At 38.8% G+C, this 72,089-nt stretch overlaps 1 protein-coding gene across 1 annotated transcript; it reads left to right on the forward strand.

Annotated features, from left to right (window-relative positions):
- Window positions 1-5,745: 5,745 nt before the first annotated feature.
- On the forward strand, window positions 5,746-49,126 carry LOC135767127 (interferon-induced very large GTPase 1-like). The gene is made up of 3 exons (XM_065276758.2): window positions 5,746-5,799; window positions 43,584-43,660; window positions 43,802-49,126. Exon 3 carries the CDS (start codon window positions 43,820-43,822, stop codon window positions 48,560-48,562), a length of 4,743 nt encoding a protein of 1,580 aa, XP_065132830.1. The 5' UTR covers window positions 5,746-5,799; window positions 43,584-43,660; window positions 43,802-43,819; the 3' UTR covers window positions 48,563-49,126.
- The last annotated feature ends 22,963 nt before the right edge of the window (window positions 49,127-72,089 follow it).

Raw genomic sequence — 72,089 nt, forward strand, 5'->3', positions numbered from 1 at the left:
TTCACCAGCAGGTGGCGTCATATCTAGGTTTTTCGAATGCTTTGAAAAAGTGAATCATTGTTTTGAGCAATTAGATTGAAGCTTCCCTTTACCATAAGTATTTATTACCCGGGCTCGAGCAGTTTAAACCCAGCAATGTTGAAAGCCTCCCGTCCCTATATATATATAATTATCAACCTTATCCATGAGCATTCAAACTAGGGATGGGCATAATTAATCGACGATCGATAATTGATTGTTAAGAATTTCGTCGATCACGTTAATTTGTTATCAATTAATTGAATGCATTTTTTTTATCTAACTCCTGTTTCACAAATACTGCGTATGCAGTGCGTTTGCGTATGTGTGCGGCGAATCCGTCAAGCACCCGTTGCAGTGCGCTGCTGACCGCTTATTCTGCATATAAAACGTTCATGTGATTGACACTTTCTGTGAACACTTTTCCGCATAAACAATAGAACAAAGCATCATTTTTTTTCACAAAACAATATATGTTAGATATTATTTGACAGACTAGTAAATGTGGATTAAGGATGTTTAAAATCTCTAGCCTGGTGGTCAGGATCTGAATGGATCAAATCAGCAGTTTTGCAATGCTTTATTTATCTCCACATATATCATAAAAAAAATAAGCAGAATAACTTTGCAAGTCTACCCTTCCACATTATATATTTCCTATGTATATGATTTCCAAATAATAAACGAGAGTATTCAACGACAAAAAGCGTCTCATATGGAAATAAATCCTCACAATATTATTATTTCTCAAAACTTTATGACAAAAATAAGCAACTGTATGAATTCAAAGACGCACACATTGTTCCGCATATATTTGAATATTATACAAAAGTATTCATATAACGGCACGTTTCATATGGCAAATAAATATCCTCACATTAACATAACAGCATAATGAAATGAATAAACAGACAATGAAACAGGATTGAAATATAAATTGTATTATTATTACCGGAAAAAAGCAATATTGCTAAAATAATCTCTGAGGTAAATGCGTCAAAAACGCTGTTACCCGCACAATAAGTCTAAATGAGCAATAAAAGTGAAAAAAGCATTATTAGGCCATGTCTCAAAACTTTATATGACAAAATATATTTAAAAGAAATGTATACTTACAGTTATTCAAAGATGCACACATTATTCCATATTACTCCCGTTTATGAGCACGTTTGTCTCTGGCCTCGCTCTGTTATGTAATAGATTGACAGGTGCGCATCTCCGTCTTTCAAACATATATAATTTTGTAATTACTACCTTAGGAAAATAAGCCTATATTTTTTTTTTTGCAGATTATATTTCCGCAATTTTACAACAAATACCATGGTTATGGTATATTGTGGAGTTGGAGACCATAGTAAATTTGTGTCTACTGTTGTTTTACAACAAATAAAAACTAAAAGACTATGTTAGTATAATTAACTACCCGTTCTCACCAAGATGCGTACAAATGACACGCAGTGTGATTATCGTGCAATAGATACGCCAAATTCCGATTTTGCGTGCATATGATACGCCAGTCCTTCCCATTCACTTATATGGCGAATCGTTTCGTGACGTTTTATTTATTGTTTTCTCATTTGTTTTCTGTTTTTTAAACCATTTTCGCTTGGGTTTAGGGTTAGATTTCACATTTGTTTAAGCAGGTTATTTAATATACAGGTTTCTCTAAGTTTTTAACTATATTTAAGCCATGGTCGCTTGGAGTTGGGGTTAGAGTTGGGGTTTGGGTTAGGATGTCATTTTTATAAAACAAAAAGTTGTTCTAACCCTAAACCCAAGCGAAAATGGTAAAAAAAACAGAAAACAAATGAGAAAACAATAAATAAAACGTCACGAAACGATTCGCCATATAAGTGAATGGGAAGGACTGGCGTATCATATGCACGCAAAATCGGAATTTGGCGTATCTATTGCACGATAATCACACTGCGTGTCATTTGTACGCTTAATTAAACAATGGTGAATGGGGCTCACAAAAGCACGCTGTTTCACACATACTCTGTATGCGGAATAAGCCAAGTTAGCGCTGAGGTACCTGTGCATCCCGGTCAGTCTCCTCGGAGCGGGTGTTTTCGGCGGCGGCGGCTGGACTGACATGGGTTGCGGTCGCGTCTGACCCCAAAAAATGCTTTTATTTCTCAAAAAAATCAGTAGACTGGTGCAGAAGTTTTATGCGAGTTACTAAAGTTAGTTATTTTTCACGAGGCTTTAAGTAGCCTAATTTGTTATAGCCTAATGTTAGGAAGGCTAATATCTTGCACTTTCTTCTGGCTTGAATAATTTTGAGTTACATTTTGACAAAACCTTTCAGATCTAAGTATTATGTGTTTTGTTTAATTTAATGTTAAACATGAATCTGTTTTTTTTATTTATTTTGGAAATAATGAGGTCTCTGTTTAAGAACGCTGGCTCGCAACTGCAGGTTCCGCTGCTTTAGAGCACCGCACATGCACGCACATATATGTTTGAAACATAGTTTAACTGTCTGCCACAAGTTGATCTTGTAATAAAGGTCTCATCGAGGAAAAACACGCTGTATATTTGTATTCATTGCATTTTTTAAGTATAAAAGTTAAATAACAAATTTTATTATAAAAATATTAATGATTAATCGAATGCCCATCCCTAATTCAAACCACCAAAATATTCAACCCACTGCCGCAGCAGTTTCAGTTTAGTACACGTTTTTGTCCTAAAAAGTAACCTAAAGTACCAAAGTGCATCCTCAAACTTTCTTTCATCTGTTTCTTTCTCCATTAGATATGTTTCTTTTATTACTGCAAATAGTCAATTCCTTGTTCTTTAATTCCAAAAATATCCAATCAGAGATTTAATTAAGAGTTTGAATACACTTTAAGGGCTTCTATCCACACTATTCCTACGCCCCATGACGCTTTGCGCGAATTGTGGGTGCGACTTCCGGCGCGTACTGTCACTGGACCAGAGCCGGTGATTTCCATGATGATTACGGTCATAATTTCATGTATGAACCAGTGTGAGGATGAAATAAAGAAGTGTCCTGATACATCAATATATATTCAATCGTTTCATGTTGTTCCTCGGGGGCGACGGATCTTCAATGTGCAAATAAAAGCACAGAGACATGCCGTATCTCTACAGTGGGACAGTCAGTCGAGTGTTTAATACATGGAATATACAGAGACTTCTTGTTTTTAAACGTTTCAGGTGATGGTTTAAAATGTCACAACTGTCCCTGGTGTGAGGTTTTTTTAAACGGCAATTTTTAATCGACTTATCGAGTTTTTATGGCTACACATCAAGCTTCACGCGATCCGACAGCAGCAGTAACTTATGCTTCTCATTCAATACAATGTAAGTTATTTAAACAAACCATAATAAACATATTAAACTCCTATTACATGTTTTCAGTTTTCGTTTTATGAAAATATTATACAGTAAATAAGACATGAGCTTATGAAATTATTTGCTTAAATAATTCATTTAAAACACAACAAAAGTAACGGTATGCGTAACACATCACGAACTATTATAAACATTAACTAATAAGCAGTTAATGTCGTAGGCTATATATTATGTGCTGTAATCTCATTTTTGTAATAATATATAGGCCCTAGTAGCAGAATAAATAAATCAGCATATTTTTATCTGCATAATATGTTGTTTTTGAATAATTATTGTATTTATTGTTCACTGTCAGTTTCTATGAAAGGTTTTACTGGATGGATGTGTGGATACAGTTAATAGATGCACGTGCGCCACATAAACATTCAGTTCTTGAGCGTGTATTACAGTTAAAACAACCGTTTTGTAAAGGTTTACTGCGTTTGTATCATCTATTATGTTAACCCCTAACTGCACAAATTATGCCGATCTTCCTGGATTTCATAATAAGCATTAAAATGCCAGTCAAAACGGCAGACTCGTATCCCTCGCAATAGGACTATTATTAGCTGTAGTGGCTCACCGGAAGTTTTACCCATCTGAGCTCAAGATGGCGTCGCCCGCATTTACCTCAGGAATAGTGTGGATACAGAATATTGTCTGTGGGTCAAAGCATAAAAAAACCATGATGGCTTATATTTTATTTATTTTTTTCAGTAAAATTATCATGGATGATGATGAAATGGGGATAGACGAAACACTAAATGTTGTGGATCATCCTACAGTAATACAACAGCATGCTCCTACTATGGAAAACAGCAAAAACACAACTCAAGAAGAAAATCAGAGGCCTGCTGAGGCAAGTAGCAGATTTGCATATGTAAAGAGACACTGAAGTTTGTTAAACCTAACCAAGACAAATTTTAAAAAGCATATACAGTACTGTAGTTGTGATGCTGGGTGTATAAATACGTTGTATATTACTGCATGTAAATGTTTTACTAAAACAATATGTCCTTATTATAGAGCTTTTTACTGTTAGTAAACATTGTAAAGTTTTTTGTGGGTGGAATTTAGGTGGAGGAAGAAAGACTCCTTTACTAATACTAGCTACATATGGTTTATAAGTTTGTTTGCTAACACATTTTTTAAGGTTGTATTTGTTAACATTAGTAAATGCATTAGCCAACATGAACCAACATTATGTGATATAACAAGATTTTCATTATTTATTCATCTTTGCTAATGCCAATACAGTTATGGTATTTCCAATCATGCTAATAGTGCATTAACATCTCGGTTATGTATGTAACCCTCATTCCCTAATGAAAGATAACAAAGACGTCACATCGATGACCAAAATATTGGGAACTAGAGGGACCAATTAACTTTGAGTGTATGTTAAAGAGCAAATGAATGTTGGTATGCAGTATTTTCATCTTCTGACAATAGGCTACAACTACCATGTATAATAATAACACATGTGTATGCCATTTAAGCTCACCGTCGATGTGAACTCCCAAATATTTGTAAGAAGCAACCGTTTAAATATGCTGACCATGAATTACAACCAAGCTCCTTTTCCCCATTTTCACCCTGATTTGGGGTCTACTATAACTTCTTTAGATTTCTTGATATTAATCTGCAGATAGTGGTCATCACATCAGCTCTACAGCAGCTTTATAGTCAATACTACAGTCCGCTGTCATCAAGTGCAATAGTACAGTGTCATTTTTCTAATAATAATAATATTTTAGTAAATGTTAAAACTAATATGAACTAGATGAACTAAGAACAACACTGCTGTTGAAGTATTGTTCATTGTTAGTTCATGTTAGCTAATGCATTACCTAATGTTACCAAATACAACTTTATTGTAAATGTGTCAGTGTTTTGAAACAATAACCGTAGAAAATCAGATTTTATCTGACTAATGCACACCCTGTCCAGGATCGCAAATGTTGTTTGAAAAAGTTAACTTTTAATAGACAGAACCGGACTGGCTGACCCGTTGAGGGAGTATAAATCAATAGATATCTATAACTATGTGCTGGATGGCCACAGACATGATATAAAGTGTGTGCTGCAAATGCTAGTATATTTATGATCATTTCTGTCCAGTCTGCTTGTTTTATTGCATTCAGGTATGCGATAATTTAAAATTGGAGCCTGTACTTATACAACAACAAGACATTTGCATTGCTTTTGTAGCCAACACTATGCTGATTTGCATTGGACACCTACAGTTTTCCTTTTTTCTAAAAGGGTCTATTATCAGAATAATAATAAACAGATTACAAACATATTTTCTATTTTCTCAGGATGATGTTAAATCAATAAATGAAGGAAGACCTGATGATCATGAAACTGTAAATGTAGCACCTGAACCCTCAGACGATTCATCTCAAAGTAGCACAGGTAAAAAAACACAATCATTAAATATCATATCAAAACATAACCATATCAGATGATTAGACTGGTGCTTATATAATAGTTTTGGAAAATAAAATTCTTAAAAGTCTTATGATATATCTTTGAATTTCAAAATATTATTTAGTTTGGTTTCAGTTTTCAGTCCTGTTTGTTGGTTTTAGTTACTTAAATTTTTATATACAGTATAATATGTCTAAAGAGAGGAGTGCTGACACGGAATCCGTTGCAAGTAAAAACAATTTATTAAAGGAACAGGGAAAAACAGCGGAAGGTGCAACCCAATCACAAAACAGTCCAGACCCTCTCGAAACTCCAAAAATATACAATGTCAATAAGAACCATTGATTTCCGTTCTGAAGACGAGAAAAAACCGATGACCAGCTGGAGAGAGAGACAGAGTAATCCACAGTCAATGAGAGTCATCGGTTTCCTTTCTGAAAAAGGAAAGAGAAACAGAATATAATCCAACAAGGAAGAAAAAACAGGAACCCGAAACAGATAATCCACTCGCCAAATCGCTAATCCTGGAAGCAAAAACCTACAGTGAGTAGGCAAACAGACACAACAAAAGCAAACACTAGGACTGGGCAAACGTGGCTGAGATCACCCAAAAAAAAAACACCACGAGCACATGACGAGAGACACACACGCAGGGAATAAATAGGTAAAGAAAACGAGCGACAGCTGGAAGACAATTAACAAAATGAGAGGAAGGAGAGCAGGTGCACACGAGAGGATCAGTGATGCACACAAAGGAAAACAAACACACACTGCCACCGATCAGCCCAAGGTCCTAAGAATACCCCCCCTCACCCAAAGCCGGCACCAGACCGCCAACCCTCCTAGTCCACTAAATACTGATGACCTCTGCCCCTACGCGGACGTCTAGTAATCTCCTGACCGAATAGGCAGGGGCACCATGCACTAGTTGCAGGGTGGGGGGCTTAGGGGCAGAAACAGGAGGATTATTATGAGCAAAAATCACAGGTTTAAACCTGGACACATGAAAAACAGGGTGAAGCCGACCAAGAGAAAGAGGGTATCTTAAGCTTAAACGCTACCGGACTGATGACCTTAACAATACTGTTTGGCCCAATGAATTGCGAAGCCAGCTTACGAGATGACATACGGAGAGGTAGATCCTTGGTTGAAAAAGTCATACTTTCTGCTAACATACATAACGGGGTGTGAGTCCCCGGTGACGGTCAGCTACAGCCTTGGTTCATCTGGAGTTCTGTAATAAAAGAGTTCTAGCTCTCCTCCAAGTGTGTTTGCACCTTCGCACAAAAGCTAGAGCAGATGGAACCGCTGCATCGGATTCTTGTGATGGGAAAAGAGGGGGCTGAAAACCGATAGATAGCTTAAAGGGAGACAAATTGGTTGAAGAAACGGGGAGGGAGTTATGAGAATATTCGACCCAGGGAAGCTGTTGGCACCTGGAGTTCGGATATCGGAACAACAGACAGCAGAGAGTTCAACCGAGATCCTGATCCCGTTCACATTGCCCGTTGGTCTGCGTGTGATAACGAGAAGACAAGCTGGCTGTAGCGTCGATCTGTCTATAAAATTCCTGCCAAAAAAGAGAGATGAACTGAGGACCCCTATCTGAAACTTCATCAGTCGGAAGACCGTGTAAATGAAAGACGTGGTTAATCAAAACCTGAGCCATCTCTTTGGTAGAAGGGAGTTTAGGTAAGGGAATAAAATGAACTGCTTTAGAGAAGCGATCCACCATGATGCTGGTAAGCCAGTGACAAAATCAAGGGCTATATGAGACCAGAGGCGGGAGGGCATCGGCAACGGTTTAAGCAGACCAACGGATGGCTGATGAGAGGCCTTATTACAAGCGCAAACCTGACAGGCTAATACAATCTGTCTGACGTCAGAGCCGATGGTGGACCACCAAAAACGCTGATGGATGGTAGCCGACATTCTCTGAACTCCGGGATGGCAGACAAACTTGGATTCATGACCCCACCGGATAACCTCGGAGCGCAATGCCTCAGGAACCCACAGACAACCCACCGGACACCCCGCAGGTACTTCAACCCCTCGGCTGGCCTCTCTCACCTGCTGCCCGATTCCCCAGATGAGGGCACCGACCACCCTCCCCTCCGGGAGAATGCATCAGGTTAAATGTTCTTAGAGCCCAGCCGGTACTAGAGGGTGAAGTTAAAACAGTCAAAGAAAAGTGCCCAGCGAGCCTGTCTGGATGTTAACCTCCTGGCTGAATGGATATATTCCAAGTTTTTGTGATCTGTCCAGACCAGGAAGAGCTCCGAGGTTCCCTCTAACCAGTGACGGCACTGACCCAAAGCGAGTCTAATCACTAGCAGCTCCCAATTACCTATGTCGTAATTTCGCTCTGCTGGATTTAACCGATGGGAAAAAAGTGCATGGGTGACCGCTGTGACAAAACGGCGCCAACCCCGATATCATAGGCATCTACTTCCACAATAAATTGATTACCCAAATATGTAATAGAGAGAACAGGAGCAGATATAAATCAGGACTTTAGTTCATCAAAGGCCTCCTGAGCTTCATAATTCCATTGGAAACACTCTTTAGTGGAAGTAAGAGCGGTAAGGGGTTTAGCGATCTGACCAAAATTTCTGATGAAACACTGATAAAAATTAGCTAAACCCAGAAATCGCTGTAGCTCCTTATGAGTGTCTGGTACTGGCCATTTAGCGGCCGCTTTGACTTTAGCGGGATTGGGATGTATTTCCCCAGCGGCGATAACAAAACCCAGGAATGAAACCGACTCTTTGTGGAACTCGCACTTCTCCAACTTAACAAATAAGTGATTCTCCAAAAGCCGTTGTAAAACTAGGCGAACATGTTGGGTGTGTATCTGCATAGAGGGAGAAAAGATGAGAATATCATCGAGATACATAAAGACATATATATTAATCATGTCTCCCAACTCATCCCCCTCCTTAATACATACCAAGTGATAAGCATTGTGCGGATCTTACTTGGTAAACACTAGGGGTGCACGATTCAGAAAATTTCATGATTCAATTCGATTACGGTTTTTAGCCTCAAGATTCGATTCAAAATCAATTTTCGATTCAAAACCAATTCTCGATTTTAAAAAACGATTCACAGTATGTAAATGTAGTTTACGTATTCCTATGTGAATGATTGTAGTAGATATACAATTTTAAAGAAAAAAGAAGTACATGGAAGAAGATTGATAGTGCAGTCATACGACCATTGGGGAGATAGAGAGGTGGCTCAGGCTTTACTATACACCTGATGCAGATCGGAATACTCCGTCGGGACCCCCGAGAGATCGGCAGCAGGAATCTGAAAAACAGGACAGACAGAACCAGAAGGAGAAGGACCTAGACAAGAGACATTACAAGACAGTTTCCAGAACAGAATGACACTATTCTGCCAATCAACGTGAGGATTATGTTTGACCAACCAGTCGTGTCCCCAAATGATGGGAGATAAAGATGATTGTAAAATGTAAAATTCAATCTCCTCACGATTGCCAGAAATAAATAGACTTACAGGGGGAGTGCGGTGGGTGATCAAAGCCATGTGTTGTCCCTTTAATGTCCAAGCACACAAATTATTAATTAATGGCACCGCGAGAAGGCACCAGGATTCAGCGAGATGAGCTTCCAGAAAACTGATCCTGAATCCAATAACCGGCTTACCGCAGTAGAGCCACAGGCCATTAGAGAGGCGGTGCTGCCTTTCTGCTCATAAGCCGGAGCTGTCTCAACTGCATGGGTTCACCCCATAGACTGTAAAAAAAGATGGATAACGCCCGTTCGCACACTCTTCCATTGGTGAAAAGTGAAGCCACCATGTCCTGATATGGCGCTGACATCTTGGGTCTTGAGTCTGCGCAGTAGCGATTTTGGGACCGGTCCTGCACAGTAGTGAGCAGGAAGTGAAGCCGCAAAATCAAGGCCCTGCACTCGCTCTCGCAGAATGCGCTTATCACAGCTGTCAATCATGACGTGACACCACTGTTTTTATAGCATTAAATAACTAACTAAAAACAAACTTATTTTAAAAACAAAAATCAGCGTGATAAAAACTACAGTAAATGACAGAAACCAGCTTCGGAAAAAGATAATTGAAGTGTAATTAAATTGTTTAGTTGGTCTCAAGTCCCATTGAATAACATGGGGGAGGCGGGTTTATGACCTATACTGGGACCAGTCACTGGGGGGCGATTGAGACTTTTTGGCTTCACTTTCCAGGGCTTGTGCAGCACGCTTGGTTCACCCTCCATCACGGGTGTGTGACAGGTTTCTTGCGGTGTGGAGTTAGTGAGGTGCTGACGAAAAGAACAATGAAGATGGTGATGTCGGTGATGTGCCTCCACCCACAGAGACAGCTCAATAGCCCCCTCCATGGAAGTTGGAAGAATATGCATTTCTGGCTCCAGACCATCTAAAAACTGAACTCGCTGAGCGGCGTCATTCCACCCGCTGGATGCGGTAAGCGTCTTGAATCTTGTAACGTAATCGGTTACTGAGTTATGCCTTGGACCAACCTGACCAGCTCAGCTGCCGCCAGATCGCCCTGCAGTGATCGGTCGAACAGCTTTGTCATTTCGGTGCGGAAGGCCTCGAAGCCGGTTGTACACCGGTCCTTGGCTTCCCACACAGCCATTCCCCAGTCTTTGCTCTCCCAGTGAGCAGTGTTAAAACGAAGGCAACCTTCGACATCTCAGAGGAGTACTGCTGAGGTTGCAGGGGGAAGACCAGGGAACAATGTAAGAGAAAAGCCCTGCAGTTGTTCATGTCGCCGTCATACGTGGGGGGGTTTGTGGTTTGAGGATCCCGATCGGAGACCGCTGCAACCTCGAGAGAAGGAGATGGAAGCTGAATCTGCCCAACTGCCGATCTAACTTGCTCCAGGCGGATGTTAAGGGCCGTGAGCTGGTTGAAAAGGCGCTGAAAGTCATGAGAGGCGGAGGCGAGTAAAGTGGAGTGTTGGTCGATACAGCTCCCTGCTGGGTGAGGGCTGCCTGCAACATGTCAAAACTGTCACTTTTTGCAGATTCCATTCTTGATGTGCTTGTTCTGTGAAGAGAGGAGTGCTGACACGGAATCTGATGCAATTAAAAACCAACCTGATCTCTCAGGGCTCTATCTTACACCCTGCGCAATGCAGCGCAATGCGCGACGCAAGTTTCTTTCGCTAGTTTCCACCCTAATTTTCACGTTTAGCGCCGCGTTGCTTAAATAGCAAATGCATTTGCGCCCCCTTTTGCACCCATGGGCGTTCTGGTCTGAAAACGAGGTGTGTTCAGGCGCATTGTTGGCGCGTTGCTATTTTGAGGCAACTAAAATAGACTTAGCCATTGACCAACAAAAACCTGGTCTAAAGTCTAAAGTCAATGGCGCAATATGTTTTATGTTATTTAAAGAGCGCATTAGTAATATGCGCCTATAAACGGGAGGACAACGCGGGTTTGCTTATCACAAAGTACATGAATGCGCAGCAGCACAAAAATGCTTTTAAATATGAAAGATTAAAGGATTGAATGTAAAAGATTATTATTGAGTCTCTTGGACATAAATGAGGACCAATTATGAGACGTTAGAAGGCACAAAGAGCTGCTTCACCTGCAGCCTGGTAAGTAAATAAATGCTTTGCTTTGAACAAATGCATCTGTTTTTAAATGTTTTTTTTAATGCTACCCCACAGATTTATTGTATATGATGACTCTGTACCTGCGGATATGGTGAGATGAGAAACATTTTTAAGTAATGCTTAAAAAAACTCTTTGCTAAAAAAACGCTGTCCAAAGTGCTGAACCGTGCGGAGAGCCGTTTGTAAACTCTTTACCTCCTGTTTGTTACAAATAAAGTATTTTTAGAGTACAAACCTTATCTTACATACTTGTAAATAATTTTTTGATGATATTGGATAGCCATACATTTAAAGCAATTACAAGCCTGCTTTTTTACTTCCATGACTAAGGGCGTTTTCACATTAGCACTTTTGGTGCGCACCCGGGTTCGATTGACATCAGAGTTCGGTACATTTGGATGATGTGAACGCTGTCTTCCAAACTCGGGTGCGCACCCGCGAAACGTACTCGAGTCCGCTTAAAAAGGGTGGTCTGGGGTTCGTTTCATGTGAACTCCAGATCGGTTCGCTGCTAATGTGAGCGCAATCGTACCAAATCGCGGAAGTGAACCGCTGTTAATTACGTATTATATGGAATGTCCCACCAAAACAGACGTGTGTGTTTGTGTGCGTGCACTTACCTTGACAACAAAATGCATAGAATGCTTGCTTGAGTTTTGTTCTTATTTTTTTAAACCTTTGGTTTTGTTTTCAAAGAAATAATACAGAAACGCACTTTCGTCTGTCTGCCGCAAACATACTAAAGTCGTTTCGATGACAACGCGGTCTGTCCGCCGACGTAAATTTTTGCGGAGGCATTCAGAAATCATCTCTCTGCTTGCAGTTAGTCAATCACACTTGTCTTCTTCTCGTTTACAGCGGTTGCCAAGCAACATGAGAACGCGCCGGCTGCAGCTTGATGATGCAAGCGTACCGCGGTTCGGATGCAAAAATAATATGTGAACACAGTCCATGGGGGGCATGGGGAGGGGGGAGCTATCGAACTCGGGTTCGGACCAGGCAATCGCACCAAATGTGAAACCGTCCTAAAAGAAAACAGGTTTTAAAGGTTTTAATAAAAAAATAACAATTTCAATACAAGTGAAAAACAACACAATTATTTAACATTAATCTTAAACTGGGGATCTTCTTCCTCCGCTTAGTTTTTCAGTTTACAAAGTCCATCATCTAAATAGGGATTAGACATAGCGCCAGCGCAACTTGCTTTTAAAGGGGATGAGAGCTGAGACTCTCATTGGTTTACTGCACGTTACGCCCAAAATACTCCCATTACAATAGGACCAACCCTTTTCGACCATGCGCTCGGCACACAAACCATTTTTCCCGTTGTTAAATTAGCAAAAGTGGATTCGGACATGCCCATTTAGACGTTGCGCTGTGCGCTTTAGACATTGCGCTTAGATCGTTAAAATAGGGCCCTCAAAGTTCCGTGGGATAGTCACAGAATTTTTTACTAATTTTTCCGTGGCATTGTCACGGATTGGTTACTCAACTGCTTTTTCCTATTTTCAAACCATTGTCACTTTGATTTAGGGTTAGATTTGGTGTTTGCGATAGTATGTCAATTTAAGTATTGGTTTATACTATTTTTTCGGCTTTATTCTTTTAAATTTTCTAAACTTTAAACAATTGTCTCCTGGCGTTGGGGTTAGAGTTGGGTTTGGGTAAGGATGTCATTTTATGTAAATCTAACCATAAACAAAGCAACAATTGTAAGAAAATAGGACAAAACTGTTGAGCAACCAATCCGTGAGAATGCAGGGCCACGGAAAAATGCAGAGATCCGTGAGAATGCCACGGAAAAATTTGCAAAAAATTCCATGACTATCTCACGGAAATTCGTGAGATCAGGCTGGTAAAAACAGTTTATTAAAGGAACAGGGAAAAACAGCGGAAGACGCAAACCAATCACAAAACAGTCCGGACTCTCTCGAAACTCCACAAATATACACTGTCACTGAGAACCGTCGATTTCCTTTCTGAAGACAAGAAACAACCAACAGCCAGCTGGAGAGAGAAACAGAATATAATCCAACAAGGAAGAAAAAACTGAAACTATTCATGTGTATATCCTGCAGTGCTGGGGCTCAGCCATGGATGGCCCCGGTCCAATTTAAACCCTGCTCATATATAAAAAAAATTCCTACTGAGATTTATAGTTGAATAATATAATGCTTACTTTATTGTTGTTTTTCCTACTGAGATTCATAGTTGAATAACATAATGCTTACTTTATTGTTGTGCCAGGCCGGCACATAGATTTAAGGTCTCTCTCTGCATCAGTGATCCCGCTACCCCTGGTGTTTGTGCACTAACGCAAAGTGAATAACATATTTTCATTCATTCCTATGGAAGGTACAGGCTTCACACTCGAGTGCGGGGCACCTGCGACAAAAATGGATTGCGCGACCATTAGGGTGGTCCTAAACATGGGTTAATTTTTTTTTTAATGTTTAACTCTCACCCCCTAAATGTGTAAGGATATCAATAAAAACACACTGTGCAAAATTTTGAATTGTTCCTACAATATCTTAGCCTGACTACGTCAGACTTCGTACTTCCGCTAAATTTCATTACGCTACTGTACTCAGTCTGAGATACCTCCCTTTCAAACCGTTTTCTTCCGGCATCGAGACTGCCGTCAAATCAACGAACAGAGGGCGGGCTGAGAGCTGTGACGTAGACGCTAAGTGGCAGCGCCGAATGTAAGGTTGTGGACATGGAGGCACAGAAAGCTATTCACTTTGTTTTGGAGAACCGTCACTTGCCAACTTAAGCTCGAATAAGAAGAGTGTTTGTTAAACATTTTCAATGGAGATTATGTTGTTGCCCCACTCCCGACAGGTTTTGGGAAAATTTAATTTATCAGCTATTACCGATCGTCAGAGAGAAACTGTGTGCATCACAGCTTGACGTGCACAACAATCGAGAAACCATGGAAGGGAATTTCATTGTTCACAGTTAATGGTGGAGGACGCGTGGTTAAACATTCTTTGGTGACTTTCCTGATTAATCAGAAAATAAGGTAGGAAGATTTAATTTACATGTGGTTATGGCTGTCTGGTGGAAGAGTTTGAGCAGAGAGAGGGGCGTTCCTCCACTTAGACATGAGTGGAAAGACACCGTAAGGATAGTGTTTACCTAGCTCTGGTCCGATTTACTTTACATAAATTGCAAAAGTCGTTCACAGCCATGTTAACTTTGGTATTTCGCTCGATGGCTTTGTTTTCACATCATACGTGTATTTTACAGCAGAAATTTGATGCGGCTGAGCCGGCGCATAACGCACATCATAACCAAACGTTATGTAATTGGCTTACGTCTAGACCAATGATTTAAAACTTCAGACAAGCCCCTCCCACTAGAAGGAAAACGATTGTCAATTATGCCCAGCCAGACTCTGTCTATGAAGCGAAACAAAATAGCAGAGGATGGTATTACCAGGCTAACAATATCTAGAGGTTGCTCAAAACCTTTGAATATTTCCAAAATTACATATTTTTGCAAAAGCTGTACCATTGAAAAACGTACAACACCCATAAAACTTGCTTCTTGGAGGGTAACTTTGTACCAGTTATTTCAGTCTCTTCTGATCCGAGTAACCATATAACAGACTTACTTTGTGTTGCTTAAGCCATTGTTTCTATATGTGACCCGTCACGGAAACCAGGGACTCAAGTCGGCAGCACAAGTTTCGAGAAAATGAGAAACAAAGTTTTTTTTTCGAAATTTGTGATTTTCGTTTTATTGCAGAATCTGTTAGTTGAGATCACGAAGAAGCCTCTCCATGTTTGAGATAGCAGTTTTTGTATATTTAAAAGCGTACATTTTGCGGTTAAAATAGGCTTGTTTTTCCGGAGATTCTAGCGTGCAGCGGGGGGCGTCATTGTCTGTGTGTATATTTACATACTGTATAAGCTTGTGTTTTCGCCTCCGCCCCCAAAGGGAACAGCGTGACTACTAAATAAGGATAGTTCGCCCAAAAATGAAAATAATGTAAGTAATGACTCACCCTTATGTCGTTCTAAACTCGGAAGACCTCCGTTCATCTTCGGAACACAGTTTAAGATGTTTTATCGTTAGATTTAGTCCGAGAGCTTTCCCCTTCATTGAAAATCTATGTATGGTTTCCATGTCCAGAAAGTTAATAAAAACATCATCAAAGTAGTCCATGTAACATCAGTGGGTCAGTAAGATTGTGTTCATGCATCGAAAATACAGTTTGGTCCAAAAATAGCAGAATTACGACTTTATTCAGCATTGTCTTCTCTTCCGGCTCGAGCGTGAAGTCACGTGACTGTAGTGACGCGCTGCCCTGTTCCTCAGATATGTTTGCCAAGTTTTTTTTTTTTTTTCAAACTTATAGCCTGCGTCTCCCCAGACTGTAAAGCTCGGGCGCACAAAACAAAAGAAAAATAAAAGAAGCTGGGGCGGAACAAATAACAGTCAGCCGCATCGTACGTCAGCCGCGTCACTGACTTTATGCGGCGCCGCAGTCAATACGTCAAAGTACCGCGAGAGCTCTTCAAGAAATCTTACGGAGTAGTTTAATTTCGACTCGCTCTCGCGGTACTTTGACGTCATCTGTATGTCAGTTCTTGCAGCGCAGCATGAGTCCAAACACACAGAAGTTACACAGATATCGTTGTATTCTTCATATAATTGGCTACATGTTTTGTCTATCAATATTTTCCATGAAGTCATTGGCTGATGGAGGAACGAGCGAGCCATTGGTAACCTCTCTAAAGGATGTCACGTTTTCGACGGCGCTGTTTGGATGATCTATTATACTACTTCCCTATTTTAAATACAAACTTTGAAGGCGGGTTCATGTGTTTAACGGAGTGTAAGCTCATATACCCTTACATGTTACGATTTAAATAGTCTTCAGATTATATATTATATTGTATTACCAGACATTCATGCGAAATCTGATGTAAACAATCTATATTTCACGGATTATACGCATTTGTGGACAAATATGGTCATTGGATAATCTGAAACAGACTGGATTCGACTTGTGATCCCCACAAAGGTAAAAGAGTCATGTTTATTTTTGCGGGTTGTCATTTGGTCATAAAATACTACATATGATGCTAGAACATCTCAAAAAGGGTTTTACAGGGGGTATGGCTTAGCTAAATGAGATGTAAATGAGCCCTATTGTCTCCCCCAGCTGAAAAGAAGAGTCCCTTTCGTCTCGATTTTCTCGGTTTGAGTATTTCTGAGTTCCTATATTCAAATGGACACAACTTCTCCAAATCTTATCAGATTTCCATGTGTTACACATCGTTGGAAAGCTTAGAAACTGCACTTTCAGAATCTGTGAATAACTCAAAATGCCCAGATCCGACTTGTGTCCCTACTTTCCGTGACTGGTCACATATTGTCTATTGTGCTTTATTCACATTGAAGCTTCCTTGCTTTGAAAGACATATCACAAATAAGTTGGTAACACTTTATAATAATGTTCTGTTGTAAAACATTTATAAATGTCAGGACCCGTCTGAAATCATGTGTTTTTCTACATCTAGTCTTTGTGTTCGGGGTCCTGGCAGTACCATGTTTTATGTGGGAAATGTGTGGTTTTTGTATTGGTTTATTCTGACCACACATTTCCCGGGTCTCGTCACTTTTTCCCCGATCCCTTACTTGTAATGATTTCCAGGTGTATGTCATTTACTTTCTCCCTATTTAAGAGTCCTTGGCTGAATCCGAAATCGCATACTTACTGTGTAGGTACTGAATTTCACTGGGTACCTACTTCACGTGCGCTAAGGCAGTATGTACGTTCGCGTTAAGTATGGACAGCATTCGCCATGTCGACGTTATCATGTGACATATGACGTAGTAGACTTGTTCGAGTTCATGCGGAACCACAAGAACCGACAGGAGATTGACATCACAATACCGCAAGAGCAACTCGAAATCAGACTTCTCCGTGTGATTTCTGGAATCGCTCTCATGGTACTTTGATGTCATCCAGCTGTTGGTTCTTACAGCGGTGCATAAACTCAAACAAACCTAATAACAGCCATGAAAACGTAGGCGTGTATATGAGGGACAGGTGCACTAACACCTGATTGCATCAGTAACTTGATCTGTAACAGTGTTACAGATATATTACACATTATTTTGTTGTGGAAAAAATAAGTAAAACAAGCAGATTGTAATTTAATATCGATTGTCAGATGACAGCTGTGCTTGAATACAAACTAGACAATGCAGGCAATGTGATTATATACATTTTAGTGAAGCAATCTCTTGTATTTACTTAAAACAACAGGAAACATGAATAAAAAAATGAATGAATAAAACCATCACAATAAATGAAAACATATAGAAGTGAATTTGAAAAAAAAACTTTATTCAAATGTATTTTTCTAACAAACCATCACATATTTACTGTCAGCTCAACACAGCTGTGACATTTCTACAGCTTTATTTTCATGAATCAGCTGAGCACTTTGTGGTATGGGTCTGTGCGTGAAGTCAGGGTGCTGAGGAACAGCCCTGTGTGTGTATCGATATCACCTGATTGGCTGGTCTCCGGTCGATTGCTTTGCTTTCCCGTGGCATCATGGGAAAGCTGGGATAGAAGTGTCCATCCGATGCACGCTTCAGAATCTGGGCGGACTCAGTAGGGCATCCGGGGATTTGTCGCCTACTGATTTTATGGATACTGAGGATTCGGACGTACTACTCTGTTCACGTGCTGTTTCCCCTACTACATTTTCAGTAAGTAGGCGGTTTCGGACAATACTTAAGTACACGTTCCTCTGAATCTCGCGAGAAATAGTCCAAAATCCCGCTAATTCTCGCCTACCCTTTTACGTATACTGAAGTTTCGGACATACTATTCGTTCGCCTACTGCTTTTTGCCTACTATATAGTATGGCAGTATGCGGTTTCGGATTCAGCCATCGTGTTTGTTGTCCAGTGCGCATTCTTCTTGTTACTATCCTGTCTTGTTCTTCAGTCGTGCATCTGTGAGTATCAAGATCGTTTAGTCTAGTTTGTTATTTGTAGTTTTATGTTGGTTCATGTTTAGTTTTATGTCAGTTTAGTGTAGCGTTTATACTGTCTTGTTTTGCCCCCTCGTGGGTTTTGTTTTCCATGTTTTGTTGTCAATAAATTATTATTTTAGTTAAGTCTGCATTTGGGTTCATTCTTTGCACAAATCCTCACAATAAGTTATTAGTTAATAATGAACTAATCATTTACATAACATTATATAGATTCATAAATGATTAGTAAGTTAAATGCTTACATTTTATTAATGTTTTGTTAATAAAGTTGTAAGTCATTTATACGTTATTAGTTAATGATAAACTAATCGATATACTGTTGTTATTTTCTTTCAGTTTAGCCCTTTTCACACAGATATTCCGTAAGATACACGGGACAGGCATCCTGGAATTTTACGGGACCGCTTGATATTTTATTCATTCACACTGCCAAGTTTACACGGCATCTGATGGTCCCGGAAAGACACGTGACATGTTGAAAGTCCCGCCCTCTCTTCTACGCAGCGTCTGAAGTTTGCATATTATTTATTATTTCTCTCTCCAGAAACAACTCGCGTGCATTTTTGTTTATGATAAGACTACAAAGGAGCGCGTGAACGCACAGTTCTATGCTGGTGAATGATCTCAGCTTCAGAGTGGATATTTGACGAGCTCCCTGATTTCTGCTTTGATACAGTTTTCAGACATTTCTCATCGTGATTGTTTATATGCATTTAAAACCTGCATTTTGAGGAGCTGAACGATATTGTTGGGATGACGCGCGGGTATTTTCGTTTATTATAGCTCAAATGAGCACGTGACGCGATATTCTTTTATGCTGCTGAATGATCTCCGTTTCAACGCAGTAAGTAACGAGCTAACTTACCTGATATCCGCTTCAGTCTAGTATGCTGACATTTCTCGTAGTGAATGTTGTAAATCCCTGATTTTAAAGAGTTGAACCAACTTCATGTTGCCATGACACGCGCGTCCTCACTACGGCACGTGCGTCATTGTTTATGCGTCTCATATATCATTTCCTGATAACTGCTTCAATCTAGTTTGCAACATTTCTCGTGGTGGATGTTTATATACATGTTAGTTTGCAACATTTCTCGTGGTGAATGTTTATATGCACGTTATCTCTCGTTGTAAGGAGCTGAACCATAACTTGTGTTGTGATGATGACGCGCGCGTCCTCACTTCGACACGCCCTTTATGGCATTCTTGTTCACACAGAGGGTTACCCGCGTATCTTACTAGGTCCTCTTTCCGGCAACGATCCCAGAAGATTAACGGAACAAGTTTTTGTTCACACAGACGCTTGTCTGGCAATTTTACGGGTATTTTCTGGGACCAGAGGTCTGTGTGAATGAGGTTTTTGTTTCACTAAACCGTATCTCAGCTATTTTAATGAATACTCGACATGCACTCAATTTTTTTTTAACTCCTCAAAAAGAATGGAGTAATTAGTAAACGGCTAATTCAACATCTCTAAAAACGCAACTTTCATAAATAACATTAATAATTTGCAAGCTGCTAAAATAAAGCATACAAAACATCAGCTAAAATGATCTATTGGCTATATGATTATAATCAGAGCATGTGCATGTTTGTCAGTGATTTATTTATATTAGGTTATTATATTCAAGCATTTAAAGAGCACAGACCAACACAAAGGAGGTGTATTTCATTTGTGAAAAGCATGTAAGAAATGATGGACTCAAATATAAAGTTAACCACAGATAAATCAGACATTGAAGTACAGGAAACATTAGCCTTTATTAATCCATATATCACATCTTAAATAACATATGGTTATTATTTAGGCTCATTATTTCCTATTAATTATGGTAATGTTATGGTTAAGTGAATGTTAGCAGTTATGACTATAACCACTGCATATAGAGATGTTTTTTATATTTTATTCAAATGTTTAATATATCTGCTGTTCATATGTTTATTTATTAGTGTGTTATATTATTAGAATGTTGTCCTGGTTTTAAAATATTTTTGGTACCGTGACAACACTACTTTGAAGTTTAAAACTCACCAGAGCAGGCTTGGAGCGCTCCGCTTTGCTAGTGGGGGAGGGGCAATGCACAGGCTGAAGGCAGCTCTCAAGCAACACAGAGCTGCCTGTGGACGCCTGTCTGTAATTAATTCCGGGGAAAAACTATCTGCAAATGCAAGCCGAAATCACTCAAATATATTTTCCTTCTCTCATAATTAAGTTACTAAATGAAGAAAGAGAAAAAAGAAACGCTAAAACAGTGTTGTGCCTGAGGTAAAAACAAATGACGATAGTTTTTGAGTTCACGCTTTTTTTGGTGAGCACAAGAGCAAGTGGGACATTTCACAAGACTTTAAAAAGATATAAAATAAATCTTAGGTGTCCCCAGAGTATGCATGTAAAGTTCTAGCTCAAAATATTATTATAGCATGTTAAAATTGCCACTTTGTAGATGCAAACAAAAATGGGCCAGTTTTGGATGTGTCCTTTTAAATGCAAATGAGCAGGGCCCGGTTCCCCAAAACTTTCTTATCGCTAAGTAGTTCTTAACCTATTCCTTAACCTCTCTCTTAACTCTATGGCACGATTCCCAAAACGTTAGTACGATAAGTATATCTTCTGTAAGTCACACTTTCGTAAGGTTGGTCTGGACCATTCGTAAGCTCTCTCTTAGCGTTGTTTGAGCGCAAAACGCTATTGCCGCCACTGTGCAGCAGTCTTTTTAAAATCAGCGCAGCACAGTACAATTCAAACTATGGTATGTTTTCAATGATTTTATGTTATGGACATTTTAAAACTTATAATAAAATATGTTTGCAATGGATACAGGACTATTTATGCAGTTGACTTAATTTGGTATCGGAACTAATGAATCAAAGACGGCACCGGTGTTGTGTCGAAGTTTTTTCCCCATCGAAGTCTGTTCCCTCTATGTTTATAGCGTTTTCATCACATTTATAATTTATTTAGAAAGATTAAAGATTTGAATTGGTTATACTAAAAAGCAATATTATCATGTATTCCATAATACAATTTATTAAATATTTTATACATTTGACAGTTTTATATTAGGGTATGTCGGCTGCTTTTAACATATTACATTCTACTGTTTGTTTTAAAAAGTTATGCTTGTATACATAATAAATATATATTTTACATATAATATGATTCATACACTAAAAGTAATTGACTTACCATAAAGAAAAATAAAGATACATTACATAAATGCACACATACATCTCAGTAGCCATTAAAACTTTCAATGTATATAAAGAATAAACGTATAATATGATAAAAACACTATAAAAAACACTACAGGGAAACATAGGGGAACAGACTTCCACACAACACCGGAAACCCCGTAACCGTTTAGTCCATGGCAATTTTTTTATTCGGCAACACTTAAAACCTTTTGACAATTTGCCTGACGTGGCTAAATTAAAAAAATCGCCTCCCAAGACAACTCATTATGGAGCTACTGGATCTTCTCAGACCATATTCTATATCTAACTCTCTCTCTCTCTGTTCATTGTAGATGGCTTTTTATTGAAAACATTAACCAATGGCAAGATACCGCATTAAACAGAAGTAACTGCAGCTGCTTGCCAATCAATTATGATTGTAAAGTTCCTTACCATTAGTATAAAAGTGTATTAAAGAATTTTTAAAAGTCGTTAAACCCATGTCAAGAAGCAGCACAAGTGGCACAACGGAATAAGGAGGTTGGATGATTAGTGAGGGATTCAGCACCTTCACTTGGGACAGCGCCATTGTTACGTCGAACTTAGTGTTAAGAAGCTTCCTAAGAGACACTTCGGGGAACACACTTAGGAACATAAACAACTTTGGTAAGATATATTTTTGAGTCTTCTTAGCGCGCTAAGGAACCGGGCCCAGATCTCTGCACTAAATGGCAGTGCCGTGGTTGGATAGTGCAGATTATAATTTAATATTATAATAAGATCCCTTCTGTCTAGGAATGTTGCAGTGACATAATTTCCCCACCAGTTAATCAGCGTGTGACAAATGGCAGGGGCTTTTAAATGTGCATGCAGCCGTGCACATTTTACTTTCACTTTTGAATTAGAGGGAATTGTTTAAATGCATTAAATCGCTTATGAATCCACATGCAATGTAAGGGCAACAGTTGTTTAATTAAGTGCTGGATCCAGTGTGTGCAGGCACTTTTGATGGAGCCCGCCAGTCCCAAGCTGAACAACTGGCTCTTTCTCCATAAAGTGCTACTTGAATGATGGGTTTATTATTATTCTTAATGAAAACACAACAACAACAAAACTATCTTGCATATATTAAACATTATATATGTATATTATTATAACAAAATGAGTAAGCACGCTGCTTCTTCCATCATCGTCAGTCAGCTCACCTCACAAACTCTAACAGTAATCAATTAAATCTAACTCCTGCTGCTCTGTGATGTGACACGTGTTCAACTGGCACTAAATTAAGGCAGAAGACACGTTCAGTTTTTAGTGTCTGCTCTGTCTAACAAAATTAGTTAATTACCAGTAAAAATCTAAATGATGGTGTAAGACGGTGCCATGGTGGGGAAGTTATCTAATCCAGTGGTTCTCAAACTTGGGGCCGGGGACACGAGATGGTGCCGAGGTGGCCCAGTTTTATGACATTTTATAAAATACATTAATTTATCATGAATTCTGTGTAATTAAACAAAACAAAAAAAATAAGGCTACTAACCAACAGCACTACTTTGTATAACTTAATATGTTTTGTTTAATTAAAATGTTAAATTTTAGAACAGTTTTTTGTCATAAATTTTCTTTGGGGGCCGCGAAGGAATTGCACCGTACACAAGGAGGCCCATGGAAAAAGTCAGATTTCTATGATATGTCCCTTTTAAACCGAAACCTCTAGATGCCCACAGGATGAGGTCCTTCATCTCAGAGCGCATGAATCTCACAATAACAGCTCACCGTCTATCGTTTTGTTGAGGTCAAGGGGCAAGTGCTTTGTGTGCGCATTCAGTGTCCCGACAGTGTGATGAAGTTGGAATGCCTAGCACCTGAGGTAGAATCTTTTCGAGAAAAGCCTCCATATGTCCCCTAACTGCCATTGGGTATTCCTACAAATGTCAAGTTATTCCGTCTGCCTCTATCTTCCATGTTCATGAGGTTATCTTGAAGTACCTCAATTTTGGCCTTCCAAGAAGGAGTGTTGAATTGTGTTGATTTGCCTGAAGAAGATTTTCTTCAAAAAAGCCCCTCTATCTCTCCATTCATTGCCCTTAGGTATTTCTTACAAATCTCAGGTTATTCCATCTGCTTCTATCATCCATGTTCGTGAGCTTATCTTGAAGCACCTCAATTTTGGCCTTCCAAGCGGGAGGGATGGATTGCAGACCCCTGCCTTTTGCCTCCAGAAATTCCACTCTCACTTCGACATTACAGATTCTTTCCATTCTTTCCATTATCCCACAGTTTATTTCAGTCATTGTTATTGCCAACTGTGTCCTACAGCTAGTGAACTAAATATTAATTTCATATCTGAAAATACGGAACAGTATAACACATACATGTGTTGATTTTCTCATCAACAATGCAATTCCATAGAGGTTTACCTGGGATTTTTTCTAATGTTTGAGACCTGATTGGCTGAGGATGTAGTTTGTATTTCCTCCCTTAACCTCATCACCTCAATTTTCTGCTTCCCTTTCCCTGCTTAGCACAAAACATTATGATATCCATCCACAGGAGCCAATAGTGATAAAATGAGATTATCATTTTAATTTAGAAACTTACTGAGCCCCCAGAGGACATGGTGGTGGATAATATTTAGGATGAGAAGATTTTTTTAAATAGCTTTTGCGCTCTCTCGCAAATATATTGTGGTTGCTTGCAAAGAAAGCCTAATGATTTTTTGCAAACCATGTGTTCTCGCCAGAAACCACAGCACGTCACAGCATCACCCGAGGCAGTTCATTAGGCAATGGCATCTGTAGTGTCATGGTGCCTAGAGAAGTGGGTATACTCTTAAATTTACACCCCCATATTTTTGAAAGCAGCCCAACTAAAGTTGAACACCCCATGTTATAAACAGTTACATGTGACACTAGTCTTGCATATTTAGTTCACTACCAAATGGTCTAGTATTGTCACTTAACTTCTGCTGCTTGATTTCTCAGCATAAAGATCATTATGAAATTAATATTTAACATATCAAATTTAGGTATACCCCATGCCACCTAATAAAGTGGGTATACTCCATATACCCTGTGTCAGGGTTTTGACAGATGAACCCAAGTGCAGATGCTTCAGATGAACAACACTTTATTAAACAAAAGAAAAAAAAGCCCATGAGGGGGCAAACAACATATACAATGCAAATAAGACACTAACAGGACTAGACTAAAAACTAGACTATAAACAAGACAATGAACTTTACAATAAACATACAATAAACATCACTTATAACACTGGACTAGATACTCGCAGGCAAAATACAAAATTAAGCACAGAACAACAAACACAAGGACTTTAAATAGGGAGGAACAAATGAGGGGAACAGGTGACAATGATTAAATCATAAAGACAAGCATGGGAGACAAAGTGAAAGAACATGGTCCATCATAACCAATAGTAATACCATGCATTTCCCACATGAAACATGGTAATGTCAGAACCCTGCAATACTGAACCAGATATAAATACTATTCAAGTATCTGGCAGGACCCTGACAGTACCCCCCTCAAGGCATGTCACCTGGCGGCCTTCAAGACAAGAAAAATTGAACACTAGACAAGAACCACGAAAAACATTACAAATAAGAACAATGGCAAACAGGAAATAACAATAAATGGGTTGGTGTGTGATAATAAAAATAACAAACAAGGGAGGGGGGTCGGAGAACAAAAAAGTTAATAGGAGGTGGTCCAGGAAGGGTGGGATTGGGTGCGGAAGGAGTCTTTGAGGTTTAGAGTGCAGGACCTGATTGAGGGTGAGGAGGCTGGGTGGGTTTAGTGGGGGTTTTGGAAGAGGCAGGTCCAGAGAAGGCAAACTGTGGCAGGGCTGAGGCAGGAATGACCGGGCGCACAAAAGGAGGCAATGTGGGGTTCCAAGGCATGACAGGGCCCGACAAGGGAGCCGACAGGGTGAGACAGGACTCACTGGGTAGAGGAGAGAGTTCCGGGAGGACATGGAAGCGGAGGACCAGGTAGAGGGACAGGGTGATGAGGGTGCAGGAGATGATGGTTGAGAAACAGGAACCAAGACAGGGGAGGCTGCAGCAGACAGCGGAGCAGAGATAGGAGAGGCTGCAGCTGGCTGAAGAGACGAAAAGGGAGGCTGCAGCAGGCTGAAGAGCCGAGACAGGGGAGGCTGCAGCGGGATGAAAATCCGAGACCGGGAGGCTGTATCGGGCTGAAGAGCCGAGAAAGGGGAGGTTGCAGCAGGCTGAAGAGTCGAGATGGGAGGCTGCAGCTGCCGCCATGAACAGGGCAGGAGACAAGATGGAGTTAGCCGATTTTACAGGGGTTCTGAGACTGTGTAGGCTGAGTTGACTGCACAGACTGGGTTGACTGCATGGCAGAGACCAGGGAGGTAGCAGCAGGCAGCAGTGAAGCCAAACCAGAGGGAGGCTGCAGCCGGCTGATGAGCGGATGATCGCTTTTTCCTCTTTTTCTTCCTTGGACGTGACGCAAAGGCTTTGGCAGGTGAGGTGGGCACTGCGTTGGGGGTGACAGGCACTGTGGAGGACCCCTCAGAGGCCAACTGCCATGAGATCCTCTTTTCGCGTTTACCTCTGAGGTCAACATGCTGGGCAGAGCTTTCATGAGCCGGGATGGTGAGCGTTGTGTCCTCTCGCATTGCAAATCCCACAACGTTACCCTCTGGGATAGAAGTGAGCCGGGCGGACCAATCAGCTGGGGTAAGACCCCAGAGCTCACGTTTCTTCAAATATTTGTGTTGGGGAAGAACAGAACCTTCTGCTCTGACACTGAGAGGGGCTTGTCAATATCACCTTCAGCCAGGGCCGGAGTGGGGCCACTTTTCAGCCCGGGAGTTTCAGGCCCAAGACCGGCCCACTTTTCCATAGTCAGGGCCGGCGCCACGAGGGGGCGTGAGGGGGCGTCGCCCCCTCACTGGCACTATCCCGCCCCCTCAGATCACCATTAATGTTGAATGGGATTTTAATGATAAAATGTGCTATTTAAAAATCACGTTTGCCTTGTGTATTGTCTTCCTAAAGGGAATTTTAAAGTCTAATTATTTAACAAAACAAAAAAACAAGTGTGCATGTATTCTACCGTGACACACGCCCACTCATGTATAGCCTATAGGCTTGTTCGAATTCATCAGGCGAAGACGTCAAAATGCCGCGAGAGCGAGACGAAACGACACTTAGGCCATGTTTACATTAGAGCATTTGCGTTTTAAAACGGCATTTTAAAATGAAAACGATCCTCGTTTATACTGGCATTTTAAAAAGAATCTTCATCCACACTATACACCACCATAAACGCATGAAACATGACCAATCATGTAACTGGGCATGCGCATAAAAGTGTAAAATAACTTATTACTCTAATAATAGCTTACCTGCACGTTTACGCAGCCTAGGGGTGTGCGATATTGACAAAAATTCATAGCTAGATCCTTTGCCGGCCACTACAACAGACACTATTTTTTAACCTATAAAAATGTGTTTGGGAAAGTCTTATACTGTTCTATCTACCCCCTACAACATATTAATATGATTAATAGGTTAATTTTTATTTTATAACTAAACAGAAATGTCTTTATGATTTAAAAAGAAAGCATTCAAGTGAAAAGTACTAAACAGTAGCGAACTTGAAGCAAAAAATAAATTTTAGCAAATGCAAACTTCTATCAAACATAGTAAGAGGTGAAGTATTAATTTAGCCTACCAGAAATGCTTATTGCATTAATTTTTAAAAGTGTGCGAGGTCCGTGCACGTCCTCCGCTAGCAATACACAAATAGCTAAAAGCGCAACGCCTAAAAGAGCATTATATATTAATGACGATGAGTTTATTGTTTTTATTAATTTATATTCACAAAACTTATCAACAAAACATCGATTCAAATTAAGAGACAAATTATCTGAAACGAAATTCATTTTAAAGTAGCAAACAAAACTTACATTAAACTGGAAAATAATTTCTGACCCATTACAATTCTCCCTTCATATTAGCCTTTACAACGCCTATATGGCATTTAAAATTACAGTCTATCTTTCGTAAGCTAACTAAATTTAAACAAAACATAAACACTTATACTGTTCTAGCTCCCCCCTACAACATATTAATATGATTAATAGGTTAATTTTTATTTTATAACTAAACAGAAAGGTCTTTATGATTTAAAAAGAAAGCATTCAAGTGAACAGTACTGAACAGTAGCGAACTTGAAGCAAAAATAAATCAGCAAATTCAAACTTCAATCAAACATAGTATGAAGTGAAGTATTGCTTTAGCCTTTACCAGAAATGCTTATTGAATTAATTTTTAAAAGTGTGCGAGGTCCGTGCACGTCCTCCGCTAGCAACACACAAATAGCTAAAAGCCAAGCGCCTAAACGAGCATTATATTAATGACGTTGAGTTTATTGTTTTTATTAATTTATATTCACAAAACTTATCAACAAAACATCGATTAAAATTAAGAGACAAATTATCTGAAACGAAATTCATTTTAAAGTAGCAAACAAAACTTACATTAAACTGGAAAATAATGTCTGACCCATTACAATTCTCCCTTCATATTGGCCTTTGCAACGCCTATATGGCATTTAAAATTACAGTCTATCTTTCATAAGCTAACTACATTTAAACAAAACATAAACACATTAAACCCAACAATACTCAAACATTCATATAAAACAGACATTATCTATAAGGATACATGTTAAAACTATCCGATATAGCGTTTATAATAGCTGGTTGGTAGATGTTTACTATTTTTGGCAAAACCTCCGTAACAAACCAACATTTACATGAATAAAATATTTTTTACTTTGAAAATGATGCGCTGTCACGTTAACATCAGCTGTTCGTTTACATAAGACTCCGTCTATGTTCATTTACACTCAGAGCAACGTCTGAGTTCTCAAACTAAAACAGGGTCTTCAGCGTTTGCGAACGAATCCGTTTATGAGGGTCGAAAACGGTGATGTAGTGTAGATGAAAGGCGTAAACGTAGCAAAAGTAACGCGTTTTAAAGGATAAACGCATTAATGTAAACATAGCCTTAGTATGATTTCTCGAATTGTTCTCGCGGTACTTTGACGTCATGTGGTTGTTGGTTCTTGCAGCCACGCCTGAAGTTGAACAAGTTTGTGTTGACGGCTTGAGGCACGCCGACAATGAGCCCGCGTTCTGAGTCTCAGAGGGAAATCAAGATGTCGAAGTGGGAAATTATATAAAAATGTACAGACAGGAGTGTGAGAGTGACCTGGGCCTGCCCTGTAGCAATGGATATATGGAAAATAGCATTGGAAGTTCTACAAACCGGACTCCGGATTGTCACACATCAATTAATGCCGTGGCGTGGATGAATTATCGGAGCATTTCAGGTGCAAAGATCCAAATATTCGGCTGTCATTAAGTCAATTCGGGCACCATGAACTTCAGCCAGACTGTACATAGTTTTGAAAAGTTCAGATGTTCATGTTCTTCAGCATCCTTGCAAGTCAACGTACAACCAACAGCCTATTATTGTTCTGCATTTAACGTTAAAGGTAAGCCTGTACGATCTCTCTCTCTCACACACCTGTTTATCAGGAGTAAATGGATAAAAAACAGACATTGTTAAATTTATAATTAACGAATTTGAATTAGCCTATTCTACAGCATAGCTGTATATGTAAACGAGTTATTGTCATTTTGCTATTGTGGTTCTCTAGCTGCTTAATCGCTAGCTTGGTGCATTACTTGTGGCAGTTAAAATAACTACTTTATATGATCAAATTGAACCAAAATGTTGATAAAATGTTGCGTTTGGACCGTTTTTGGGCTGAAAACCATCAACTCTATTTGCCAACACTGCCCCCCAGCATTACGTAAAATTTATTTCTACCTCTGGGTCTGAACTTCAAATGAGTAGTGTTGTGCTAATATGTGACGTTAGGTATGCGTTTTTTTGTTGTTGTTGTATTGTTCAGAGCTCTGTACGTTGCTCACTATAGCTGTAGTTTTTGTGGTTGTATTACAGAGATGTTTGTTTATAACACTTTAAAACTTAATGTACCAAACCTATGTATTTTCTAGCTGGGGGAATTATAGGCATTCATGTGATCGCCCCCTCTGGTATTTTAGACGCCCCCTCATCAGCGCTCGGCTGGCGCCGGCACTGTCCATAGTGTTATTCCAAAGTAGCACTTTTTTCAAATTGGATAAATAAAGCAACAGTTCAGCTCTTACTATAGTTTTTATTAATATCATGGTTCAACAAATAAGGTAAAAGTTAAATAATATTAAGATGAGAAGTTAACAAAAATATTCCTCTACACTAAAAAAGGGCTGGGTTATTTTTGACCCATAATGGGTAAATATTGGACAGAACACACATGCTGGGTTAAAAATAACCCAATGTTAGGTTGTTGTTATGCAACCATTGATTATAATAACCCAACAGTTGGGTTAAAACAACCCAGCATTGGGTCAATTTTAACCCAGCAGCGTGTTCTGTCCAATATTTACCCATTATGGGTCAAAAATAACCCAGCCCTTTTTGGATCTATTCCACAAGAAACGGTTGATAAATTATTAGCATAGCTAATGCTATGAGGCCTATGATTAATCAGATGCAAATAGAAACATAAAACCCAGTTCTAATTAAAAAAGAAAACAATTTGACAAAAATATTGAATCCAATATTGGGTAAATATATAGCATAACAAGTGATTTATAAGCTTTTTTAGGCTGGTCATTTTTGACTGGGAACACAAAAGGTGTTATAGGGTTCTGAACACAACCTGAGGGTTAAATAACTTTAATTCATATTGTTTTCTCATGGCCTCCTCATTTTCAGCGGGGAACTGGCTTATCTACTGCTCAGAAGCTGCTTGCATAATATTTGCAAAGTCTATGAATCGTCATGTATACACAAAAGCTAATATTTAAAAAAAAAAAACATGTTGCTTGTAAATAGTTTGACAACAGTATTAGCCGAATAATTACGTTGCTAATGCTAATCATTACTAGGCTTATTTCTCTTTAAGTTACCTGTTGTTGTCACTTTTGTTTTTCCTCTTTAAAATAAATCTGTAAGTTTGGCACATTTGGCAGCAGCATCCTCCTCCAATGGATTTTTTCTTCAACCTGTTTTTTACGCCCTCCTCCTCTCAGACGCGTATTGTTACGGTAGGGCCGGCCCAGCCTACCGGAGAAAAGTTTTGGAGAAGACGTGCTATGGACCGAACCAACTCTATAGGAGGGGAGGGGAAAACTCCCTCACATGGTACAACCCATGCAGAGGCTGCGCGCTGCAGTGTCAATGCGAAACGTGTGAAGTGTCATTTAAGAGAAGATAGACTCACTGACGTGCCAAATGTAAAAAAAAAAAAAAAACTCGACCGGCCCAAAAGTGAAGCGGCCCACCGGGAATTCTCCCGAGTCTCCCGATTACCCACCCCGGGCCTGCCTTCAGCTCTGCATCCCCAAAACCGGAGCCGCTCACCGAGCTCAAAAACTTCAAAGCAAAGTCTGTGATGTCATCCCTCTTCTGACAGAGGCCAAACAAGATGTGAGCCTTGTGGGCTCTTCATGAAAAGCAGAGTCCATCCTTTGTCTGCTGGGTTCTATATTGGCTTGTTCGTTCTGTCAGGGGTTTGGCAAATGAACCCAAGGGCAGACGATTCAGATGAACAACTAACACTTTATTAAATAAAAACTAAAAACTAGACTATAAACAAGACAATGAACTTCACAATCAGGGCTGGACTGGGACAAAAAAATATCTAAAAATTCTTTAATTAAGATGCTTTTTCTTGATGAAAAATGGCTTATTTTCTTGGGTCATTTTGCTCATCAAGAAAAAGCATCTTATTTTAAGAATTTTTAGATATGTTTACTGAAAACAAGACAAAAATACTAAGAATTGAAAATAATTTTTTGCAGTGTATGATTACAAATACTGTACCACCCATCTTTGCACGCCTTTAAATATGTATAGCAATAGCAACTCCAATTCCATAAAAGCACTAAACCCAATTAATAGCAGGTAGAAAAGAGTGAGAGTTGACACAACAAACACTTCTAGAACTTGCTATTTATTAATGCAATAAAACTGTATAATCCATACTTATGAATCCTAACACAAGCGTCATGTAATTGGCAAAATTTGCCATTGGATTGCTGACTTTTTACAAAATACAAGTGCTGCTTACAGTAATATTGAAAACTTGCAGTACTTACAGGAAAGTATTCACTACATTCACTGAAATAAACTTGTGTGATAACAGTAATAGAGATTTGTAACATTATCTGTCAAGTGTGTTGTTATATACAATAAACATATCTTTTTCTGTAAGCAGATCTCCTGGATTGTTTGATTTTGCTTGAAGAGAAATGATACGTTTTGAAACAGACAATCAACGAAAAATCTACAAATCAGATACACTCTCGTAGTCACAGAGCAAAGAGTGCAATTATTTTATTGCAGCTTTATCACCATAATTTTGTGTTTTTATTAAGGGGTATCTATTGTTGGACTTTAAGGCGTCCATTGCGTGTAATTTAGAGGGAAGGCACAAGATACGAATATCTAAGTTCAAATATTTATTGATCAGATTGAAAAAGTTTAACAGCGCTGGGTCCTCTCAAGTAGCGAACAACCAGCTCAGGAAGTAACATGCTTATTTATAAAATATGTGACGTCGATGTTTCTTCAGAAAATCTCCACCCACAAAGGCCGTTCCCCTCGTCCATCTGACTCCATCACCACACCCAATTTTAGCCTGTAGGCAAAGATGGACACACATAGACAAAGAAAAACAAACTGTTCTCCTCTCATCCCTGGGAGCCCTGCAGTTCCTCTCCAGTACTCCTCCACTTTGAATAGCATGTTATAATGCTTTCTTAGAAACAAATCATTAATAAAACATTCATTTATAAAAAACATAAGCTGTAAGATGAAAGTGATTATTATGTAAAACATATTTCAATATCATGACATCATTTTATTATTTGTAAAATTGGTTATATGAATATGGCACACATTAAATTCTTTAGATAGATAAACACATATTAAATCTTTTACTGCAATACTACCTCTAAGCAAACACTTTAATTATTATTAAAAACCATCTGTTAGAAAAGAAAACACACACACACACACACACACACACACACACACACACACACACACACACACACACACAGGAGATTCTGTTTCTTCAAGGTTGAGCTGCCCTGCCCCCATTAAGTTATTCTGTATGCAACCTTCATTTCATTGGTTAATACAAATTTATCAAAGACAACATCTTATATTTATTACATCAATTATTCAATGATTAATACTGATTAAGTAAGAAATACATTGCATATTTTATCCTGTGAACATTAAGGCATTAGTTAATGACATAGTCGCCTGTTTGCTTTCCCCCTCAGGCCTCTCTCTTATCTTGATCGATACCAGTCGTAAATTCCTAAATTCCTCCTTGCAGCACACACACAAAAACTGGTAACTCTCCACTCTCAAACATAAACACCTCATTTCTACATAATAGCTCAGTGCATATATGAAACACACAATGTTTATAGAATAAAATGATCAATTAAAGAAATATAAAAATGGAACAAAATCAATTTCCACAGTCCTTATTTGGACATCTTTGTAACTTTAACACTTTTAGCAATTAGCAAGATTAATAAAACAACATAAAAATCCCACAATTCCCTCTCTTGACCTCTGAAAGAGGTCACACATTTTCTTCCTCCTCCTCATCCAGGTTCTGTAGGCCTAATAGCGGCATGCTGTATTTGGGTGGATTTTCTTTTTTCTCTATTGCAGACACTATCAGTCTGTTACACAGGGATCTCCATTGTTTATGCCAAATATTATGGTGACTATAATTGCAGTTATAACTCCTACGGCCCACAGAACCTTCCAATTTGCATATAGCTTCATCTCTGTGGAAAAAATACACTTATGCCTATTGGCTAATACTCAAATAACAATCGTAAATTCAAAAAGGAAAAGAAAAATGAAATATGAAATTAATACTGTAGAATTGTATAAGAAACTTAAGAAATTCAAAGATCAAAATTCAAAGGTCAATACGGAATGTAGTTACCCAGGTTATAATGAATATATGGTAATTATGATATTCAGGTCTCTAAACACTTCTGTCAGGATTTCCAGCACTTTGTGGAAATCCAATTTATCCAGGCCACACCCCAGCCGGGGAGTGGATACACTTGTTATGTTTTCTTTCTCACACCACTCTCTCATACATCTGAGGCTGTAGGTAAAATTCTCATATGTTGATAAATCAGTACAATTTTGTTTTATTATTAAATGAAAAATCAATCTGCCGTCATCCTCGTGGGTAACTGCACATTCACCTGTGTGTTTGTTCTGTCTTACAACCTTTTGTGTACCGTACTTCGCTTTGAACTGTACGGCTATACCTGTTCCATAGGCACAATCTGCACTCACACAGTGTGCTAGGGGTTCTGTTACTGGGCTGAAAAAAAATTTCACCTTTTTTATGCACAATTTTACAGTGTGTTTATTGACTTTGTTGTTGGTGTTGTGTGAGTGTTACCACTGATGTGTTACCACTTCCTGTTTGTCCTCTCTGTATTCCAGCTGATTCACTTTCACTTTCAACACTCTCCCTCTCTTGGACCTGAGTCCTCAGGTCCACACCTGTGTCTGTTAGAAACCCAATCTTCATTTTTAACATCTGGGTCGTTCTCACAATGTCGTTTTTTTTTTTTTTTTTTGGTAGCCTGGCAAGAAAAATGTTTAAACATAGCAGTTAGTCTGTAGAAATAAACATCATTAGTTAGTGGCATGATAGGGTCCTTCACCAGGGCATTCCTCGGACCCGGAAACTGACGACCTGTAAGCAATTCAAAGGTTATGAAACCAGAAATCCTGTTAACAGAATAGCGAATAGACATTAATGCAATTGATAATGCCTCAAGCCATGTTATTTTTGTCTTTGCACAGATTTTGTCAAGTCAAGTTTTAATGTCAAAGTCAGGTTCATTATTTCATCTTTGCTCTAACATTGGGGTGATAAGCAGCCCCGAAACTATATGTCAATTCCAGTACGTGTTTGTCAATATGTCAGATCTAACTTTGTCTTGGGAAACCATGGTTGGGGATATAAGCGGTTTATTAGGCAGTTGACAACAGCCACTTCATTAGGTACCTTCACAGCCTGTAGTATGTGTCAGGCTTTGCTAGCATTTACTATAGGCCGGCCTTTCCTGGTTTCAAACCCACCTATCTGCCATATGGCAGTTCCATATATACTGCACCAATCACATATGCAGATTCACTATAAACAATCACCCTCTCTTCACCAGTGTAGTGCAAGGCTTTGATAACAGCTGTCATTTCAGCTCTCTGTGCTGACCGTTTACCTTTCAATCTACCACTCAGTCGTGTTACAAAATCACCCACAACTTGCTCAACCACAGCAAAGCCTGCCTTCAATGTGTCATCTGCTGCTCTGAAACAACAACCATCTGTAAACAGTGTGATTAACGGTGGGGGAGTTGTCAGTGGTACCGCGAACAAACCATCTCTCAATATATTTGCTTTTTCAGTCAATGGTATAACAATTATAATTAATTACAATAATAATAATTTGTATATCAGTCAATGGTATCCAACATTTGGCTCACCCTCAGTGATTAGATCTGCCATGTGAACACCTTCATGCACATATATGATGTCTGGGCTGGCAATTTCCTTAAATACAAAGTTTGTTACATTTATCAGTTATTTTTCTATTGTCACAGCTTTTCTTGTTTACCTTGTATAGTGTTCTATGGTGTTCTTTTTTCTTTTTCAATTTATTTCTTTTATCTATTTTAATATCCTTTCTGCCATAGCTGTTCTATGCCATATATATTTACTTTTTAGCTCAGTACCATCAGTGGAGTTCTGACTTCCTCTGTATATATCAAATTCAATTATCCATTTCTTCCTGTCAGATTAATAGGAGTCTGATTTGATTTCAGAACAGGTAGTCACACCTAACAACAAAGTTCTTTATCAGCCTTTAAATTTGTCTAGCTGATTTTCTCATAAAGATTGTCTGTGTCCCTATAGTAACAAGGTCTTTAATAAACATTGAACGGCTGTTTACTCTTTCCCCTTTTTCACTCAAAGGCCCGTATGAAGATGAAAAAGTTCAGTGTCCAGTGAAATATTGTCCAGTTTCTCTTGCCTCCAAGAACAGTATTGTCTTTGTGAGTCTTTCTGGATTCCACTCAGTCTTTTTGGTGTTTCATCCTTGTAAATGTCTCTGACCATATGCAGTGCCCCCTTCACCGCTTGAGTTCAAGTATAGTCCCATTCAAATAGAATGTGTTCTCAGTCCAGTTTATGAGTTACTTCTCTCTTTGCAACTCCAACACTTTGATGTCACACACAGTTTTTGCCACTGTCTTTTCATTGCCAGCTTGTATTCACTTTCTTGAATGTCAAAGGATGGGAATAATCAGCCCACAAGGTTTCAGCTTGACCCATGCAAAATATTGCCTTTCAATTTAAAAATAAAATTTATCTTGTGACCACTTTCCATCATCAGATGAAGACTCCTCTTCATTTTGTTAAATATTTTGTCCTTTATACAATCTATCTGTTTCATTCACCTTTTAACAATTTTCTGTCCTTTTTTTAATTGTTCATCTTTATTTCCACATTTAATAACTTGGTCTCTACTCTTTTCTCTAATTTGTTGTTTTTCTTTCAAAGCTTCGCCTCAGTCTTTCTGCTAGATTTTGCTTAATCCCATTTATGGTTTTAACAGACTCACTATATCACAGACACACTACATTTTCACACAAATAAAATCTGCATCTACATTTAATTCACCACTATTGATTTGAAAAACAGGCTGTTTCATTTTGGCTTTGGCTTTCTCATAAAGATTAGGTGTGTGCAAGGAGGGGTAGATCGATTTCACTGGGGGTGGAGCTGCAGGAGGAGCCGTAGGTGTCATACTTGAGTCTGGCTGACTGTTTCCCTGTTCAACTTCCTTTGGCTTTGCAGCTGCACCACTGTCAACTTCCCCTAACTAATGCAACCTCTTTCTGTCTTTTCTTAACATCTTTAGGATCAGTTTGGGCCATCATTAATTGAATTATTTTTTGCCATGGCACATACACCGGTGAACACACATATTCATCACACTCTTTCTGAAATTCAGCCATAATATATATCAACGTTCAATACACGGTACAAATACTATTACAATACAATTTCTCAGACAAAACCACAACAATAACAGTAAGACGTCAATTTTCTTTTCCAGTATTCGTAGGCCTTACACCTCACGGGCTGCTGTACACCCCCTACGGCTACAACCGAGTCGGTATTTTATAACACCTAATGTATTAAAGGAATCCTCAACCCTATATTTAATTCTGTTAACTTACACCGCCATTAACAGTATTTATGGACCTTTCATCCAAGAGCCTCTCACTCCTTACGGCTACAACCGAGTCGGTATTTTATAACGCCTAATGCGTTAAAGGAATCCTCAACCTTATATTTAATTCTGTTAACTTACACCGCCATTAACAGTATTTATGGACCTTTCATCCAAGAGCCTCTCACTCCTTACGGCTACAACCGAGTCGGTATTTTATAACGCCTAATGCGTTAAAGGAATCCTCAACCTTATATTTAACAACAAAAAAAAATTCAAAAATTTCAAAAAGTTTTTCACTCTGATCAATTCTTATTGTTTAAATAATCAATTTCAGTTCGGAGCTCCTTATCAACACAATTAATTTGATATATCCAAATAGCAGAATTCGATACAACAGGTTTCTGCTTACCTTGTTTATTAGAGCGCTCTTTGTGTTGAAATGGAGCCCTCCCTTACTCTGGTTTCTTCAATGTGAAACCCTCCTTCCTCTCACTCTCTCCTTTCCCTCCACAAAACGTCGGCGGTCACCAATTGTTGGACTTTAAGGCGTCCATTTGCATGTTCATAATTTAGAGGAAAGGCACAAGATACAAATATCTAAGTTCAAATATTTATTGATCAGATTGAAAAAGTTTAACAGCGCTGGGTCCTCTCAAGTAGCGAACAACCAGCTCAGGAAGTAACATGCTTATTTATAAAATATGTGACGTCGATGTTTCTTCAGAAAATCTCCACCCACAAAGGCCGTTCCCCTCGTCCATCTGACTCCATCACCACACCCAATTTTAGCCTGTAGGCAAAGATGGACACACATAGACAAAGAAAAACAAACTGTTCTCCTCTCATCCCTGGGAGCCCTGCAGTTCCTCTCCAGTACTCCTCCACTTTGAATAGCATGTTATAATGCTTTCTTAGAAACAAATCATTAATAAAACATTCATTTATAAAAAACATAAGCTGTAAGATGAAAGTGATTATTATGTAAAACATATTTCAATATCATGACATCATTTTATTATTTATAAAATTGGTTATATGAATATGGCACACATTAAATTCTTTAGATAGATAAACACATATTAAATCTTTTACTGCAATACTACCTCTAAGCAAACACTTTAATTATTATTAAAAACCATCTGTTAGAAAAGAAAACACACACACACACACACACACACACACACACACAGGAGATTCTGTTTCTTCAAGGTTGAGCTGCCCTGCCCCCATTAAGTTATTCTGTATGCAACCTTCATTTCATTGGTTAATACAAATTTATCAAAGACAACATCTTATATTTATTACATCAATTATTCAATGATTAATACTGATTAAGTAAGAAATACATTGCATATTTTATCCTGTGAACATTAAGGCATTAGTTAATGACATAGTCGCCTGTTTGCTTTCCCCCTCAGGCCTCTCTCTTATCTTGATCGATACCAGTCGTAAATTCCTAAATTCCTCCTTGCAGCACACACACAAAAACTGGTAACTCTCCACTCTCAAACATAAACACCTCATTTCTACATAATAGCTCAGTGCATATATGAAACACACAATGTTTATAGAATAAAATGATCAATTAAAGAAATATAAAAATGGAACAAAATCAATTTCCACAGTCCTTATTTGGACATCTTTGTAACTTTAACACTTTTAGCAATTAGCAAGATTAATAAAACAACATAAAAATCCCACACTATCTACACTTGTGTTTTGAAAGCAGTTCTGCTTACCGCAGGCACTACACTCACTTCTCCCTCGTCTCTCTCCCTCTCGCTGACACTTTGCGTGCTGGTGCTGCCAGTGCCACCACCACCACCGCCACCATCATCACCAGCGACGCGCTGCCGCAGAAAACATTTGTGTTATTTTAACACATTTTGCAGCGTCTGCCTGAAGAGCCTGCTTCTGTTTGTCGCGCAGTTTTTCTGCGCCTCCCTTGCATTTTTTTCTCCATCTCTCTCTCTCTCTATTTTGACACGTGAACTGACTGATGATGCACGCTCGCTTGCACAGTGACCAAAGCGGTGATTGGGCCAGCTTAATGTCATTCAAAAAAAATAACCAATGGGCTGCTGCTTAAATGTGAGTGGGCCGGTGTATTTGAAAAAAAAAGGACGATGACTGGGCTGGTCAGTCATTGGGCCAGCTTAATGTCGTTTAAAAAAAATAACCAATGGGCTGCTGCTTAAATCTCAGTGGACCGGTCTGTCTAGAAAAAAAGAGGCTAACTGGGCTGCTCAGACAAAGATAGTATGAGATGTATCGGCCAAAAAAGTACGTCGGCCCACCGGAAAACCGCCCGGTGTGCCAGATGGCCAGTCCGCCCCTGTTTACAATAAACATACAATAAACTTGACTTTTAACACTGGGCTAGATAGTCACAGGCAAAATACAAATCGAACAAGTACAGAACAACAAACACAAGGACTTTAAATAGGGCGAAACTAATGAGGGAAACAGGTGACAATGATTAAACCATAAAGACAAACATGGGAGCTGGGTAAAAGTGACGAGACATGGGAAATACGTGGTCCAATATAACCAATACTGAGACCACGCATTTCCCATACAAAACATGGTAATGTCAGAACCATGCCATACTGAACCAGATATAAATACTAAACAAGAATCGGGCAGGATCCTGACACCCTGCACTACAGCACTGGATTACATAATTGCTATTTGTAAATATAATATAACTACTGTTATGAAATATTATTGTATTTCTTTGTCCAAGTTTACAGTGTTTTATTTTGAACGTGGACTTAAATACAAAGAAATATGGTATAAATACAGTAATTCTTTAATAACAGTAGCTTTATTTATACAAACAGTGGACATCAAGATGCCATTGCCTAATAAACTGCCTCGCTGTGGTTTCTGGTGAGAACATGCGGTTTACAAAAAAAACAACAGGCTCTTTTTGTGAGAGAATGCAAAAAGTTTTGTGAGAGAACTTATTAAAAAGAGATAATTAAATGAGAGATCAGATTATAAAAAAAATTCCTCTTATCCTAAATGTGACCCGTCACGGAAACCAGTGACACAAGTCGGCAGCACAGCTTTCGAAATAATGAGAAAGTTTTTTTTTTCAAAATTTGTGATTTTCGTTTTTTTGCAGAATCTGTTAGTTGAGATCAAAAAGAAGCTTCTACATGTTTGAGATAGTAGTTTTTGTATATTTAAAAGCGTACATTTTGCGGTTGAAACGGCTTGTTTTTCCTGAGATTCTAGCATGCAGCCGGGGGCGTCATTGTCTGTGTGTATTTACCAGTGGCGAACCGTGGGTACTTCAGCTGGGCCTTCAAAATATGCAATGAAGTGCAAATGCCTCTCCATCCATAATACTAGGCTATTCGTTAAATCATACAGTGAACGTGTAAAAATTCTGAGCACGCAAAGTTAAATTACAGAATGGGCATGTCTGCCTTTAAATGCAGTTTTAAAGTTTAAAATTACTTTAATCTAACTGATAAACACAAATACAGACTCTGCTGCTCTGTAATGACAGGGGCTCTGTAAATTTGCATTTAACAAGCTTAAATTATGTTCTTTAATTTATTTTTAATTTTTTGGAAATATATATTTAGCTGTAGGATACCTTGTTAGTCTTTTTCATAAGGGGAAATATAGCACCCTGCGTTCTCAGTGCACCTCCTTGTGGCTTATAACTGTTGTTATAAGATATCCAGGGCTCGCAAAATTGCTAGACCGAGCCCCGAGGTCCCGGGGCTATTGCAAATTCTTGTCGGGCTACCAAAATGTATCTCCGCCCTGCCCATCGGGTATAGCGAGGAAAAAAATATTTGAATGTTTTCGCATTCTCTCAGATTTAGTTAGGAAATTATATTGTATGTAATTCGGCGACGTCGGTCAGTCATTACTATCCTCACGTAACAAGTGAAACTGTCAGGAAGTAAAAGTATAATTAAACCCATTATTTTTCTCGCGTTCGCGTCATATGCACAGGCTCCTCTGCACGCGCTTTTTCCAGATGTGCTCTTCACGAGTACGCGCTTAAGTAATTTCGTTTTTACCTCAGCCCTATCAAGCTAACCACAACGTCAATCACGTTTTCCGCCATTTACCTCAACCACTCTCACCGCAGAGATTCGGGCCATTAGACTGTATTAATATTAACGGTCTATGATCTTCGTCTTTGGTGTTCCATGGCTGCTCGCATCCAGTTTGTTGCATGCTTAGGACTTCATGAAGGCTTACAATGTTTTGTTTTTTACCCGCCCACTTGAAATCAAAACGTGATTGGTCAATTTGCCCGTCACTCTCCACACCAAAACACATAGCTTGGCCTTCCCTGGGATTCATGAAGTCCTAACCAATGAATGAGCCAGATAACCGGGCCTTAATAGAGACAGACGATTCTGATTGGATTAGATGTTTTCATGACATGAACCTGACAGTAAGCTTAACGTTAGAACATAGATGAGAGAAAATATATTACATGTATTGTATTAAATTGAATAAAATAGAAATTAAAAAATGTAAAAACATATTTTTATTGAATACTATATTATTTATTATTTATTTATAAAAAATCTTTTTATTAATTTTTTAAGGCCTTCTCTGAAGGCGTAGAAGGCCCTGAAGGTTCCCCACTGGTATTTACATACTGGATGAGCCGGCATTCTTTGTTTTGTTTTTGCCCCCGCCCCCCAAGGGAGCAGCGTGGCTACTTAATAGGGATAGTTCACCCAAAAATGAAAATAATGTCATTAATGACTTACCCTTATGTCGTTCTAAACTCGGAAGACCTCCGTTCACAGTTTAAGATGTTTTAACATTTGATTTAGTCTGACAGCTTTCTGTTTCCTCCATTGAAAATCTATGTACGGTTTCCATGTCCAGAAAGGTAATAAAAACATCATCAAAGTAGTCCATGTGACATCAGTAGGTCAGTTAGAATGTGTTAAAGCATCGAAAATACATTTTGGTCCAAAACTAGCAAAAATTACGACTTTATTCAGCATTTTCCTCTCTTCCGGTTCTGTTGTGAACCGCGTGACCATAACTTGCTCAATTTTCTATCGATTTTCAAATGGTTTGGTTTCCTACAAACGTTATTAACATGGCTATAATTCTGAATGCTTTAACATGTTTCATGAAAATTCTTATTTTTTTTGTATAAGTATGCAGTGTTATAGGTACATCTTTGACGTTTATAACAAACTAAACCGTTTGAAAATCGGTAGAAAATCAAGCACGTTATGGTCATTTAAATGTACCTGCACCATTAAAACACAATGTTACCTGTGGTAAGATGGCCGCCAAATGCGGACGTTCCACTCAATTTGCCAGCAGTGTGGGCGAGACATCTAGCCTTTATTATACATATCTATTGTCTCATGCACACAGTTATAAAAACAACAGCAAATTTTATTTTGTTTACAAAAACTATTATTAAAAGTTCTTTATTTTCTAAATTTTTAGGAAACTTTCTTTTTACATTAAAACAAATTACTTTTTTATAAGGCGCTAAGAGACATTTATTTATACAGTATATTACCTGTTTGCAAACTTTTTTCTTTGATGGCACATTTTTCTGACCTTTTTGACCTAAGCCATACACCCTGTAAAGCTCCCTTACTGTAAAGCTGTAAAGCACAGGGGGGAGCTTTACAGACAGTATGGCTTATGTAAATGAGCCCTATTGTCACCCTCAGCAGCAGACAAATATGAAAATGGCACAAACTTTTAGAGGCCATTTTGAGAAATGCCCCAGATTTGACTTGTGTCCCTACTTTCCGTGATTGGTCACAAATATTATCCATCATCATGTCTTCTGGGGGGCTCCATAGAAACGCACTTTAGTTTCGTCATGTTTTCATAAGCTAACTCAATCGCATGACGTCATCTAGACTTTGTATGCAGCTGTGCGCAGCTGAACACACAGACGCGGGCGGACAACATTTGTGTGTGCATGCGTCAAGGCAACTACTGCGTCGCTTTTAAAAGGGTGAAATGGGTAACTACATTGCATAAAAAACTACATTGCATTGTAGCCTAACTGATATAACTACATTGCATATAGATCGGTTTTGCCACGATTATCTTTGTAAATGACTACACTAGATAACTGGTAAAGTTTAAAGATTTACACTGGGGCACGTGCCTAGTAAAAGGGTCTAGCGACACCCCTGTTCTATAGCTAAAGCTACTGCTTAAAGAATAGAAGTTTTCAAGTTAGCCACTACAAAATATCAATAGGAATAAATAAACTGTGGTGTGGTCAAATCAAGTGGTTCCAAACTTTTGACCAGCAGTGTGTATATTTAAAAAATGGCTACAAATTGCTTTTTTTGTGAAAATTAGATAATTTTTGTGTGCAGGAATTTTTTTCTTCGTGTGAATAACGCATATGAGCATCAAATCTTTTGAATGAATTGTTATTGAGACTAACCTTCATACAAAAATACCTGAACATAAATGTTGAATATAATATGTCCTTTCATTTCTTTTATTTTTCATAAAATGTAAGGCTCAGAAAAAACTGAAAGCAGCAGTCACACTACATCACAGTCTTTGAGAAGCCATGCACATCCAGGGAATAAAGAGGTAAGAAATATATAAAATATTCTTATAAATGTGGAATTTAAATTCTTGTGACTTGTGGGTGCTTAAAGTCATTTTAAACCACTTCAAACACTTTCTTAAAAATCAAGTTATACTCTTGAAATTGATTGTGATATTTTCCAGGTTTGTGTGGAGGACCTGATGTGCAGACTTCATTTGGAAGGCAAACATCAAAATCTGAAGACAGCAGATTTTCTTCAGATAACTGAATATTTACAGCTTCATGAGTTCTGTGAAGAGGAAAAGTTTCCTCAGGCTTTTCTGCAAAAATTACTAATGATGGACTATAGTGCTAGATGCATTAAAATAAAAGAAAACAACGAACAAAATGACACACAAAAACGACACAATCTGTCATCTAAGGATGCATACACTGCTATTTTTGATGAAACAGCTAAACCTGCCGAAGACTTTAACAAATTAGAGCCAATTCACTTGATGGATGCTCAGATGGCTGTGTTTTATTGTGCTGATAGTTTTCTAAAGCAGCTCATGGTCACTAAACTCTCACAGTGTCAGTTTGCTCTTCCTCTGCTTGTACCAAATCCATTCACACAGAAGATTGAGTTTCCTCTCTGGACATTCAGACAAATCAACAAGAGCTGGAAGACAACAGATGGGAAAGGACAAACCTTGAGCAAAACCCAGCCCGTCTACAAGGCAGAAACTTCAGTGGTTGCTTTCTTCAGGTTTGGCTCTGTGTCCTCTTCAAAATCTCAGCTGATGAACAGTTTGATCAATGAGAAACACAACACGTTCTTCCACAGGAACTGTCCAGGCAGCAGCAGATCCAGAGTACTGATGGATGGGGTGGTGGAGATCGCCTGGTACTGCCCATCTGGAGAAAAAACTGATACATTTCCTGACTGTGTTGCATTCTGTAATCTTCATGGTGATGCAGGAGAAAATGAGAAACAACTGAATATCTTAACTCAGATGGCTTCTGTAAATGTTGTTATTTTGCCTCAACTAAACAGAAATGACAACAGCATGACAAAGATTCAAAACCTCTTCAAGAATTCAAAGCCGCTCATTTGCCTTCTTACTGAGAATGATTCAGCTCTCACAGAAATACGAAAGGGTAAAAAATACAAAATGGGATTGAAAGATAAAAGTCAGCCATGTGTAATTGAAGAACTTAAAAGAGCTGTAAATAATGGACTCTCATCTTCATACTCATCTTCTCTCTACCAGCTTAAAGATATTGCCAAAAAATTGTGTGTTACAGTAGATGAGAAGATTGATGATGACTGCAGGAAAGGAAAAGAGGCAGTACAGAAAATGATGAGTTTAATGAAGAATAAAGAACTGACAAAAATCAAAGAATCATTTCTGCCGTGTCAGGGAAAACTGTGGCATCAGTGGTGTCAGAAGAATAAAGAACTACATCGACCTACATTAAGTGAAGTACAAAAGGGTGATAACATAGAAAAAATCAAAAGCTGTAAGAAATTAGAAATGCAGAAAATCCGTAAACAACAGCAAACATCTGTCTTAATTGAATTTATCCATATCTTTATACAAGAACTGAATTCACAAAAAGGAAATGCGAAGGCATATTTTCTTAAGTGGATTGGGATCCTACTGGATGACTACACAACTGAAACTCTTTCAGCTCTTCATCATGAGTATGATAAAAAGTGGTCAGCAGTCTTAGATCTTAAAAAGAAACATAATAAATCTCAACAACTGACAACTGTACAAGATGAACTTGAGAGAATATCTGAGAAACTACAAGCTGCAACCTTTGGTTTGGAGCACATACTGAGAGAGATCGGTCAGATATATGAATCATGTTCAGCTTTGGAGAAGAACAAGAAAAACCTAAAGCTTGACTTCTCTTCTCTTCCGGGTCTTGCAGCAGAGATGATGATGTCTGGATTTCCACTGGAGCTGATGGATGGAGATGCTGCTCATGTTCCTCTGATCTGGGTTACTGCAGTTTTAGATGAACTCATCAAGAAACTGGGAGACAAGAGAGTCTTTGTGTTGTCAGTTTTAGGGATTCAGAGCTCTGGAAAATCAACCATGTTGAATGCCATGTTTGGTCTGCAGTTTGCTGTCAGTGCTGGTCGGTGCACTAGAGGAGCGTTCATGCAGCTGGTCAGAGTTTCAGAGGAGATGAAAGATGAGCTGAAGTTTGATTATATTCTGGTTGTTGATACTGAAGGTCTTCGTGCTCTTGAGCTTGCTGGAAGATCAACAAGAAATCATGATAATGAAATGGCCACATTTGTTGTTGGTATTGGAAATATGACATTAATCAATATCTTTGGAGAAAACACTGCAGAAATGCAGGACATCCTTCAGATTGTTGTTCAGGCCTTCATGAGGATGAAGAAGATCAAACTGAATCCCAGCTGCATGTTTGTGCATCAGAATGTTTCCGACATCTCAGCCGGAGAAAAAAACATGGAAGGAAGAAGACGACTTCAGGAGAAACTGGATGAGATGACAAAACTTGCTGCTACAGAGGAAGATTGTGATGCAGAGTTGTTCAGTGATGTTATTGCAATTGATGTTCAGAATGATGTGAAGTATTTTTCACAGCTTTGGGAGGGAAGTCCACCTATGGCACCACCAAACCCAAACTACAGCAGAAACATTCAGGAGTTGAAGAGCACCATTATCTCAAAAGCATCAAGATCGTGCGGCATTACACTTTCACAGTTCAAAATGCGTATTAATGATCTTTGGAGTGCACTGCTGAATGAAAACTTTGTGTTCAGCTTTAAAAACACAATGGAGATTGCCGTATACAGAAGACTGGAAACTAAGTATAGTGACTGGACTTGGAGCCTCAGGAGTGCCATGTTGAGTATTGAAGAAAGGTTTTACAACAGAATTGCAAATGGAAACTATGATGTTCAGAAAAATGAATTGCTGGCTGAAATGAGGACAACAAAAGAAGAAGTAGAAAAATCAATGAAGTCTTATTTTGATGAAGACAAAGACAAAGACATTCTGTGTCAATGGAGAGGAAGATTTGAAACCAGAATTCAAGATCTTCATGATGACCTGGTGAAGGGGACAGAAAGAAAGTTGGAAGAAGCAATTAAACTGAAAAAAGCCAGGGAGAATCTGGATAAAAAAATAGCAGAGTATGAAAATATGCTTTTTAGCCGGAGCAAGGAACTCGCTTTGAGTCTAAAAAGTGAAGGAACAGATGAACACATGCTGAAGAAGGAATTTGACACCATGTGGACTAAATGGGTCACAGAGATGACAAGAGATATTCAACCACCAAAAGACATGTACTTTTGGGAGGATTTCACACAACTTTTATCAGATAACTATGAATTTACTCTGGTAAATGAACGACTAAATCTACCAGACTTCAAAGAGATACTCATCAGGGGTGATTATGATGACTACATTTTATTACAAAAGCATGAAGAGCAGACAGAAGGCCCTGTGTCTCGTAAGCAATCTAAGAAAAGCAAGGGCTTTCAATTGTTTGTAGGCAATCGTAAACAAAAAAAAGGGGATACAAAAAACAAGACCCAAGCTGATTATAATGCCTCAGTAAGGCAGCTGATTCATAAAATTATTCAGGAAACTGACAATATAATGGAGAAATCACCAGTAAGAAGAAAGGGCTACAATATCAGTAACATCCAAGAGATAACAGACTGTGTTAAAAAGTTAGTAAAGGAACATCAATCAGTGAACCAAAAATACAAACTGAAAAAGGAGTTTTTTATAGATCTCTGTATCTATGTTTGTGAAATTGCACATAAGAAATTTACTGAATGCCACAAGGAATTCAAGGAAGCAAATGATCTGGGAATTTATCTTGAGAAGCAGAAAACTCAATATTACAATGTCTTCAAAAACTACTGCAGAGGAGCAACAACAACAGCCATACTGATCGATTTTATCTGCAGCAAACTTGAATTGCCCATCCTAGAAGAAGTTTACAACAAAACTGCTATTGATGTTGCAGCACAGATGAGATCAGATATACGATCATTATGTGAAAACAGATCCAATCTGGAGAAACACATTCTGAAATCACTCGCAGAAAAAGAGGACTTTGAGCAGTACATACAATACATCCATCAACCCAAAAAACACTTCAAACAATTCATAAAAAATGAAGTAGACAAATACTTAAATGAAGAAAGGGAAATGTTTTTAAGTATTTTTAGAGGAAATCTGAAACAAAAAGAGCAAATTGTAAGAATTGCAGTGCATGTAGTGACAGCAGAGGTAAAAAATAACGGAGGAGATGGCAACATGTGGTTCACAAGTTTCACCAAAACACTCACAGATGAGCTGAAATTCACAGGCGAGTCAAATGTTGATCTCACAGAAATTAAAGACTTGGATTTTCTTGAGAATCATTTAGGTGAAACTCTGAATGAAATTTTGGCAAAGCTAGAAAACAGTTTTAATGACACTGAAATGGAGAAGTGCATGATTAAACTTCAGAAGATTTTGATTGATCATTTCTGTCAGTGCTGTTGGGTTCAGTGTCCCTTCTGTAACTCCATCTGCACAAACACAATGGAAGATCATTTTGGAGATCACACTGTTCCTTTTCATCGTAATATTGGACTAAAGGGGTGTTATTACAAAGGAACAACAAACTTGTCTATTAGTTTCTGCACCACAGCAGTAGCGAGTGATCGGTCCTTTTATAACTTCTCTGATGAATTATTTCCCTGGAAAGAATACAGAAAAGCAGGTCCTGAATTTATAAACTGGAGCATCACCCCTGATAACTCTGAGTTGCCATACTGGAAGTGGTTTGTGTGCAGGTTTCAGAAAGATCTGGAGAAGTTCTACAGTAAAACATTCCAGGGATCTGGTGAGATTCCAGATGAATGGAGACAGCATGCAAAAGAGGGAGCTATTAAGAGTTTGGATAAATACATCTAGTGGAGAATTTTAAGAAATAAACACTTTCATATCCTTATCTGTAGATTATATTTGGATAAAACTGTTCTGAACTGATTTCTGAACGGTTTTATATTGCACAACACATCTGACTTTTTAATTAATTAGGTGGTAGTAAAAATAATTAAACCATAATAAACCATTAATGGATCCTACCTTAGAAACGCATGTGCAGAATGTTTTTATTTTTGTGTTCTTTAGTTTATTTCTAATCATTTATTTACATAGTCGTTTAATCATTGTTTATTGTTTATTTGATTAATCATTACTATTATTATCATTATCAATTTCAGAATTTGATCAATTTTATCATTATATTATCATTTATTCATTATAATTCTATATTTTATATATCTTATTCATTTCATTGTTGTTCAATCTCATGTTTTTAAAGTTTCATGAGCTGTCCTGTCTGTGTAAACAGAAATAGATAAAGATAATGTTTATGGAAGCCCAAGGTTTATGGGATGTTGCTGTTAAGCAGTTTTGGTATAACAGTGCATGTTGAATTTATGCTGGTTAGACGAAGTTTGAACATTGAGACACATGCAACTAAGATTGTTCAATAAAACTCTGTTCTTATTTACCATCAAAAACTTTGTCTCCTGCATTTGCTTTTCTCTGGCTTTAATCGATCAACCTCTTGACTGACAGTAGACTGTTTAACATTAATTTTAGTACTTTAATTTTAGTATTAACAGCTCTGCTGAGTAACTTGATCTAACACCATGCTTAATAATTTTTGTCCTACTTCTAATACAATACAATACAATACAATACCTGAATAATCAATATTTGAGAAATATCACACCAGATAAAGTGACATTGTTGTGAATAAAATAATAGTGTATAGCACCTGTAAAGCATCTATAAAGAACCACTCTATACCACTATTCTATATAGCATGATATGGTTCTACATAGGTGTTATATACATAACACTTAAAATGGTTCCCCTATGATTACGAGCCAGTGAACGACTTTTAGTGCTATTTAGCACTGTTTATTTTTAGAGTGTATTATTGGGTTATTTTTAGTCTTGTGTTGCCAGACAGGAAACCAGGGCCGCTTTAAATGGCCAATGACCGTCTATGAGTGTGACAAGTAAAGCAATCTGTAACACTGGTCGTCTAAACTCAAAATACTTCATAAAAAAAACTTGGCTGAGGCAGGTTTTGAACCCAGGTCTACCACACAGCAAGCCTAACACACTACTGCCACTGTTTGGTCAGATGATAGGTGTCCTTCACACACCTAAGTAGACTTGCCAAGGTAAATTTATAATAAAAATATTCGGGCGCCAGACAGGATTAACCCCTCAAAGTGAACAAGATAGGCTTATTATCCCAGATAGTCCAAACCATCCGCTACAACACAAATCAAACAAAGTCTCAATTGCAGTCCATAAAAATGCAGTTTATTAGTTCATTCATACAAATCCAATTCTTCACATCCATGTAGTGACCATGTCATCTGGTTAATTTCTGAACTGGCAGATTTGTTTCCCAAGTCATTCATACATTGTACATAAAAAAAAAATTATGTAAATATCAGTGCATTTCATATATAAGCATCACATTTAATTGCAAATCATAAAAGTAGAAAATAACGACTAACATAAATAAGAATACCAAGCATGCTTGAATGTGCAGATGTGAATAGTGTGTGCCTGTTATGGTGTGCGTGTGTAGTAGTGGATGAATGAGTGTGGATAAGGATGAAGTACATGGTACAGACACTAACCCGAGTTTGCTGTGATGATTGTCACTGAAATCACAAGCCTCTGGGACAACACAAAAAGACGTTGAATCTCGTAGGTCACAAATAATAGTAAGCTGCTGATCAGAGCATGTTTGAAATACAAAGCTCTGTGTCGCTTGCTCCTGCAACAATCCAAATGTATCCTTTTGACCAACGCCGTCCGTCCTCCCACAGTAGGCCAATACTCACACCAGGTAAACCACTTCTAATGACGCGGTACAGATGTGGCCTTTAAAAATGCGCGTCTCTGAGAGCAGAATGCCGCGAGCACTTCCGAAATTCTGCGAGATCCCGCAGAAGGGGGGTTCGGTGGGGGACGCAGGAAATACAAAAACCTGTAGATGGCAGTCGTGTTTCATGTAGGCCATACTGACGACAATTTGTGTGCTCGACTTCATGCTGAGCGTATACTGTATGATATTAAAGTATCATGACCCGGATTATCTGTGTTAATAGACTTTGATGTCATACAAATGCATGCTTTTTGGCAAACATTTCGTTGGCGAAGTTTTCTTTTGCCAGTTACATAAACAGTCACATATTCTTCATAAAAATCTGACTCAAACGCGCATCATTTGTTTTATTTAAGAGACGTGATGTATGATAACTGAGTCTTATAACAAAATTATTTGCGAAGACCTTTGAAGAGACCGAGCGCATTTACGCAATATCATTAACTAGTTTATCTAATTTTACATTTAGTTCATTTTTGCATCTGAACGTTTTAATAGCTTTAACATGGTTGTGTTGCGCTTTTCTGCATTACTGAACAGTAGGCTACTTTTTATATTATCATGTTTCCCTTTACATGGTATGAAACACGATAAAAAGCAATGGTGTTTAATAAATTTCACTGAAATTTTGTATGATATGTTATACTTTTGTAGTAAGGAATTAAAATTATATTGTGAGTGTAAATATTCATAAATTCAAGGAGTTTCTGAGGTGTTTGTCATCGGCAAAAGGCGCAGTTTCTTTGTTGCTGATTAAAAACCGTTGCATATGTGATTGTTTATAATTATGTTGGCTTGAGAAAGCCAACATACTGTTGTTGCACTTAAACTTATTATGTTGGCTTGAAAAAGCCAACATATTGTTATTGCTTTTAAACTTATTATGTTGGCTTTGAAAAAGCCAATATATTGTTATTGCTATTAAACTTATTATTAGTGGTGCTTGCATTTATGCAAGGCATCACTATTATTATTGCTCATACTTATTATTATTATTATTATTATATCTTATTATTCTTATGTCTGCACACTTTTTCGGCGCGTAACTCGTCCCACACGGTTTGTCGTAGACCCATAAATTAGGGCTCAAATCGACCGGCTTATTGAGGAGAGGTGTGCTATGACTTTTATAAGCGATCGGGTGCAGGATTTCCGAAAGGGGGGCGAAAAACCACCCAAAAAATCCCATTGACTTAACATTGCGCCCAACTTTGACGAGTCATAGCTCCGCTCGAGGATTTTGTAGAAACATGTGGGTTACAACATTTGAAGAGGGTGGTAGGCTCTGTAAGAACATGGATCACAATGGGGTGTAAGTTGTACCCCTGGGGTGTAAGAGGTGCCCAAAAGTGCCCCAATGAAAAGTCAATGGGGCAAAATCCCATAGACTTACCATTGCAAAAATTTTGACGGGTCATAGGTCCGAGCCAGGATTTCATAGAAACATGTGGGTTACTAAATTTGAAGAGGGTGCTAGACTCTGTCAGGACGTCCCCCACAATGGGGTGTAAGGTTACCATAGCAACCATTTTGGGCACCCTAGCAACCTATACCATAGACTGCCATTATAAAATGCCCGGATGGATATCTTTGCACCACAGTGTCATAGAGACATGGGGGTGGGCTCATTTTACTCAGGCATCCAATCAGTCTCTCAGGATCCTTACAGACTTACTAAGCCACGCCCCTAGCAACCAAATTTGAGCACCCTAGCAACCGAATAAACAAAGCCTTATATCTCCGCATCAGAACATCGTAGAGACACGGGGTTTGGACCGTTTTACTTGTGACTCGGAGTGTAATCACTGGGCACATCATTGGCCACTCCCAAGCCACGCCCCTAGCAACCAAATACAGTACCCTAGCAACAGGGTAAACAAAGCCTTATATCTCCGCATCAGAACATCGTAGAGACACAGGGGTTGGACCGTTTTACTTGTGACTCGGAGTGTAATCACTGGGCACATAATTGGCCACTCCCAAGCCACGCCCCTAGCAACCAAATACAGTACCCTAGCAACAGAGTAAACAAAGCCTTATATCTCCACATCAGAACATCGTAGAGACATGGGGGTTGGACCGTTTGACTCATGACTCGGAGGGTAATCACTAGTGGATGCCATTTTTTTCCCTAGCAACCAAATACAGTACCCTAGCAACAGAGTAAACAAAGCCTTATATCTCCGCATCAGAACATCGTAGAGACATGGGGTTTGGACCGTTTGACTCGTGACTCGGAGGGTAATCACTAGTGGATGCCATTTTTTTCCCTAGCAACCAAATACAGTACCCTAGCAACAGAGTAAACAAAGCCTTATATCTCCGCATCAGAACATCGTAGAGACACGGGGTTTGGACCGTTTGACTCTTGACTCGGAGGGTAATCACTAGTGGATGCCATTTTTTTCCCTAGCAACCAAATACAGTACCCTAGCAACAGAGTAAACAAAGCCTTATATCTCCGCATCAGAACATCGTAGAGACACGGGGGTTGGACCGTTTGACTCGTATCTCGGAGTGTAATCACTAGTGGATGCCAATTTTTTCCCTAGCAACCAAATACAGTACCCTAGCAACAGAGTAAACAAAGCCTTATATCTCTGCATCAGAACATCGTAGAGACACGGGGGTTGGACCGTTTTACTTTTGGCTTGGAGTATAATCATAAATTGTCCCCTGAAATTTGCCACGGCAAGCACCACTCACATTTTCTTCAGGAAATGTACCTATCTAGTTATTATTATTATTATTCTTTTTCTCCCCCCAAAATTTCGGCAACTAACTCGTCCTAGGGCTTTCAAGCTACATGCACCAAATTTTCCACAGACCTTCAGACTGGTCTGACTTAGTGTGCTATATCTTTTCTAACTGATGGGACCATCCGAATTCCTAAACGGGGGTCTCGAACACCCCAAACTTTCCATTGACTTAACATTGAGACAAACTTTGACGGGTCATAGCTGTGAGTGAGAAACTTGTAGAAACTTGTGGCTTACCACATTTAAGGTGGCTGACAGGCTCTGTAAGAACATACATCACAATGGGGTGTAAGCTATACCACTGGGGTGTAAGAGGCCCCCAAAATTTCCCATTGACTTATAATGGGGCAGGAAACATGCCCATATAAGGGAATAAAAGCGTCCCAGATGGAATATCTTTACTTTAGAGTGTCGTAGAGACATGGGGGTGGGCTCATTTTACTCAGTCATCCAATCAGTCTCTTAGGATCTCCCCAAAGCTATTTAGCCACGCCCCTAGCAACAATTTTGGGTACCCTAGCAACATCTCCCATAGACTACCATTATAAAAAGCCCAGATGGATATCTTTACACCAGAGTGTCATAGAGACATAGGGGTGGGCTCATTTTACTCAGGCATCCAATCAGTCTCTTAGGATTCCTACTGAGGTATTAAACCACGCCCCTAGCAACCAATTTGAGCACCCTAGCAACATAATAAACAAAGCCTTATATCTCTGGATCTGAACATCATAGAGACATGGGGGTTGGGTCTTTGGGTCATGTTAGCTTCATGCTAGCTCCATGCTAAGTCATACTAGCTTCAAGCTAGTTTCATGCTAGCTTTATGCTAATTTCATAATAAATCTTGCTAACTTCATGCTAAATCATGCTAACTTCATGTTAAATCTTGTTAGCTGCACGCTAAATAGTGCTAGCTTAATGCTAATCATGCTAGCATCATGCTAATCATGCCAGCTACACGTTAAATCATGCTAGCTTCATGCTAATCATGCTATTCTCATGCTAACTTCATGTTAATCATGCAAGCCTCGTGCTAGCTTCATGCTAGCTTCATGCTAATCTTGCTAGTTTCATGCTAGCTTCATGCTAATCATGCTAGCATCATGCTAGCTTCATGCTAATCATGCTAGAATCATGCTAGTTTCATGCTAATCATGCTAGCTTTATGCTAGCTTCATGCTATTCATGCTAGCATCATGCTAGCTTCATGCTAATCATGCTAGCATCATGCTAGCTTCATGCTAATCATGCTAGCTACATGCTAATCATGCTAGCTACATGCTAATCATGCTAGCATCATGCTAGCTTCATGCTAATCATGCTAGCATCATGCTAGCTTCATGTTAGCTTCATGCTAGCTACATGCTAATCATGCTAGCATCATGCTAGCTTCATGCTAATCATGCTAGCTTCATGCTAATCATGCTAGCATCATGCTAGCTTCATGCTAATCATGCTAGCATCATGCTAGCTTCATGCTAATCATGCTAGCTTCATGCTAATCATGCTAGCATCATGCTAGCTTCATGCTAATCATGCTAGCATCATGCTAGCTTCATGCTAATCATGCTAGCTTCATGCTAATCATGCTAGCATCATGCTAGCTTCATGCTAATCATGCTAGCATAAGGCTAGCTTCATGCTAGCTTCATGCTAGCTACATGCTAATCATGCTAACATCATGCTAGCTTCATGCTAATCATGCTAGCATCATGCTAGATTCATGCTAATCATGCTAGCATCATGCTAGCTTCATGCTAATCATGTTAGCATCATGCTAGCTTCATGCTAATCATGCTAACATCATGCTAGCTTCATGCTAATCATGCTAGCATCATGCTAGCTTCATGCTAATCATGCTAGCATCATGCTAGCTTCATGCTAATCATGCTAGCATCATGCTAGCTTCATGCTAATCATGCTAGCATCATGTTAGCTTCATGCTAGCTTCATGCTAATCATGCTAGCATCATGCTAGCTTCATGTTAATCATGCTAGCATCATGCTAGCTTCATGCTAATCATGCTAGCATCATGCTAGCTTAATGCTAGCTACATGCTAATCATGCTAGCATCATGCTAGCTACGTGCTAATCATGCTAGCTTCATGCTAATCATGCTAGCATCATGCTTAGCTACATGCTAATCATGCTAACATCATGCTAGCTACATGCTAATCATGCTAGCATCATGCTAGCTTCATGCTAATCATGCTAGCATCATGCTAGCTTCATGCTAGCTTCATGCTAATCATGCTAGCTTCATGCTAGCATCATGCTAGCTTCATGCTAATCATGCTAGCATCATGTTAGCTTCATGCTAATCATGCTAGCATCATGCTAGCTTCATGCTAATCATGCTAGCATCATGCTAGCTTCATGCTAATCATGCTAGCATCATGCTAGCTTCATGCTAATCATGTTAGCTTCATGCTAGCTTCATGCTAATCATGTTAGCTTCATACTTAAACATACTAACTGCCAGATAGCCTACTAAACTAAACTTCTGTCAATCTGTTTTAAACGTTCAGGCTACGCTTTTTCAAGCCAACATAAAGTTTGTCTTCAAACTTTAATATCTAGTTATTATTATTCTTCTTAGCACCCCAAAATTTTGGACACTAACTCGTCCTAGAGCTTTCAAGCTACATGCACCAAATTTTCCACGGACCTTCAGACTGGTCTGACTTAGTGTGCTATATCTTTTCTAACTGATGGGACCTTCCGAATTCCTAAACGGGGCGCTCAAACACCCCAAATTTCCCATTTACTTAACATGGAGACAAACTTTGACGGGCCATAGCTGCGAGTGAGAAACTTGTAGAAACTTGTGGCTTACCACATTTAAGGAGGCTGACAGGCTCTGTAAGAACATACATCACATTAAGGTGTAAGCTGTACCCCTGGGGTGTAAGAGGCCCCCAAAATTTCCCATTGACTTATAATGGGGCAGGAAACATGCCCATATAAGGGAGTAAAAGCGTCCCAGATGGAATATCTTCACTTTAGAGTGTCGTATAGACATGGGGGTGGGCTCATTTTACTCAGTCATCCAATCAGTCTCTTAGGATCGCCCCAGAGCTATTAAGCCACGCCCCTAGCAACAATTTTGGGTACCCTAGCAACATCTCCCATAGACTACCATTATAAAAAGCCCAGATGGATATCTTTACACCAGAGTGTCATAGAGACATAGGGGTGGGCTCATTTTACTCAGGCATCCAATCAGTCTCTTAGGATTCCTACTGAGGTATTAAACCACGCCCCTAGCAACCAATTTGAGCACCCTAGCAACATAATAAACAAAGCCTTATATCTCTGGATCTGAACATCATAGAGACATGGGGGTTGGGTCTTTGGGTCATGTTAGCTTCATGCTAGCTCCATGCTAAGTCATACTAGCTTCATGCTAGTTTCATGCTAGCTTTATGCTAATTTCATAATAAATCTTGCTAACTTCATGCTAAATCATGCTAACTTCATGTTAAATCTTGTTAGCTGCACGCTAAATAGTGCTAGCTTAATGCTAATCATGCTAGCATCATGCTAATCATGCTAGCTTCACGTTAAATCATGCTAGCTTCATGCTAATCATGCTATTCTCATGCTAGCTTCATGCTAGCTTCATGCTAATCTTGCTAGTTTCATGCTAGCTTCATGCTAATCATGCTAGCATCATGCTAGCTTCATGCTAATCATGCTAGCATCATGCTAGCTTCATGCTAATCATGCTAGAATCATGCTAGTTTCATGCTAATCATGCTAGCTTTATGCTAGCTTCATGCTAATCGTGCTAGCATCTTGCTAGCTTCATGCTAATCGTGCTAGCTTCATGCTAGCTACATGCTAATCATGCTAGCATCATGCTAGCTTCATGCTAATCATGCTAGCTTCATGCTAATCATGCTAGCATCATGCTAGCTTCATGCTAATCATGCTAACATCATGCTAACTTCATGCTAGATTCATGCTAGCTACATGCTAATCATGCTAGCATCATGCTAGCTTCATGCTAATCATGCTAGCTTCATGCTAATCATGCTAGCATCATACTAGCTTCATGCTAATCATGCTAGCATCATGCTAGCTTCATGCTAGCTTCATGCTAATCATGCTAACATCATGCTAGCTACATGCTAATCATGCTAGCATCATGCTAGCTTCATGCTAATCATGCTAGCTTCATGCTAATCATGCTAGCATCATGCTAGCTTCATGCTAATCATGCTAGCATCATGCTAGCTTCATGCTAGCTTCATGCTAATCATGGTAACATCATGCTAGCTTCATGCTAATCATGCTAACATCATGCTAGCTTCATGCTAATCATGCTAGCATCATGCTAGCTTCATGCTAGCTTCATGCTAATCATGTTAGCATCATGCTAACTTCATGCTAATCATGCTAGCATCATGCTAGCTTCATGCTAATCATGCTAGCATCATGCTAGCTTCATGCTAATCATGCTAGCATCATGCTAGCTTCATGCTAATCATGCTAACATCATGCTAGCTTCATGCTAATCATGCTAGCATCATGCCAGCTACATGCTAATCATGCTAACATCATGCTAGCTTCATGCTAATCATGCTAGCATCATGCTAGCTACATGCTAATCATGTTAACATCATGCTAGCTTCATGCTAATCATGCTAGCTTCATGCTAATCATGCTAGCATCATGCTAGCTTCATGCTAGCTTCATGCTAGCTACATGCTAATCATGCTAGCATCATGCTAGCTTCATGCTAATCATGCTAGCTTCATGCTAATCATGCTAGCATCATGCTAGCTTCATGCTAATCATGCTAACATCATGCTAGCATCATGCTAGCTTCATGCTAATCATGCTAGCATCATGCTAGCTTCATGCTAATCATGCTAGCATCATGCTAGCTTCATGCTAATCATGCTAGCATCATGCTAGCTTCATGCTAATCATGCTAGCTTCATGCTAGCTACATGCTAATCATGCTAACATCATGCTAGCTTCATGCTAGCTACATGCTAATCATGCTAACATCATGCTAGCTACATGCTAATCATGCTAGCTTCATGTTAGCTTCATGCTAATCATGCTAGCATCATGCTAGCTTCATGCTAATCATGCTAGCATCATGCTAGCTTCATGCTAATCATGGTAACATCATGCTAGCTTCATGCTAATCATGCTAGCTTCATGCTAGCATCATGGTAGCTTCATGCTAATCATGCTAGCATCATGCTAGCTTCATGCTAATCATGCTAGCATCATGCTAGCTTCATGCTAATCATGGTAGCTTCATGCTAGCTTCATGCTAATCATGTTAGCTTTATACTTAAACATACTAACTGCCAGATAGCCTACTAAACTAAACTTCTGTCAATCCGTTTTAAACGTTCAGGCTACGCTTTTTCAAGCCAACATAAAGTTTGTCTTCAAACTTTAATATCTAGTTATTATTCTTTTTCTTCTGAGACTAAAATTTCTAACTCTAACTCGTCCTAGAGCTTTCAAGCTACAGCCATCAAACTTTGGACAGACTTTCGGTCTGATCTGACGAGGTGTGCTATATCTTTTCTAACTGATGGGACCTTCCGAATTCCTAAACGGGGCGCTGAAACACCCCAAAATTTCCATTGACTTAACATTGAGACAAACTTTGACGGGTCATAGCTGCGAGTGAGAAACTTGTAGAAACTTGTGGCTTACCACATTTAAGGAGGCTGACAGGCTGTGTAAGAACATACCTAACAATGGGGTGTAAGCTTTACCCCTGGGGTGTAAGAGGCCCCCAAAATTTCCCATTGACTTATAATGGGGCAGGAAACATGCCCATAAAAGGGAATAAAAGCGTCCCAGATGGAATATCTTCACTTTAGAGTGTCTTAGAGACATGGGGGTGGGCTCATTTTACTCAAGCATCCAATCAGTCTCTTAGGATCACCCCAGAGCTATTAAGCCACGCCCCTAGCAACAATTTTGGGTACCCTAGCAACATCTCCCATAGACTACCATTATAAAAAGCCCAGATGGATATCTTTGCACCAGAGTGTCATAGAGACATAGGGGTGGGCTCATTTTACTCAGGCATCCAATCAGTCTCTTAGGATTCTTATTGAGGTATTAAGCCACGCCCCTAGCAACAGAAAATGAAGACCCTAGCAACATAATAAACAAAGCCTTATATCTCTGGATCTGAACATCGTAGAGACACAGGGGTTGGACCGTTTTACTTGTGGCTTGAAGTGTAATCATTATGGGATGCCATTTTCTCCCTAGCAACCAAACTTAGTACCCTAGCAACGGAATAAACAAAGCCTTATATCTCCGCTTCAGAACATCATAGAGACACGGGGGTTGGACCGTTTTACTTGTGGCTTGAAGTGTGATCATTATGGGATGCCAATTTTCTCCCTAGCAACCAAACTTAGTACCCTAGCAACGGAATAAACAAAGCCTCATATCTCTGCATCAGAAAATTGTAGAGACACTGGGGTTGGACCGTTTTACTTGTGGCTTGAAGTGTGATCATTATGGGATGCCAATTTTCTCCCTAGCAACCAAACTTAGTACCCTAGTAACGGAATAAACAAAGCCTTATATCTCCGCATCAGAACATTGTAGAGACACGGGGGTTGGACCGTTTTACTTGTGGCTTGAAGGGTGATCATTATGGGATGCCAATTTTCTCCCTAGCAACCAAACTTAGTACCCTAGCAACGCAATACATGTTAGCTTCATGCTAGCTTCCTGCTAATCATGCTAGCTTCATGCTAATCATGCTAGCTTCATGCTAATCATGCTAACTTCATGCTAGCTTCATGCTAATCATGCTAACTTCATGCTAGCTTCATGCTAATCATGCTAACATCATGCTAGCTTCATGCTAATCATGCTAGCATCATGTTAATCATGCTAGCATCATGCTAGCTTCATGCTAACTTCATGCTAATCATGCTAGCTTCATGCTAGCTTCATGCTAGCTTCATGCTAATCATGCTAGCATCATGCTAGCTTCATGCTAATCATGCTAGCATCATGCTAGCTTCATGCTAATCATGCTAGCATCATGCTAGCTTCATGCTAATCATGCTAGCATCATGTTAGCTTCATGCTAATCATGCTAACATCATGCTAGCTTCATGCTAATCATGCTAGCATCATGTTAGCTTCATGCTAATCATGTTAGCATCATGCTAGCTTCATGCTAATCATGCTAGCATCATGCTAGCTTCATGCTAGCTTCATGCTAATCATGCTAGCATCATGCTAGCTTCATGCTAATCATGCTAGCATCATGCTAGCTTCATGCTAATCATGCTAGCATCATGCTAGCCTCATGCTAATCATGCTAGCATCATGCTAGCTTCATGCTAATCATGCTAGCATCATGATTAGCATCATGCTAGCTTCATGCTAATCATGCTAACTTCATGCTAATCATGCTAGCTTCATGTTAATCATGCTAACTTCATGCTAATCATGCTAGCATCATGCTAGCTTCATGCTAATCATGCTAGCATCATGCTAGCTTCATGCTAATCATGCTAACATCATGCTAGCTTCATGGTAAATCATGCTACCTTCATACTTAAACATACTAACAGCCAGATAGCCTACTAAACTAAACTTATGTCAAACCGTTTTAAACGTTCAGGCTACGCTTTCTCAAGCCAACATAAAGTTTGTCTTCAAACTTTACTATCTTTATTATTATTATTCCGCTTTCTTCTGAGACTAAATTTCTGACACTAACTCGTCCTAGAGCTTTCAAGCTACATGCACCAAATTTTCCACGGACCTTCAGACTGGTCTGACTTAGTGTGCTATATCTTTTCTAACTGATGGGACCTTCCGAATTCCTAAACGGGGGGCTCAAAGACCCCAAAATTTCCATTGACTTAACATTGAGACAAACTTTGATGGGTCATAGCTGTGAGTGAGAAACTTGTAGAAACTTGTGGCTTACCACATTTAAGGAGGCTGACAGGCTGTGTAAGAACATACCTAACAATGGGGTGTAAGCTTTACCCCTGGGGTGTAAGAGGCCCCCAAAATTTCCCATTGACTTATAATGGGGCAGGAAACATGCCCATAAAAGGGAATAAAAGCGTCCCAGATGGAATATCTTCACTTTAGAATGTCATAGAGACATGGGGGTGGGCTCATTATACTCAGGCATCCAATCAGTCTCTTAGGATCACCCCAAAGCTATTAAGCCACGCCCCTAGCAACAATTTTGGGTACCCTAGCAACATCTCCCATAGACTACCATTATAAAAAGCCCAGATGGATATCTTTGCACCAGAGTGTCATAGAGACATAGGGGTGGGCTCATTTTACTCAGGAATCCAATCAGTCTCTTAGGATTCTTATTGAGGTATTAAGCCACGCCCCTAGCAACCAAATATGAGCACCCTAGCAACATAATAAACAAAGCATTATATCTCTGGATCTGAACATCATAGAGACATGGGGGTTGGGTCTTTGGGTCATGTTAGCTTCATGCTAGCTCCATGCTAAGTCATACTAGCTTCATGCTAGTTTCATGCTAGCTTTATGCTAATTGCATAATAAATCTTTCTAACTTCATGCTAAATCATGCTAGCATCATGCTAAATCATGCTAGCTTCATGCTAATCATGCTAGCATCATGCTAGCCTCATGCTAATCATGCTAGCATCATGTTAGCTTCATACTAAATCATCCTAGCTTCATGCTAATCATGCTAGCATCATGCTAGCTTCATGCTAATCATGCTAGCATCATGCTAGCTTCATGCTAATCATGCTAGCATCATGCTAGCTTCATGCTAATCATGCTAGCATCATGCTAGCTTCATGCTAATCATGCTAACATCATGCTAGCTTCATGCTAATCATGTTAGCATCATGCTAACATCATGCTAGCTTCATGCTAATCATGCTAGCATCATGCTAGCTTCATGCTAATCATGCTACCATCATGCTAGCTTCATGCTAATCATGCTAGCATCATGCTAGCTTCATGCTAATCATGTTAGCATCATGCTAGCTTCATGCTAATCATGCTAGCATCATGCTAGCTTCATGCTAATCATGTTAGCATCATGCTAGCTTCATGCTAATCATGCTAACATCATGCTAGCTTCATGCTAATCATGTTAGAATTATGCTAATCATGTTAGCTTCATGCTAATCATGCTAACATCATGCTAGCTTCATGCTAATCATGCTAGCATCATGCTAACTTCATGCTAACATTATGCTAGCTTCATGCTAATCATGCTAGCATTATGTTAGCTTCATGCTAATCATGCTAGCATCATGCTAGCTTCATGCTAATCATGCTAGCATCATGCTAGCTTCATGCTAATCATGCTAGCATCATGCTAGCTTCATGCTAATCATGCTAGCATCATGCTAGCTTCATGCTAATCATGCTACCATCATGCTAGCTTCATGCTAATCATGCTACCATCATGCTAGCTTCATGCTAATCATGCTAGCATCATGCTAGCTTCATGCTAATCATGCTAGCATCATGCTAGCTTCATGTTAATCATGCTAGCATCATGCTAGCTTCATGCTAATCATGCTAGCATCATGCTAGCTTCATGCTAATCATGCTAGCATCATGTTAGCTTCATACTAAATCATCCTAGCTTCATGCTAATCATGCTAGCATCATGCTAGCTTCATGCTAATCATGCTAGCATCATGCTAGCTTCATGCTAATCATGCTAGCATCATGCTAGCTTCATGCTAATCATGCTAGCATCATGCTAGCTTCATGCTAATCATGCTAACATCATGCTAGCTTCATGCTAATCATGCTAGCATCATGCTAACATCATGCTAGCTTCATGCTAATCATGCTAGCATCATGCTAGCTTCATGCTAATCATGCTAGCATCATGCTAGCTTCATGCTAATCATGCTAACATCATGCTAGCTTCATGCTAATCATGTTAGCATCATGCTAGCTTCATGCTAATCATGCTAGCATCATGCTAGCTTCATGCTAATCATGTTAGCATCATGCTAGCTTCATGCTAATCATGCTAACATCATGCTAGCTTCATGCTAATCATGTTAGAATTATGCTAATCATGTTAGCTTCATGCTAATCATGCTAACATCATGCTAGCTTCATGCTAATCATGCTAGCATCATGCTAACTTCATGCTAACATTATGCTAGCTTCATGCTAATCATGCTAGCATCATGCTAGCTTCATGCTAATCATGCTAGCATCATGCTAGCTTCATGCTAATCATGCTAGCATCATGCTAGCTTCATGCTAATCATGTTAGCATCATGCTAGCTTCATGCTAATCATGCTAGCATCATGCTAGCTTCATGCTAATCATGCTACCATCATGCTAGCTTCATGCTAATCATGCTACCATCATGCTAGCTTCATGCTAATCATGCTAGCATCATGCTAGCTTCATGCTAATCATGCTAGCATCATGCTAGCTTCATGCTAATCATGCTAGCATCATGCTAGCTTCATGCTAATCATGCTAGCATCATGATAACTTCATGCTAATCATGCTAACATCATGCTAGCTTCATGCTAATCATGCTAGCATCATGCTAGCTTCATGCTAATCATGCTACCATCATGCTAGCTTCATGCTAATCATGCTAGCATCATGCTAGCTTCATGCTAATCATGCTAGCATCATGCTAGCTTCATGCTAATCATGCTAGCATCATGCTAGCTTCATGCTAATCATGCTACCATCATGCTAGCTTCATGCTAATCATGCTACCATCATGCTAGCTTCATGCTAATCATGCTAGCATCATGCTAGCTTCATGCTAATCATGCTAGCATCATGCTAGCTTCATGTTAATCATGCTAGCATCATGCTAGCTTCATGCTAATCATGCTAGCATCATGCTAGCTTCATGCTAATCATGCTAGCATCATGTTAGCTTCATACTAAATCATCCTAGCTTCATGCTAATCATGCTAGCATCATGCTAGCTTCATGCTAATCATGCTAGCATCATGCTAGCTTCATGCTAATCATGCTAGCATCATGCTAGCTTCATGCTAATCATGCTAGCATCATGCTAGCTTCATGCTAATCATGCTAACATCATGCTAGCTTCATGCTAATCATGCTAGCATCATGCTAACATCATGCTAGCTTCATGCTAATCATGCTAGCATCATGCTAGCTTCATGCTAATCATGCTAGCATCATGCTAGCTTCATGCTAATCATGCTAACATCATGCTAGCTTCATGCTAATCATGTTAGCATCATGCTAGCTTCATGCTAATCATGCTAGCATCATGCTAGCTTCATGCTAATCATGTTAGCATCATGCTAGCTTCATGCTAATCATGCTAACATCATGCTAGCTTCATGCTAATCATGTTAGAATTATGCTAATCATGTTAGCTTCATGCTAATCATGCTAACATCATGCTAGCTTCATGCTAATCATGCTAGCATCATGCTAACTTCATGCTAACATTATGCTAGCTTCATGCTAATCATGCTAGCATCATGCTAGCTTCATGCTAATCATGCTAGCATCATGCTAGCTTCATGCTAATCATGCTAGCATCATGCTAGCTTCATGCTAATCATGTTAGCATCATGCTAGCTTCATGCTAATCATGCTAGCATCATGCTAGCTTCATGCTAATCATGCTACCATCATGCTAGCTTCATGCTAATCATGCTACCATCATGCTAGCTTCATGCTAATCATGCTAGCATCATGCTAGCTTCATGCTAATCATGCTAGCATCATGCTAGCTTCATGCTAATCATGCTAGCATCATGCTAGCTTCATGCTAATCATGCTAGCATCATGATAACTTCATGCTAATCATGCTAACATCATGCTAGCTTCATGCTAATCATGCTAGCATCATGCTAGCTTCATGCTAATCATGCTACCATCATGCTAGCTTCATGCTAATCATGCTACCATCATGCTAGCTTCATGCTAATCATGCTAGCATCATGCTAGCTTCATGCTAATCATGCTAGCATCATGCTAGCTTCATGCTAATCATGCTAGCATCATGCTAGCTTCATGCTAATCATGCTAGCATCATGATAACTTCATGCTAATCATGCTAACATCATGCTAGCTTCATGTTAATCATGCTACCTTTATACTTAAACATACTAACTGCCAGACAGCCTACTAAACTAAACTTCTGTCAAACCGTTTTAAACGTTCAGGCTACGCTTTTTCAAGCCAACATAAAGTTTGTCTTCAAACTTTAATATCTAGTTGACATTTGTTCTACTTATTATTAATTGATTTTTTGCCTACATTTACTCAAATAATATCAATGTGAAAATATAAGTAAATCATACTTCAAGTTAGGCGTAAAACTTACACATTTTGATGTCAAATAGAAATAATAATTTGAAATATGCAATTATTACAGTTTTAAAAACTTAAATATATAACTCTGACCATATTAAATATATTGATTAAAATAATCTGTAAATGTAATACTTATATTATTAAGGTGTATACATCAAATAATATATGTACATTTTACACAAAATATCTGTTCTATTTTTAGTAATTTATTTTCCAACAAAAAATCACATAACTGCATTAAGAGATTTTATTAAGTTACTTTACTCATTTATTTTAGAGATATTTACAAAGCCACTGAATCATTTTTAACAGTGTGTACATTATGATCTTATAGTAGCCTATTATTAAATGCATATAAATAAAAATATGTAAAACTAAATAAAAAATATATCATACACGGACTGTATGCAAGCATACGTTTTCTTGTTCGGTCCATGTGGGTTTAAATGCCGTTTTTCTAAAGAAGAATTTAAAAACTTTATTGGTGGTAGTTGAGAGGAATTCCTCTTTCTATATCTAAGTCATTTTGAGTGCAATATAAATGTATCATATTGTTATTCTTATTATATAAGAATACGTATTTTTTACAACATTTTTAACATATAGAAAAAATAAGTTAAGCATGTTGTGTGTGTTTCCTAATTATAAGCTTTTGGGAAATTGCACCAAAACTAAACGTGCATAAAAACATAAAAAAGTCATTTAAATAAGCGAAAAAAAAAATTTATGAGCTCAAAATTTGGAATATAATGTGCTATTGCTAAAAATCTAAAGGAGAATATTCATCTTTAAAGTTGAAGAAACAAAAAAATAAGCATTCGTCATATATATATATTTATATATATATATATATATATATATATATATATATATATATATATATATATATATATATATTTATTTTTTAAATACCATATTGTAGCTGTCGGGCAAAGATAATCTCTGGACACCAAGACCATGTCTATATGGGTTCAAGAATAACAAAATATTGGCCATTTGAAACTCGAAAGTCATCACTTTATTTTGTCCCAATGTTTTCCATTTTGCGTGTGTTAAAACTCCTGTGCGCGTCGTTCAAATTCATTGAAATTTCCTTCACTTGTAGTTTCGCAAGTATGTCAGGGTTGCCAACTCTCACGCATCTGGCGTGAGACTCACACATTCAGCCTCAATCTCACGCTCTCACGCTCAAAAAAGAAATCTCAGGCTAAAATAGACATTCTTCTCTGCTGTATTTTTTTCACTCATGTGCATGGCCGTACCCACCATTGAGGTCTTCGTCTTTGTCTTATTTAACCCAACGCTCAGCGCTCGTTTAGCTTCTTGCGCCACCATGCAGACCAATCTGCATGTGACGTCTTGGCACCGCGAGACCGATTCAACAGTAAATGACTCGGTATGCATTTAAATCGATCTCGCGGCCGCAGTAGCGTAACGAGCCAACACCAGGCCCCTAAGCAGGATTATCAAGGCAGGCCCTTTACTACAGCACGTGATGACGCAATGTCCACAAGCAGGCTACAATGAATGGGACAAGACAGGATCATAGAGACATGAGATGACTGACAAAATCAGAAATAGCCTACGCGCACCACAACAAAAACATTACATCGGTGACAGCACACCATAACATATGAAAAAACACTGCTGGTGACAGCACACTATAACATTTTGTTACTCATTGCCATGACTACACACACACATACACCTAGGTCTAAATACATATAAAAGATGCTCACTTACATTATAGGCTATAGCGTTACATTATAACCACATTATAATTTGTAGAGGCATTTTCCGGGCTTCAGTTCTGGATGGCATGATGCACACAGCAGCTCTAAACTTCAGACATGACACAGCTCAATCATTACATAAGTAGGATCGATCCATACTGTTCAAAATCATTTGTTTACTTACTGCTGCACTTTGTGCTTTGCTTTAGGTGTCTGGTGTAGTGTTTGGGTATTTAAAGCATTATCGTTTCTCGTTTGCGCTAAGAAACCAAAAGATACAAACCAGCCAATTTCAAATGTGCACAGAAACTCTGGGCTGTGATTGGTTAGGCTCTATCGCTAGCGGTGATTTCATTGGGCGATGGCTTGTTCGACTTCATGCGCCACAAAAATTGATAGCCGGGTTACGTCAAACTACCGAGTGATTCGCGAAACCATACTGAGGAGTTTGCTTTTAAATCGCTCTCGTGGAACTTTGACGTCATCCGGCTGCCTATTGAAAACCCGTGAGAAAGCCTGGGAACAGCGGATAGCAACGAATATGTGATAGGGCCCGGCGACTGTCAAATCAAATTCTTCCAGTCGGGCGGGCCCCTGATTGGTCCGGGCCTTAAGCAACGCTTACCCTGCTTACCGATAGTTACGCCCCTGCGCGGCCGTGTGATGTCACAAGCCAACAGGTCTGCGCTGTGCCCCATTAAGTAAGAAAAAGTCAAATTGACTCCCAAATGACTAATCAAATCACAGACAGAGGTGCAACTCAAAGGAGGACAGCTGCGCGATTCCTCAGAGTGGAAGTGCAAGAAAGATAAACGCTGACTATTATACATCTGTATTAGATTCACAGCCTTGAACTTGAAAACCAGACGCATCGTGCGCGGCACAATGCTTTAGATAAGCCCATGTTCGTCTTTTGGCTTAAACGAACAAATTCACATGTAGCTGTCTTAATGAGTATCATGGTAAACAACTGATTATGTCTTAACCGAATGTAAACATTTTCTTGCATTCTGTCTAAAGCCTGCCTAATAAGCAATATCCATTTTGAAGTCATTTAAGTTAAACAAAAGAAGAGAAAATCACTCACTTGTCTTGTCTGTAACTTCTGTAACTTTTAAAAAAAGGGATTAATCCATATTTAATTTTAAATAAATTACTTTTTTGACAAAAAATTTAATGTTGAGCTTTCTATTGAAGTAAGTTTAAGGTTTTTATGGAATTTAGATTTTCTGGGCGCATGGAGAGGTGGTGATACGCTCAACAGCTATATTTGGAAGTGGCGGTACTGAGTACTGGCGCCTACCGGCCCACTTAAAGCACTGGCGGTAGCCAGAAAGCTGATAAAAATGAGAAACCTACACTGAAATAAATTGGAGTAGGATTTAGGCTACTTAAAAAATCTAGGAAACATTTTTCACTCAGAAAATGCTAGTAAATGTAAACAAAATTATACAGCTTTAACTTTATTACTTTATTTTAATTCACTCTTTGTTTTAGCGATGTTTATAAATATACTATATTTTTGCACTTTGATGACAAACTTTTCTACACTGAAAAGAAACCAATGTAATCTCACCTAAAACAAGTCTAAACACAGGCACCACTTTTCTGAATGATGATAATCACAAACCTCCCAGAGTTTGTAAACCAATTTAATGCTAACTTTACTTACAAATACATATTTTTTATAAATAAAACGACATGAAGGAAGTTAATTCCAAACCGTGTAAGCTATTTCTCACGCTGAGAAGTAAAATAAAACTTTTCCTGCTATACAATTAATAAAGGAGGTGCTGATATACACAGAACATTTCTGTCGAGTTTAGCAGTACGTATTTTAGGTGTGGTCAACTTTACGCAGCGCCGCAAGAGCTGACAAGCAGATGACATCAGAGTACCGTGAGAAATAAAGCGGAGGAGGTTGGTTTTAAATCGCTCTTGTGGTACTCTGATGTCATCCACTCATGTTTGAGTCTGTATCAGATGAAAATACAGATTTTGAGGAACAACTTATTGTTTGGAGATTGTCAATGGACGTTTCTGAGTGGTAAGTTTGTTTTTTCAGTATAGACCTGCAAAATGCCAAATGCATGAAATAAAAATTAATTAATATTGTAATGTCTTGGCATGATATGTTTTCTAAAATGTTTTAAAATGAAAAAATCAGTTGTGTGAAACTGCATAGAAATATATTTTTTTAATGAAACATATTCAGTGGTTTTATGTATTGAAAGAAACTAATGCATTATGTGATGCAGATTACCTAGATATTACACTATTTTTTTTAAATGAGACAATAAATTGAGGTATGGGGGGCCTCCAAAACCTCTCAGCCCCAGGGCCTCACATTAGGTTAAGGCGGCCCTGCTCGCACCCACTCCAATTTTCAGAATAATGTGAGAAAGTGTTTTTCCTACCCTGTAAGAAATCATTTAAGCACTACAGTAAACATACGTGTTTTCCCCATTACATTTCTTTTTTTGTTAAGTTAACCCTCTGGGGTCCGACCATTTTGGGACACTGTCAGAGGTTCTGACATGCTCTTACATTTGGTATTTTTTCAGTTGCTTTTAAACATAATAATGGCAAGTGTCTCATACCACTGTGTTCAGCACAAACTGGGCTAAAATAATATATGAGCTACATGTATCTACATGTTTGTATTTTTGAGAGAAGAATGTTTATGCGTGGTTTTTAAAAATGCAAACATTTTAAGTCACTGATATAAGTCCACAAAACCCATACTAAACATGTTTTAACAAGACTTTCCTGAACAGAATCTAGTAGTCTAGAGTTTTTTCTTTAAAATGATGTGAAAATCATCCTGCCTACTCATTCACATAAACCAATATATTGATTTAGAAATTGTAAGACACTTTTTGTTTAGAGGGGCCGTATGCGAAAAGGATTGATTGACAGCTAGCAAACAAAAGACTCGCATAATGAGCTGCATAATGAGCCAGGAGGGAAATACAGTAAAGAATGTGAGGACAAATGTACACATGTTTGTTTGAGGTTTATTAAGAAGTTAACAATATAATCAAAATAGAAATGAAGGTCAGTAGGACATTTTCAGTTTATTTGGGAACACACTCTATTCAAAAACTTAACTTGTGTAAGAAACTGATAAACAACAGAGCTGTAAACTTCATGTGGCTCATGTTACCATATAACTTTATGTCCAAAAAGTGTGAATATGTTTTTCCACTTCATAGTTTTGTACTGATGAGAGGGATGCAGACCTGTAAGAGAGTTATGAACAGCTGTTAGCATAAATTGTCCACAGAAATACCCTTACATACATAACTGATGGGTAAATGATAGCACTACATTCAGATAAACTATCATGCACATAAACTAAATTAGTATCTCAGATAAACATCTGCAATGATTAGTTATATAAAAAGCGGTTTTCAGATGACTGTTTTCAGATGCCCTTCCCCTTATCGTCTAGCTTCTGTTTTAAACGCGTTTCTGTAAGCGAGTATGAACTTTAAAAAAACATTGCATATGTCCATGTGCGCGAGCTCGCGTCTTCCGTGGAAACAAAGCGGCGCTCATAATAAAATAAAACGGTGTCGCGTGTAAAGCACAATGTATGGAATGCATTGCATGTAAACATTGCATGTAAACAATGTCATATTACATCAGATCCCGCAGTGCAGCATTACTCAAAGTTGCCATGATGGATACGAAAGTGAATATCTGTGTCTAACACTGTACAGCATCTAACAATGAAATCCGCCATTACGTGATCATGCGCGTACTCGTTTGTAAACAATGCGTAAGTTTTTCAATCCAAAGGGCGCAGTCTGCTGAGGTTGCTTATGTAGGCTGAACTGCATAAGCCATAACATATTACATGATAGCAAATATAAATGAAGACAAATGACTTACAGTTTCTTCAGGAATATATCCTCCGATCTCCATTGCGTCTTCTGTTCTTCTTCTTAGGTAACGTTAAAGATAAACGCTTCTCTTCCTCAATGTCCAGACATAAATGAAGATATTCCTCACGTGTGTGTATAAAGTTTATAATCCAAACATGCGGTAAAGTCTTTAAATCTGATCAAACTTTACGCTTTGTTTTTTATTGTTGGAACTGCTGGTCTCTTCATTACCATGCCAACAGCCTGTGGGCATGACCGAATTAAAGATAATGAGCTCAGCCAGGTACTCTCTTTACTTCAATGCAGATGATATAAACAGGAAATATTTGTTTTTGATTATAATTAGCTTGTTTAAAAGTAGACATTTCAGGCTTTCTTTGGATATGTGTATCATGTTTGTGTGACGAGTATTCACGGAGTTTCAACTGATTTTTGTAACTTGTTTTGAGAAACAGCTGGCGGAGACAGAAATGTCTAAATGCGCCCCCTTTTTTTTCTTTATTTGACAAAAGCACAAAGATCTCTTGTTATTGTGAATGTACACTAATTAAAGAGGACCCTTCAGAGTTTCAAATGATGTCAAACACGTAAGTGTTTGATAATTAATGATGGAGTATTTTAAGTTGATTCTGCTATGATAAGGAGAAAACATGTCAAAACGTGTCCCCGCGTTTTTGGACCCCTGGGGGTTAACCAATGCAGAGGCGTCATGCCCATTCAAACTGAGGAGGCACTTGCCCCCTTGGTTTTTTGAGCCAAATGGATTTTGCATGCAACCTGAAAATCAAACAAGCGTCCATCA

Source organism: Paramisgurnus dabryanus, chromosome 6 (genome assembly GCF_030506205.2).
Source record: "Paramisgurnus dabryanus chromosome 6, PD_genome_1.1, whole genome shotgun sequence".
Classification (NCBI taxonomy): Eukaryota; Metazoa; Chordata; class Actinopteri; order Cypriniformes; family Cobitidae; genus Paramisgurnus; species Paramisgurnus dabryanus.

What these genes read in the sequence shown, in the direction of transcription:
- LOC135767127 (XM_065276758.2), top strand. Translation starts at nt 43,820, where the DNA reads ATGTGCAGACTTCATTTGGAAGGCAAACATCAAAATCTGAAGACAGCA.